Below are 72089 nucleotides of genomic sequence, written 5' to 3'. Positions count from 1 at the left end.
TCAATACTTTTCCCCCTGTGTCATTCTATTTTAAAACACATAACTTAATTTCTGAACTCATTTTTTTGGTTTCTTTATTGTATAGATTGCAGTGGTTGTTACCAATGTGTGGTGAACATTTCATGTCAATAGCATCTTTAGAAATATATTTACCTAGAAAAATGGTGATGTTTTCGATATATATATATATATATATATATATATATATATATATATATATATATATATATATATATATACTGTATATTTGTGTGTTTCATTAATGTGTGGTTTTTTTAGGATCTTCTGATCCATTATGTTTTGTAATGTTGTATTAATAACATGTATGTTTAAATATGCCGTCGCTAATAGTACCTGTAAACTCCACGTAGAAAGGGTATTTGATGATTTGTCTGGTTCTCAGATGTGTTACGGAGTTGGTCCTTTTTTCAAGCTTTATGTTCAGTAAGTACCAGCTTTGAGTTAACTGTTAAAAGAAATGTATGGGGTTTTTGTTTTTTAGGAATCATACTTACCTAGCTTGATGGAGCATCGGTCTGATGCTGCACCTGTCCCCCAGCACCTCTAATACTGAAAACCGAGCAATCAAAAACTTTTGATAGCTCGGTTCTCACAGCTCTCTGCTTTGCCCCTTTGGCTCACTGGAGCGCTGGGCTGTGGAGGGGGCAAGAGCAGCAGACTCAGGCTCTCAGCGACTCGGGTGGTGGTCCAGGCATGTGGGCGGATCCCCACTTCATTGTTGCAATCTTGCCCAAGCCTTGCCCTTGGACTGGCTATGTGACGTCAGGCAACAACGGGCTTTAGAGCAAACTGCACTCCTGTGATCCCCAGGAGAAGTACAGCCAAAGGAGCTTTTTAACTTTTTTTTTAACCTTTTTACCTTTGCCACTGGAGCCTTTAGGCACTAATGTTATGTTGAGATGACTATTTGTACTGATATTGGGAAAATAATGTGTAGACAATAGATATATAGGGAAAAACTTTTTGTCCCTGCAACCTATAGGCACATAACTAATGTGCCTAATGGTAGATTTGGGCCTGCCTAAAAGTAATATTTCAAATGTTTTTACATTTTGATTGATGTTGCTTATATTAGCTACCATTTTTAATATACATATTTGTAGATGCTCTCTTCAACGGTTATCTGTATGTTGAGGAATTTAGATTTGCTTGCTAAACAACAGTCCATTTGCCTTACAGAAAGATTTTTGATGACTACAAATGACCTATAGATTCTCTTGTGAAAGGAGCAGTGAAGCATATTCACAATGTAGTATTGGTACAGAGACTGTAAATAACACACAAATAATGGATTGCAGAAACAATATATATATATATACAGCTCTCAAATTTTCCACTCGTCTACTCACATTTTGCGAGTGGAAAATTATGTAGGGCGAGCTCCGATCAGGGGAAGAGAGGAGAGGAAAGCCGGCCGAAGGATTGGATAATGTCAGCGGCGGATCATCCCGCTGTAACAGCTTTAATTGTAATTGCCGGGTGCTCGCCGACATACACTGTCCCGCCTCCTAGCCCGGCTTCTTTGATAGACAGAACACCTGGCCAACCAGGACGTGTTCTGTCTATCAAAGAAGCCGGGCTAGGAGGCGGGACTGTGTATGTCGGCGAGCACCCGGCAATTACAATTAAAGCTGTTACAGCGGGATGATCCGCCGCTCCGACTTATCCGGCCAGCAGTACTGATGGAGGGGGTCAAGCCGATCATCTCATGTTAAGGCGAGCCAGTACAAGGGAAGGTGGGATGGATGGATGGATGGATGGACGGCTGCCCTGGGCATCTGTGTCATGGGAGGTGGAGGGGCCGCTGCCAGGAGTGTTTCTGTGACTAGTGACAGGAGAGAGAGGGATGTGCTCTCTCTCTCTTCTCGCCGGGCTTCACACTCCTGTCAGTATAGCAGACATCAGATCGGGACTTCTTCTCCCCTAAAGAGTCAGAGTGGAGGTGGAGCGGAGGAGAAGACAATTCATTTCTAAACCTTTGCATGGACAGCTGGTAGGAGAGATGCGGCTGCAGAAGGGGTAGAAGATTGCGGCTCAGGAAGGACACTGGATGTCAGATCCGGACTTTACAGAGTTTGTTATCCCCTGTCCTCCGAGTTAAAGCAAGCAATGTGGAAAGGGGGCTGGTAACAAACTCTGTATAGTCCCGATCTGACATCCAGTGTCATTCCTGAGCTGCAATCTTCTTCCCCTTCTGCAGCCGCATCTCTCCCGCCAGCTGTCCGTGCAAAGCTTTAGGAATAGGAATCAGCTTCTCTTAGGCTCCTCCTCTGCTCCTCCTCCGCTCTGACATATGAAGAGGAGGATCACAGAGCGATGTGCCACGCTGTATCTGAGGTCTGCATGCTGGAGGAAAGGGAGAACTGCACTGGGGGTACAAATCTTATCCTGTCACCTCCCAAATTCCCATCTCAGCACAATTCCCCCCCCCCTCCAAGCACAACCACCCCCCATATCAGCACAATAGCACAACCCCCCATCTCAGCACAATCCCCCCTCCTAGCACAACCCCCCCATCTCAGCACAATCCCCCTTCCTAGCACAACCCCCCATCTCAGCACAATCCCCCCCTCCCTCCTAGCACAACCCCCCATCTCAGCACAGCCCCCCCATCTTGTCACAATCCCCCCTCCCTCCTAGCACAACCCCTCCATCTCAGCACAGTCCCCCCCTCCTAGCACAACCCCCCCATCTCAGCACAATCCCCCCTCCCTCCTAGCACAACCCCCTCATCTCAGCACAGTCCCCCCCCTCCTAGCACAACCCCCATCTCAGCACAATCCCCCTCCCTCCTAGCACAACCCCCCCATCTCAGCACAACCCCCCCTCCCAGCACAACCCCCCATCTCAGCACAACCCCCATCTCAGCACAATCCCCCCTCCTCCTAGCACAACCCCCCCCCCATCTCAGCACAACCCCCCCTCCCTCCTAGCACAACCCCCCATCTCAGCACAGTCCCCCCCTCCTAGCACAACCCCCCCATCTCAGCACAATCCCCCCCTCCCTCCTAGCACAACCCCCCCATCTCAGCACAATCCCCCCCTCCTAGCACAATCCCCCCCTCCTAGCACAACCCCCCCATCTCAGCACAGTCCCCCCCTCCTAGCACAACCCCCCCATCTCAGCACAGTCCCCCCCTCTTAGCACAACCCCCCCATCTCAGCACAGTCCCCCCCTCCCATATTGATCTCACCTAGAAGTAATCACCTTCTCCCCACCCCTCCTGCTACAAATTCTCTTATTCCCCCCCCCAAGGACAATCCCCCAAAAAGTATTTGTACTAGGAGGGGTGGGGAGAAGATGATTACTTCTAGGTGGGATCGATATGGGGGGTGTGCTGGGATGGGGAATTTGAGAGGTGACAATATAAGAATTCTTCTAGCAGGGGAATTGGGGGGGGAGGGTGCTAGGAGGAGTGATTCGTGCTGGGGGGGGGTGAGGATTTGTGCCAGGAGTGGGGATTTGGGTATCGTCCTTGTAGAGATTATTGGAATGGGGTGGGGAGATGGATTTGTGCCAGAACAGGAAGTCTTGGGGCTGTTAAAAAGGGGTATTTGGGGGGGGGGGGGTTGTGCCAGTTGGAATAATGGGGTTTTTTTGTGCTAGGGGGAAAATTTTGATGGGGGGAGGATTTGACAGGTAGGATTTGTTCTAGGAGGTGAAATTTGGGGGGGGGGTACTAGGAGGGTGATTTGGGGGTTCCAGACCCTTGATGGGCACTTATTAGGCTGCACTGATGGGCACTGAAAACATTGTTATTAATATTTATTTTTGTAACTTCTGCATTAATGCAAAAACATTTAACAGTGTAATTTTATGAGATAATTTATGAGGGCGTGTTTAGGGGCGGAATTAGGGGCAGGGCAGGGTAGGAGTTGGGTGGGGCAACTGGTGGCGAGTAACCCTTAAGGCCTGGCTAGTAGCTCAGGACTTTAAATTTTGAGCCCTGATATATATATATATATATCTATATATATATATATCTATATATATATATATATATATAGATATATATATAGATATAGATATACATATATACATAGTATTAAATGTGACTTTGAATATCCCTTGACAAATACTGATTCTAAACTACTAAACTACTAATAATTGTCCTTCCACACACTGCTGATTTCATAGGCGTTGTTCTGTTTTCATCCCCATGTGTTCAAAGACTTATTGTAGTGTTCCAATTTTTTATTTTTAATTAAGCATGCTACGATTCGCACATATGCATATTTAACATTTAAAGCTTGTATAAATTTGATTAATGACTCTGCTTTGAGTTGCTGCTTCATCGCCTAACATCAGTGATGACATAGGAGTGAGCGAATTGAAATTTCAAACCTGCAGCAGACTGTGTTTAACTAATGTACAGTCTTCTAAACATGTGGAAAAGGCAATTTGGCATCTGTGTTTAGTTTCTGAACATGTATGTATTTAAATTAGGAGTATATCACCAGCAAGGAGCATGTGTTGAAATGGAAAGGATTCACTAATATACCATATGGAGCACAAGTTAAATAAATGCTGATCAGTGTGCTGATAGATATGTGTCCATTTATTTAAATACTAAGGCTAGATTCTGTAACTATAAAATGAAATTGTTGCAAGCTATTCTAAAGGTTAGGTTACATTCCATAATGCCTAACACGGTTTAAAGCTGAAATCTAGAAACACATAAAACCCCAAATTAAAGCTGTCGTAAATTATTCCTTTTTTTGCTGCCAGAGCCATTTTTTAGTTTTTTGCATAAAAACCATTTTAAACCTAAAGGTAAAACCACAGAAATATTACATATTTTTTGAAAGCAGATACCTAAAGAATAAAATAGCGGCAGTTCTAATTTTTTTCTTTTTGTCACATGATATTAGCGCAACATCCTATTAAATGCATACATTTCTGTCAAATTACTATATTAGGGCACACAAACACAATAATTTTTTTTCTAAAATATAAAAGATGAGGTTGCGCTAAGTAAATAGATACCCAACATGTCAAGCCTTAAAATTGCATGCACCCATGAAACGGCAACTTCAGTACCCTATTTTTTTCACAGGGGACGCTTTAAAAACCCCTATATCAGTTTGGAGCTAACCTTAAATTATGGGTGAAGAATTATTCATCTCACTTAGTTGTACGCCCCCATATGTAACATATGTAACGCAAACAATGTTTTTGCATGCAGGCAGGCGTTCATGTATGTGGGGGTGGATCTCACAAATAAATGGGGGGATTTTAAGTATCAGCCTCTTGCAATCCCCTCTCCAACAGAGTTTAGACTGGAAAAGTGAGAAGCAGCACAGGAAGCCAGTCTGATATACTTCTGAGCTGCAGTGCTAACAAGGCGTATGCTAAAAAGGTAGAGAGCCGAGTGACAGATAGATGAGCTCAACAGTCAGCTTTTTCTTCTTCATTGTCCAGTCACCAGATAAGACTTGTAAGCAGGGCTGTAGATAAGGGGGTACCACCAGCCTTACTGTATGGGGCGTGAGCCAGCAGGGGAGCCCAGGCAGCAGGTGGAATCAAACGTGGGCAGGGAGGGTGATCGGTGCAGCAGGGGGGCAATTACTGGAACTGATCCCCTGTATGGCTCTCTCTGCTGCAGCTGAAAGCTGGCTTCTTCTCCTCTCCCTGCCATTGGCTTTCAGCTGCTAAAGAGAGAGCCATACAAAGGATTGTTTCAGTTATTACCCCCCCCCCAACTCACTGATCCCCCCTCCCTGTGCACCATACATTTTCCCCAGCTGCACAGGCCCCCTAAGTGCCCCCATCACCACCCCTGCAGTGCTGCTGGCACTAGCAAATCATTGGCTGTATGGGGCTCAATGTTAGGTTGTCTGTATGTGGCCCTGTGTCAAGTGGTCTGTATGGGGCCCCATGGTTTATAACAACATCCCTGACTATAAATGTTACTTAACTGAAGAAAGACAGGGTTGTGTGGTGTGATAGAGCTGTGGAAATCTCAGAACAGGGTATTCAGAAATACGAATCCTTTGACAGGTAAACAGCTGCCATGAATGTTTGTTATCTGTGTATTTAGCAGTTTTCCTGGAGTTCAGCTTTAATATATGGAAACCTCAATATTAGCAGCACATATTTGCTAACAAGATTTTGCATAAATTAAATATATGAGGTTTGATATGTCTGCAAAGAAAGTAAAGCCCTAGTGGCTCCAGTGCAGGCGCTGAGCTTGTCCCCCTCCCTCGATAAAATCCAGCAATTAACCTCCCTATTTCTCCTGGGCAATTAGATTAAGTTTTTTTTTTTTACTTCTGCTGAACCCCATTGGATACCTGAAATGATTATCTAGCAAGCACATAATAAATTACCCCACCATCTAAAGGTAATAGCTGTAACACCTAGCTGTCAAGAGGCGTATGGAATTGTTGTAGTGCTAGAGGTCCACAGTACGGAAAGCAGGCCAAACATTACTGGTCTCCTAAGATCACTGTAATGAACTATTTGGCTTGCTCTTCCTTCCTTCTCTTGTGCATGCATAAGAAGTGAATTTTATGTTGAAATTACCTTTAAAAAGGCAAAATCATCGAACATGACTATCATTTCTGGAAGTATGTTTTCATAGAATGTTGAAAGTGACACATAGTACAAGCAAGCCAGCATTCAAAAAACAAAAAATAAAAAAAATAAGAAAATATATTTTTATAAATTATTAAAATGTTAGCGAAAAAGAACTGTACAGATCTTATATCAGGTATTATGCAGGTACAGTTTTTGTTTGATCTTTTTTATGTCCTTTAATAGGCATGGCAGGATTCCTCCTTTTGGGTAGTTTATCATGCACCAGCTGCGACTAGATTTTACACATCACTGGGGTGGAGAGGCATATCTATCACTCTGTCATTCATCAGAATTGCACACTTTATCCCTTAAGGCTGGGAGATTCTCTGGCCATGTAGCACTTATCATGATTGCTACAGTTACACCATAATTTCACTGACCCCGAGTGTTTCTTTTATTGTGCTATCTCATTCAATCTGAAGAAATAATCTGTCATCTCTGAATTCTAAATAAAGAAAAATGTAATTTTTTTTAAAACTAGATTTATCAGGCTTCACTTGTTACTGGAAACTCTTCAAAGATATACCAAGTGACACGTTTCACGACCACTATACTAATACCACAGCCGGTTATGTTTATCTTGTATGCATAGATCTTGTTATTATAATCTTGTTATTATAATAAAAAAAAATTCTGTCTTGGAACAAAGTAGGGCATAACTATCGCCACTGTGAACCATATACAACTCCTATAGGGCTCTGCAGTGTAGGGAGCCTGGAGTAATTTGTTAAACAATTTATTGAAACAGCAGATCATTTTAGGCTAAATAAATAAATACACAGTTCAGGGACCTCTATTAGGGCTCTTTCGCATGGGTTGAAATCACACCAAAGTGAAGAAAATATCTAAAAAGTCCGTTCTTAGTCCACATGCTGTGACTGGTGAGTAGTATGAAATATATGGGTATAGCCAGGAAAGAGATCCTCCACTATTCAGGGAAGCACACACAGCCTCTTACTGGATTGTTTTACCTACCTTATTACAAGCGGTCAAAACACACAGTTATGCTTCAAAGACGGTTATGGTTCTGAGAGGACCCGATCCACCAGCATACACCATCAACTCCAGATTCCTCCACATCAAAACAACCGAATGACACGAGGCAGTGAATCTCCAAACAATAAAAATCAAAGGAAGTGTAGTAAATCCATCAACATCAGTTTATTAAAGTGTTTGTAACCTTAATAAATAATGTCCCTGCCAGCCCCTCTCGTGAATCCAGCCATGTTGCACAGTGTAAGTATTTTTTAAAATCAATGCCTTTTTTTTTTTTTAGAGATCTTTAGGCCGGCCAACTGACTCCTCCGATCCAGGGCTACAGCAGGAGGGGCCGAGATCTACCTCTGACGTCAGCCGGGGAGGTCACTTTTCTACGGTGCTGGCCGTGTAGCCCCTACCGATGTAGCCCTGCATCAGAGGTGCAGGGCAGCTGGGAGACACGCGACCAGCCTGAAGCTATCTGAAAAAGGTATTTATAGGCGTTGTTAAAAAAAATACTTATACTGTGCATTATGGCTGGGTACATGAGAAGTGCTGGCAGTGACATTATTGAAAGTTTAATTTTCTACTGATAGTGGCAGGAGGGAGGGGGTGGAGACACAGACATGGAGCTGACAGGCAGGTAGAGGGGGTAAGAGGAGGACAGAGGAGAGCTGCGGATGACAGAGGCATGCAAACTGACCACGGTGTCAGGGCTCAGCAGCCATGATTATCGTGGTCAGTACAGAGAGGGGACACAGAAAGTGGCAGGATCAGCCAGAATTTTTACAGTTTAGAAAGGGGCAGATTAGACAGCACAAGCACTGTGCTGTTTAATCTGCTAAAATAGGAGCTCTTTTTTTTTTTTTTTTTTTTTTTTAGGGATACCAACACTTTAAGTAGAATTTCACTCACATAAATTAGCATAAAAACAGTCTGGTAAATCAATGTTTCAAACCAGTAAGGTGGCTGCACTCTGCTCCCGTACATGATGATGTCACACGCCAATCCTCCACCCTACACATTTCTTCATCATAAGACATCATCAGGGACCCAGAAAAAGAGAAAGATAGCTTCCCATAGGAACACAACTCACATTTTAAAAGTGCTTAATTAGCACCAAACTTTCACAAGCATCATAATATAGCTGCTTATTCAAAAAAATATGTAATAACATCTGCACTGTGAACCTCAAAAAATAAAACGTTGTGTGTGTAAAATACCAGCTGCTGATCTCAATGTGCCCCCCACTTATTGCATATACACATGAAATAACATTTAAAAAAAAATTGAGCTGTGCTAATATACGTATATTCAACCAAAATGTGCTCTATTTAATGAGATACGCTATCTTTAAAAATATCTATATAATAAGCTCATACAAATTATGGAATCTATTTGCCAATGTGCAAAGCCCACACTTTAGTGCATCACTTCATACAATCTATGAAATCTAGGCACCTAATATGTAAGGTATACGCACTGGACATATTGGGTGCTTGGCACCAATAATGTGACGTATTGCAGTTTCCTTTTTATATGTGCATTCTGGTTTTAGTTGATAAACAGGTTGCACAAGGAAGTTTGTGTTGTGACTTCTATATTCCCTGAGTCCGAGCTACATAGATCTAACCTGCTGAGTGGGGTAACTAGCCTTTCTGGTGGATTGGTAGATGGAGAAGCCTTTATCACAAAATTTGCATGTTGACCTATTAATGAATTACATAATTACATAGTTAATCTGGTTAAAAAAAAAGACACATGTCCATCCATTTCAACCAACACATTTAAATGGGTCAAAAGCTCTGGTGAGTTTATCTTTATGTAGGCACTTTTTTGACCACCATGTGGAGTGCTTTTTGTACAGTGAAGTGGCACATATGTTGAAGAACTTGAGCACAGATTTTTTAAAGATAGCACATATAATTTATTAGAGCAAACTTTGGTAGTTTATAGATATACTAGGCAGCTCAATATTTTTAATTTTTTAGCTGTTTTTTTGCCCACCAAATGGAATCCATTTATATATGTAAGAAAACCTTTTTTCCCACCACATATGGGGAGAAAACATTTTGGCATAATGTCTTCTTCAGTAGTGTGCTCCTGATGAAGGCCTTATGACAAAACATGTTGAGTGGCAATGTCATCATGCACACATGTGGCTGGCTTAAGAGGTCTATTGGTGCTTTCTGATAGTGATTAGTGGAGATTTAAATTAAGTCTATATTTCACCAGATGTGCTATTTGACCTACCTAACACTTGGAGGTCATATTTGGTTTCACTTTGCACATAGTACACATGATGAACATTTAATTTTTTGAAACCCTGCTTGTTTTTGGTTTATTTTTTATGTACGATATGGTTGTAAGCTGCTGCTTAGTGTTAATTTGAATTTAATTTTCCATTGGGTGCAGTGACATTACAGTTTATATAGGGCTGTACACATGTTGCAAGCGCAATGCTTTACTTCACAGCTGCAGGAATTTTAACTAGGCTTATAGAGTTTGACAAGTGGCACCAACTTTTAAAAGTGGCCATTAAGGTCAAGGGAGTACCTTGCAACTGTAAGCCAAATGCTTGTCTTGGTGTTGTGATGTGGTAGTTTAAGGCCAAATTCCCCTTTTAGATGTAAAAAAGAAAATAAGAAAACAATCAGGGGGCTGTGAAATTGCCTCCTGAATGCTTGGCAGCCACTGCTCTACTGCCCTATGAAAAACTATCCACTGGAGATTGAGTTTCAAAGGGTGGTAGACACAGCAACCCATGTGAAAGAGGCCATAAAGTTTTAGCTTTTGCAGTGACTCCTAGTTTAATATTTTGCAATAGAAAAGATCTACCTAATGTCAATACCTTTTACAAGGAGGTCTGAAATGTGGATAAGGATTTTTCTATGCAACGCTGTCATTTGCAATTGATGTGAATTAAAGTGTATCAGTCGATCTACAGCCTAAACTTTTTGTTTCAGATTTGGATAGAGTAATGAGGGGGTTAGAACCCCTGTCAGATCTCTTTTTTCTTAATGGACTGTGTTTAATTTTCATGGTGACCAGGTGCTCAAGACTGAAAGTGAAGGAAAATCCAACATTTTAAATTGTCATTAGAGTAGGAATAGCAGGGGCTTTCTTCCAATAGGACACCTTGTCCAGCAACAACTGTCTAAGAAGGAATTTCCCTTACTGGAGAAACATAGAAATTTCAACTTATTTTCAGTTGTGTCAAAATGATGACAAAAAATTATATCGGGAGTTGTAATATGGCCCATTCTATCCAAAAATGAAAATGTTCCTAAAGAGTTAGTTCACATTTACCATGCCTATGCAAGTAAGGTCATCTGTAGATAAAACCAACTGTGCAGCTTTGAACAAATTTAAATAATGCCCTTGCTATAGGTGTAGGCATTTAGGTACCCCCCAAAGCATGGTCAAAAAACTCCCAGAGATGGCATCCCACTGTCCTGCTGGTATTGCTCACACTCACCATCACAGAAGTAAACTCTTTCTTCAAATCAAACCTCCTCAAATGCACTTTCTCTTCACTATCACATTAGCTTTGAGCTCAGGGATGATGTGATAGAGGAGATAGTGAAACGTGCATGTGTGAGGGTTTGAGGGCTCGCTCCTGCGATGCTGTGGGGTGAGTAGTAATGGTTGGGAATGCCTTAGCAATGTCCTAGCAACAAGGTAGGATAGTGAATGTCATGTGGGAATTTTTTTCAGTCAGGCTTTGGGAGATACATTGATGACCTACACCTATAGCAAGGGCATTATCCAATTCTAGTCACAGCTGCACAGTGTGCTTTTATCTACCGATGCCTCTTACCTGCATTGCCAGTTTTCTGGTAAAGGTGTACTATTCCTTTTTTAAACAATAAAGTCAGATCACCAGGCTGTCTTGAGAGGGCTGTGTAAATCTCAGACTGAAATGGAAATTACCTGTCATACTTAAAAATAGTAGGCAGGAAAAGGAGCATTTAATAACAAAAAAACGTTGTCTAGCTCCTGTGGGTAAGAAAGTAATAACCAATGAGAAAGAACTGAAAAGGTTAAAACAGCCAAAGAAAAAACTAAAGTGGGATCATTCAAGTTCAGGGACTCAGCATTTAAAGGACCATTAAACACCTCTTTACTCTGCATAATGAAACCATTTTTAATTTTCTTAGACATTTTAAGTTCAATTCACGAAGCATTGCACAAGGATAAGGATCGTTATTTTAGCCGTGTGACTGTAATTTTAAAATCTCATTGGCCTCTGCTGTAAGCACGTCTGCCTTGCAGCACTAGGGTCATAATTCCAAATCTCAACATAACACCACCTGCCTGGAGTTTGCATGTTCTCCCTGTGCCTGCATGGTTTCCTCTGGGTACCCCAGTCTCCTCCCACACTCCAAAGACATGCTGGTGGGTTAATTGGCTCCGGTCTAAATTGCCCTAGTATGCATATGCAGGAATGTGAGATAGAAACCTTAGATTGTGAGCTCCATAAGTCAGAGACTGATGTGAATTTAGAATATATGTAAAGCGCAGTGTAAATTGGTAGCGCTATATCTGTTCTTAATAAATATTTATATTCCTCGAGGCTCTCCTATTCAACCACCTCACTAGAACAGGCCATCACAAGAAAGAAAGATACATCTGGTTATTTTTATTTACAGAATTTATATACAAATATACAATATATGTGCACATATGTCGAGTGCACTAAACTTGTGAGTGCATGTTTTTATATGCAGTATTTTAAACTTTCTAGTACATTTTTACACAGCAGTTTATATTTTTTCTTTACACTGAACTACTGTGAAGAGATTGATATTAGGGTTGAGCGGACACCTAGATGTCCGTGTTCGACGGGTTCGGCCGAACTTTAAAAAAAAGTCCGGGTCCGTGTCCCGGACTTTTACCGAACTTTTCCCGGACACCGAACCCCATTGAAGTCAATGGGGACCCGAACTTTAAAGCACTAAAATGGCTCTAAAACACCAATGGAAAGGGCTAGAGTGCTGCAAATGGCAGCAAAACGTAGTTAAGAGCATGGCAAGTGCTCTGCAAACAAATGTGGATAGGGAAATAACTTAAAACAACAAAAAAAAAACAGAAAAATAAAACAATGTTCTTCATCTCTGAAGGACGAGGCCCATATGGAGTAGGAGGGAGGTTGAGGTGGTGGTGGATGTGGCGGTGTCATAGGCGTGCGCACAGGGTGTGCCTGGTGTACCTGGGCACACCCTAATCACCTAGGGCACATAGCATTATCGCTCTGTTTGCCAGTGAGGAGATGGGAAAGATCTCCCTCGCACCTGCTCTGCTCTATTTCTCTTTGCCAGCAGGGAGAGTAATGTATCGGGGCCATGTACATGTAGGCAAACACATGCATGTGTATTTCAACTTTGGGGTGCACACCCTAATGCAATAGGCTGCGCACACCTATGGGCGGTGTAGGTGGAAGCGGCGGTGGAGGAGGACCAGGGCTGGATTAAGAGCATCATGGTCTTGGTGCTGAGGATTTTGAAGGGCCTTAAGGGCCGTGCCTTGGCATGCACCCAGAGGAGGAAGGGTGCAGCCATGCATGCCTAATTCAACATGGGATGCTGTCTCTGAAGCCCATAAACACATCCATGCATCGGCAACTGTCCCTCCTTGTCCGGCCTTCGCGCTGTGTGGGGAGGTTCTGAGGGTGCTGCCTGGGGAAGCGAGCATAGAAGCCAGACTTCTGTGTTTACAAGTGACAGAAGAGCGGTCACAGTGAATATGGCCAACCCGGGGCCTATATAAAAGGTAGGGGCCTGCATGGAGCTGCAGCTCCAATAGCCCCTACGTTAATCTGGCCCTGAGGAGGAGGACGAGGTAGCCAACACTGCTTCTTTTCACAAATTTTAAATGAGGGTACACCCCAAAAGAGCAAAAATGGAACAATGGCTGGGTAAGGTCGGTATCCATTGCTATTCTGCACAAGGTACGGAAAAGTCCCGTGGGATCCATGCCTGGTTCATTTTAATGAACGTGAGCTTGTCCACATTGTCTCTGGACAGGCGGCTGCGCTTGTCTGTTATAACACCCCCCAGCCGTGCTAAATACCCGTTCAGATAATACACTGGCTGCAGGGCACGCCAGCACCTCCAAGGCGTAAAGGGCAAGCTCAGGCCATGTGCCCAATTTGGAGACCCAGAAGTTGAAGGGGGCAGACCCGTCATTCACTACATGTAGGCGTGTGCACACATACTGCTCCACCATGTTGGTAAAATGCTGCCTCCTGCTAAGACGTTCCATCTGAGCTGCTGGTGCTGCTGTTTGTTGTGGCGTGCTGACAAAGCTTTTCCACATTTCGGCCATGCTAACCCTGCCTTCTGAGGTGCTGGCGGTGCCCTGGTTGAGTTGGCGACCTCCTCCTCCTCTGCCTTGTGCTTCCACTGTGGCCCCGCTGTCAGATGGGAATGCCAGCAGCATCGCGTCTACCAGCGTGCGCTTGTACTCGCGCATCTTGCGATTGCGCTCCAGTGAGTGAATTAAGGACGGTACGTTGTCCTTGTAACGGGGATCCAGCAGCGTGGCCACCCAGTAATCAGCACAAGTTAGAATGTGGGCAACTCGGCGGTCGTTGTGGAGACACTGCAGCATGTAATCGCTCATGTGTGCCAGGCTGCCCAGAGGCGACGAAAAGGCTGTCCTCTGTGGGAGGTGTATCGTCCGTGTCCTCTGTATCCCCCCAGCCACGCACCAGTGATGGCCATGAGCTGGCCTGGGTGCCACCCTGCTGTGAACATGGTTCCATCTCCTCCTCCAGCTCCTCCTCCTCCTCATCCTCCTCATCCTCCAGAACTGTGCCCCTGCTGGACAATTGTGTCCCTGGCGTTTGTGTGTGCAGGAACCCACCCTCGGAGCCCCTTGCGAATGACTGCCCTGAAAGCCTTGGAAATGTTACCTCTTCATCCTCCTCCTCCTCCTCATCCTGTGCCACATCCTCTTCCATCATCGCCCGAATTGTTTTTTCAAGGAGGCATAGAAGTGGGATAGTTAAGCTGAGAACGGCGTCATTGCCACTGGCCATGTTGGTGGAGTACACAAAACAGCGCAACAAGGCACACAGGTCTCGCATGGAGGCCCAGTTATTGGTGGTGAAGTGGTGCTGTTCCGCAGAGCGACTCACGCGTGCGTGCTGCAGCTGAAACTCCACTATGGCCTGCTGCTGCTCGCACAGTCTTTCCAGCATGTGCAAGGTGGAGTTCCACCTTGTGGGCACGTCACATATGAGGCGGTGAGCGGGAAGGCCGAAGTTACGCTGCAGCGCTGCCAGGCGAGCAGCAGCAGGGTGAGAACGCCGAAAGTGCGCACAAACGGCCCGCACTTTCTGCAGCAGCTCTGACATATCGGGGTAGTTTTTAAGGAACCTCTGCACCACCAAATTCAGCACATGCGCCAGGCAAGGGATGTGCGTCAAACCGGCTAGGCCCAGAGCTGCTATGAGATTTCTCCCGTTATCGCACACCACCAGGCCGGGCTTGAGGCTCGCTGGCAGCAACCACTCATTTGTCTGCTGTTCCATGCTCCTCCACAACTCCTGCGCGGTGTGTGGTTTGTCCCCCAAACAGGCAAGTTGTAAAACTGCCTGCTGTCGTTTACCCCTGGCCGTGCTGAAGTTGGTGGTGAAGGTGTTACGCTGTCCGGATGAGGAGGCGGTAGAGGATGAGGAAGCGGAGTAGGAGGAGTTAGGAACAGGAGGCAAACTGAAGCGCCCTGCAATCCTCGGTGGTGGAAGGACATGCGCCAAATTGCTATCCGCCTCAGGCCCATCCGCCACTGCATTTACCCAGTGTGCCGTTAGGGAGATATAACGCCCCTGACCGTGCTTACTGGTCCACGTATCGGTAGTTAGGTGGACCTTGGCACAGATGGCGTTGCGCAGTGCACACCTGATTTTTTCCCCCACTTGGTTGTGCAGGGAAGGGATGGCTTGCCTGGAAAAGTAGTGGCGGCTGGGCACGACGTACTGTGGGACAGCCACCGACATAAGGTTTTTAAAACTGTGCGTCTCCACCAGACGGAATGACAGCATTTCAAAGGCCAATAATTTTGAAATGCTGGCATTCAGGGCCAGGGATCGCGGGTGGGTAGGGGGGTACTTCCTCTTCCTCTCAAGTGTTTGGGAGATGGAAAGCTGAACGCTTCCACGGGACATTGTGGAGATGGTTGTTGGTGACCCAGGTGGTGGTGTTGCTGACAGATCGTCTGTTTGCGGGGTGGCAGGTGCCGGTATCACTACAGATGTGGCTGGAGCGGCCGAGACTGCAGCAGAAGAGGAAGCAGGATGAGCCAGAGACGTTTCTTGGTTTTGAAGGTGTGTACTCCACTGCAGCTCGTGCTTTGCACTTAGATGCCTGATCATGCAGGTTGTGCTCAGGTTGAGAAGGTTTATGCCTCGCTTCAAGCTCTGATTGCACAGGGTGCAAACCACTCGTGTCCTGTCATCAGCACATTTTCTAAAGAACTTCCACGCTAGAGAACTCCTTTGAGCTGACTTTGGTGCGCTCGTTCCCTTGCTGCGTTGGGCAGTAGCGGGCGTAGTGTCTAGGGCACGGCCGCTCCGCTTATGCACCCTGCTCCCTCTTCTGCTGTGCTGGTGGCTCTGTGCGACCACCGCCTCTTCCTCCAAACTACTCAGGTCACCTGCATGACGTTCATTCCATGTGGGGTCGAGGGCCTCATCGTCCTCCACATCATCTTCCACCCAGTCTTCACCCCTGCCCTCCTTGTCGGTCTCCACAATGCTGAACGCCGCAGCAGTTGGCACCTGCGTTTCGTCATCATCGGAGACGTGCTGCGATGATCCTTGCATGTACTCATCTTGAGAAATAAGTGGTTGGGCATCGCTGCACTCAATCTCTTCCACTTCTGGGGCAGGGCTAGGTGGATGGCCCTGGGAAACCCTGCTGACAGAGTCATCAAAAAGAAGAAGAGACTGCTGTATGGCTTGGGGCTCAGACTGCTTGCCTGATTTGCAAGGGGGTAAGGTGAAAGACGGTTGGACATCGGCTGCAGGTGCCAACTGTGACCTTTCTGCAGTAGACTGGGTGGGAGACAATGTGAAGGAACTGGAGGCACTGTCAGCAGCAAACCAATCTACTATCGCCTCCACTTGTTCTGGCCTCATCACTTCTAGGGGCGTATGATGCCCTACCAAATACTGATGCAGGTTCTGTCGCCTACTCACACTTGAGGAAGGTGTTTCACTTGTGCGTGTAGCTGGCACAGATCGACCACGTCCTCTCCTTGCAACAGGAGCTCTAGCAGCAGCACCACCACGACCCAGGCCACGGCCCCTATTTGACGCTCTCCTCATATTTCTGAAATTTAAGATCTTGCCCTAGAAAGGTCTTTATTGAATAGCGGAACAAAAGAACAACAGTATCGCACGGGTGTATCTCACAGTCAAATATGCAAACTATGCCGCAATTTAATGTTTTTTACACCAAAAGGGTGTGTATTGAATAGCGGAATAGGATAAAAAACTGTGTATCTCACACGTACAAACACAGACTAGGCCCGATTAAATTTTTTCCTACCCTAAAGGGAGGATGAGGAAGAGGAGTATGGAACAGGCAGCACCCTCAAATCTTCAGAAGTATGAGATGAACCCCAAAAACTTGGAAAGGTGGATCTCACACGTACCGACACAGACTATTCCGCAATTTAATTGAGCCCCAAAGGTTTTTATTGAATAGCGGAATAGGAAATATGATCAAAAAAAAGTGTATGTTTTTCACACGTACAGAAGCACACTAGGCCCCAATTACTATTGTTTGTACACCTAAAAGGATGGATGAGGAGGAGGAGGAGGAGGAGGAGTATAGAACAGGCAGCACCCTCAAAGCTTCAGAAGTATGAGATGAACCCCAAAAACTTGGAAAGGTGGATCTCACACGTACCAACACAGACTATTCCGCAATTTAATTGAGCCCCAAAGGTTTTTATTGAATAGCGGAATAGGAAATATGATCAAAAAAAGTGTATGTTTTTCACACGTACAGAAGCACACTAGGCCCCAATTACTATTGTTTGTACACCTAAAAGGATGGATGAGGAAGAGGAGGAGGAGGAGTATAGAACAGGCAGCACCCTCAAAGCTTCAGAAGTATGAGATGAACCCCAAAAACTTGGAAAGGTGGATCTCACACGTACCAACACAGACTATTCCGCAATTTAATTGAGCCCCAAAGGTTTTTATTGAATAGCGGAATAGGAAATATGATCAAAAAAAGTGTATGTTTTTCACACGTACAGAAGCACACTAGGCCCCAATTACTATTGTTTGTACACCTAAAAGGATGGATGAGGAAGAGGAGGAGGAGGAGTATAGAACAGGCAGCACCCTCAAAGCTTCAGAAGTATGAGATGAACCCCAAAAACTTGGAAAGGTGGATCTCACACGTACCGACACAGACTATTCCGCAATTTAATTGAGCCCCAAAGGTTTTTATTGAATAGCGGAATAGGAAATATGATCAAAAAAAAGTGTATGTTTTTCACACGTACAGAAGCACACTAGGCCCCAATTACTATTGTTTGTACACCTAAAAGGATGGATGAGGAGGAGGAGGAGGAGGAGTATAGAACAGGCAGCACCCTCAAAGCTTCAGAAGTATGAGATGAACCCCAAAAACTTGGAAAGGTGGATCTCACACGTACCGACACAGACTATTCCGCAATTTAATTGAGCCCCAAAGGTTTTTATTGAATAGCGGAATAGGAAATATGATCAAAAAAAAGTGTATGTTTTTCACACGTACAGAAGCACACTAGGCCCCAATTACTATTGTTTGTACACCTAAAAGGATGGATGAGGAGGAGGAGGAGGAGGAGTATAGAACAGGCAGCACCCTCAAAGCTTCAGAAGTATGAGATGAACCCCAAAAACTTGGAAAGGTGGATCTCACACGTACCGACACAGACTATTCCGCAATTTAATTGAGCCCCAAAGGTTTTTATTGAATAGCGGAATAGGAAATATGATCAAAAAAAGTGTATGTTTTTCACACGTACAGAAGCACACTAGGCCCCAATTACTATTGTTTGTACACCTAAAAGGATGGATGAGGAAGAGGAGGAGGAGGAGTATAGAACAGGCAGCACCCTTAAAGCTTCAGAAGTATGAGATGAACCCCAAAAACTTGGAAAGGTGGATCTCACACGTACCGACACAGACTATTCCGCAATTTAATTGAGCCCCAAAGGTTTTTATTGAATAACGGAATAGGAAATATGATCAAAAAAAGTGTATGTTTTTCACATGTACAGAAGCACACTAGGCCCCAATTACTATTGTTTGTACACCTAAAAGGATGGATGAGGAGGAGGAGGAGTATAGAACAGGCAGCACCCTCAAAGCTTCAGAAGTATGAGATGAACCCCAAAAACTTGGAAAGGTGGATCTCACACGTACCGACACAGACTATTCCGCAATTTAATTGAGCCCCAAAGGTTTTTATTGAATAACGGAATAGGAAATATGATCAAAAAAAGTGTATGTTTTTCACACGTACAGAAGCACACTAGGCCCCAATTACTATTGTTTGTACACCTAAAAGGATGGATGAGGAGGAGGAGGAGGAGTATAGAACAGGCAGCACCCTCAAAGCTTCAGAAGTATGAGATTGTGTTCACTGTACCCCACAAAGATTGTGTTCACTGTACCCCACAAAGGTTTTGTTCACTGCACCCCACAAAGATTGTGTTCACTGTACCCCACAAAGGTTTTGTTCACTGCACCCCACAAAGATTGTGTTCACTGTACCCCACAAAGATTGTGTTCACTGCACCCCAAAAGGATTGTCTTCTCTGCACCCCACAAAGATTGTGTTCACTGTACCCCACAAAGGTTTTGTTCACTGTACCCCACAAAGATTGTGTTCACTGCACTCCAAAAGGATTGTCTTCACTGCACCCCACAAAGATTGTGTTCACTGTACCCCACAAAGGTTTTGTTCACTGCACCCCACAAAGATTGTGTTCACTGTACCCCACAAAGGTTTTGTTCACTGCACCCCACAAAGATTGTGTTCACTGTACCCCCCAAAGATTTTGTTCACTGCACCCCACAAGGATTGTCTTCACTGCACCCCACAAGGATTGTCTTCACTGCACCCCACAAAGATTGTGTTCACTGTACCCCACAAAGATTTTGTTCACTGCACCCCACAAAGATTGTGTTCACTGTACCCCACAAAGATTTTGTTCACTGCACTCCAAAAGGATTGTCTTCACTGCACCCCACAAAGATTGTGTTCACTGTACCCCACAAAGGTTTTGTTCACTGCACCCCACAAAGATTGTGTTCACTGTACCCCACAAAGGTTTTGTTCACTGCACCCCACAAAGATTGTGTTCACTGTACCCCACAAAGATTGTGTTCACTGTACCCCACAAAGGTTTTGTTCACTGCACCCCACAAAGATTGTGTTCACTGTACCCTACAAAGGTTGTGTTCACTGCACCCCACAAAGGTTTTGTTCACTGCACCCCACAAAGATTGTGTTCACTGCACCCCACAAAGATTGTGTTCACTGTACCCCACAAAGGTTTTGTTCACTGCACCCCACAAAGATTGTGTTCACTGTACCCCACAAAGATTGTGTTCACTGTACCCCACAAAGGTTTTGTTCACTGCACCCCACAAAGATTGTGTTCACTGTACCCCACAAAGGTTGTGTTCACTGCACCCCACAAAGGTTTTGTTCACTGCACCCCACAAAGATTGTGTTCACTGCACCCCACAAAGATTGTGTTCACTGTACCCCACAAAGGTTTTGTTCACTGCACCCCACAAAGATTGTGTTCACTGTACCCCACAAAGATTGTGTTCACTGCACTCCAAAAGGATTGTCTTCACTGCACCCCACAAAGATTGTGTTCACTGTACCCCACAAAGGTTTTGTTCACTGCACCCCACAAAGATTGTGTTCACTGTACCCCACAAAGGTTTTGTTCACTGCACCCCACAAAGATTGTGTTCACTGTACCCCCCAAAGATTTTGTTCACTGCACCCCACAAGGATTGTCTTCACTGCACCCCACAAGGATTGTCTTCACTGCACCCCACAAGGATTGTCTTCACTGATGTGTGCTCTGTCCCTGATCTAAGCAGCATAATGACGCCGCTGCGGCTGCCTCGAACTTATAAAGACTTGGTCACATGCTTCAGACGGCCAATCACAGCTACTGAGACATTTGCAGGCATGGCTGGGATGGCTTAAGGCACACCAGTTAAACGATTGTTGATTGGCTGTTGAAAGCCCGCCATGAAAAGAGCGCCAAAGCATGCAAAACCCGGAAATAAAACGACCGAACACGGATTTTTACCCGAATATACAGTAAAGTGTCCGTGTTCGTGTTCGGGTAACAAAAATCCAATTATTCGGTACGAACACGAATAATACAGTCCGTGTTCGCTCAACACTAATTGATATACAATATCTCACAAAAGTGAGTACAACCCTCACATTTTTGTAAATATTTTATTATATCTTTTCACGTGACAACACTGAAGAAATTACACTTTGCTACAATGTAAAGTAGTAAGTATACAGCTTGTATAACAGTGTAAATTTGCAGTCCCCTCAAAATAACTGAACACACAGCCATTAATGTCTGAACCGCTGGCAACAAATGTGAGCACACCCCTAAGTTGAAATGTCCAAATTGGGCCCAAAGTGTCAATATTTTGCATGGCCACCATTATTTTATAGCACTGCCTTAACCCTCTTGGGCATGGAGTTCACCAGAGCTTCACAGGTTGCCACTGGAGTCCTCTTCCACTCCTGGTGGATGTTAGAGACCTTGCGCTCCTCCATCTTCCATTTGAGGTTTCCCCACAGATGCTCAATTGGGTTTAGGTCAGGAGACATGCTTGGCCCATCCATCACCTTTACCCTCAACTTCTTTAGCAAGGCAGTGGTCATCTTGGAGGTGTGTTTGGGGTCGTTTTTTTATGTTGGAATACTGCCCTGTGGCCCAGTCTCCAAAGGGAGGGGATCATGCTCTGCTTCAGTATGTCACAGTGCATGTTCGCATTTATGGTTCCCTCAATGAACTGTAGCTCCCCAGTGCCAAAAATGTGAGGGGTGTACTAACTTTTGTGAGATACTGTATTTGCTCCCTATATGAGCACAGATGTCTACTGTTTTCCACTACTGGAGACATAAGCATTATAGACCTGACTAATGTACATTAGTTAAGGTCCGATTTTGAAGATGAATGCAATTCCTGTGGAGAAGGGATTGTCGCAGACACTTATTAGTGGATAGGGCATAACGTACACATTTTTTTCACAATCTAAAGAAACAGCGATGTGGATAGGTTGTGGTGTGAACTAGTAATTATAAACCTGCTGACTTCACTTTATTTTATATATATTTATATACATTTTATATTTTGTGTGTGCAAATTAGCTTTTTTATGCAGTGTGTTTTTAAGGTGTTTTTTTGTTTTATTATGATTTTTATAATATACAGTTTATATTGGTGTTATATCTTTTAGAAGGTTAGTTTGTAAGAGGGAAAGTGCTGCACTTTTTATTTATATATGTAATTATTGTACATTTCTTTAAATAAGGTGTTAACTGCTTTATATATAGTGTTTTTGATGTATGTATCATAGAAAAATTTATTTTTGTATAAAGTTCCTTTTATTAATTGTACTTTTTTTAACATCTCCTTAGTTTTAAAGGAAACATCTAAATTTAATGACTTTTTCATGACGCATAAATGCTTTTTTTCCTGCACAAAAAAATACCCTGTACAAGGTACAGGAAAGCCAAAGACGAAGCTATGCACTAGCACGGCGAAACGCGTTGACATCACTGGCATCCAGACGCCAAATCTATGATCCCCAAACAGGCAGCAAGCAAGCGACGACCGGCAGGTTGAAATACTACCACCTCCTGTGGTCTCTACCTACATCTTCCGGGGAAATTTTCCTCCCCTCCTCTTCTTTCATTGGGAGACCTGTATGGAAGTCACTCTGGTGGGAACATCATAGCTTTGCAGCAGGATAGGAAATGGACAAATGAGTGGATGTACATCTGCACATACTTACCCAGGAAGGATATACAGGGCCTGCAAAGCTAACTACTGATGATACATTCAGCAATTACTATGCATACTGTTATAGGCTAAATATAAGACTTTCCAGCAATCAATCAGGCTCTAAGTATCTGGCTTTGCATCATCCATACTGAGACTGAGTGCCTTATTTGCATAACAGAAGGGTTTATGTATTGATTCCATCCACCATTGGTGAACCTTCAAAAAATCTGGGAGGATCTACTTCATTCATTTATTACATTGGAATCGGAAGTATTTACTTCTTCATATGCCATTTATCCCCATTTTTGAGGCTTACTATTTTGAGCTCTTGGTTTTTTGAAGACAGTTATTTACACATGGACAGCTATTGTGGACCCCTCTTTCTCACAAGTTTCAAACAAGCTTTCATACAATTTTTTTCTGGAACCTACACAAACCTCAGGACTATAGGTGGAATGATTTATCCCAGCTATTTTTCTTGTGCCATCCATGATCATTGATCCATCGTCCTCATCTATACCTGGGCCCATCCCACTCCATCGCTCTTTTTCTCCTTCCTTCCTCCTCTGTCCTCCTCTGCACACTAGCTCGAGCACCCAGTGGTTTGCCATCGGGGGTATTTCCTATTCCATTACTTCTTAATTGTAGATACGGCAGTTGCCGTAGGAATCCCTCCCGATTGCAATGCACACCTGGCATCCGGACACTTTGTTTTTAGCATGGTTTTGTGATCTCTTTTTGTTTATGTGTTGTCCATATGCACGTTGTCACATTCTTTACACCACCAGTGATTCATGGTTGTAACCAGACACTTTTTACCATTTTTTGCACATTGTTGCATAATAAAGTTTATCAAAATTTGTTCAGGAAATTCAGACATTTCGATCCAATTAGATGTTCCAAATGTTCCAGGGTATTATTTCAGCTGTTTTGTGAGTGGTGTTATGAACTAGTATGCAGCTTTTTTACTGTGGGCAAATTAGTCTCCCACCATATGCATCTCAAGCAGGTATTTAGCTCCATAATAAAATCACTGTACCCTTCTTTTCATTTTGCCCATCCTACACTTTACAAAACACCCCTGTTTTTAGATTATATTTATTTAAAAAGAGCCTCCTAGCTTTCTTTTATTGTAAGGTGTATCATGGCAATGCTATATGTTTTGTGGTTAAAAAAAAACAGTTTATATGAAATATATTTTTTACCCTGGAGGGGGTTGTTTATTTCTTTAAAATAGCTGGAGTATCGCTTTAAGCAGAGATGATATTTTGATAAGTTAGGGCAAAATTGCAGTTTATGGAGAGGTTTGCCTTCTACAGACATTCATGACTTTGTAAATCTTACAAATCACAGGTCAAGCTTCCATCAACCTTCAGCATACGCTTGTAAAGGCCCTTTGCTGAACTCTTCAGCTTTTCCCTTATGAATCCCGCTTCAGTCTATGCACCTGGCAGGGATAATTAACTCACGGCTTACAGCACATAGCCCATTTATTATGTTCTTTTTTTTCTGTAGAATCAGTGGGGTTAATGAGAAAGCCTTCTTGTTGCAGTATGAGAACTATGCCTGCACAGTCTTGATGTCAAAGTAGATCTGACTTGGATGGCCTCAGTCTATTGTCATGGAGTGATGTTAGCTGCTATATGTACCTATTACTTTGCCCATAGGTCTTGTTATACACTGCTGTGATCAGCAAATCCCAAGTGGCATTAGTTTCACAAAGCTTACAGTGGGCTCTTACTAGCAGCCTTTTATTTCAACTGTACGGTTCATGCCAAAGATGCTGGTGTCAAATCCTCAAGCAGATTCAATGAGGCGAAGTGGTCCGTTCAGCCTCACATGTGCATAGTTACATCTCTGCCAGGAGGTTCCCTACAGGGAAAGCTTATCGTCATGCAGATGGCGTACATCCATAGTGCTCCTTGTGTATTTTTCAGCATGTAGTCCCTGACCTCAACTAAAAAATAAGATAACATTTATGCACAGAAATGTCACAGAATGTTTATTACTTCCCAAAATATACTGGATTTTGTATTTTTAGATTTTCGTGTTTGTATGTCATCTATTGTTCAGATCCTAATAAGAAAGGCATGTTTAGTTTTATTTTATAGTTTATATAATCATTGATTATTTGCCTTCTTGTGTGTTCATCTCCAAAGGGCAGGGCCAGATTTCTGCATTGCCTAAGGCAGCAGGGCCATCAGGGGAGGCCCAAAACCCCCAATATATATGTTTCTGAGTGTTAAAGTATAACTATGGTCAAACTTTAACATTACAAATGTGAATGAAATGCCCCATAACAGTAAGATTAGGCACGCTGTTTTTCTAAATACCCTCTGGAACATATTGTAAATACCTGCTGATTCTGTCAGCAGAACGATTAGATAAGTAAATTTTTTAAAATGGTGACTACACTTTACTTTCTGCAGAGAAAACACTGCAGTGTGGTCACCCTTGATGCTGCTTGGACTAATGTTAGTATGCACATTCCATGCTTGGCTATTGCTATTGCTAAGACTAATCTACAAGCACACTCAGATCCTTTTCAATCACTGATTCTTCTAGTGTAGCCACTCCTAATGTGTAGTTTGCATGCGTATTTTCGGCACCTAGGTGCATAACTTTACATTTCCTTATAGTGAACTTCCCCTGCTATGTAGCTGCTCAACCCTCTACTTTATCAAGGTTTTCCTTTAATAATTCTACATCCTGTGCTGAATTTATGTCTCTAAATAATTTGGTATCATCAGCAAACATTAAAATTGTGAATTTAATTCCACCCTCCACAAGGCGGTATCAAAAAGTTTCGAGACTAGCTCTGTTTACAATAAAGTACTTTATTTATCTACATTTACACACTATGACCTTTAAAATAGTCCCCTTGCACAGCAACATAGCGCTCCCAGCATTCCTGCCACTTCTGAAATGTGTCCTAGAAGTCTTCTTTTGAAAGCATTTCAAGCACCTTCTGCGATTCACGATGGATTTCCGTAATGGTGTCAAAATGGCGACCTTTGAGCTGGATCTTCATCTCTGGGAAGAGGGCTAAGTCCGCAGGAGCAAAATCTGGTGAGTAGGGCGGGTAAGGAAGTGAGATCATGTTGTTTCTGGCGAGAAACTCTGGTCAGAATAGCACCAGTTGCACAGCTCCTGATGTACACATGATGATGTTTTTTGGCACACTTACTTATGAAGGTCAGTGCTCCCTGTGACTGTGCATGCAGCCTTGTGCTGCAATCTGTTATTGTGTTACAAAGCTAGTCTCTAAACTTTTTGATACCACCTTGTATATAATTTATAAACAAACTGAACAGCATTGCCCCCCCCCCCCCCCCCGGGCACACCAATGACAACTTTAGACCATTAAGAGGATAATTAAGTTATCACTACTCTATGGACTCATTCACATAATCAGTTTCCTAGCCATGTACATGCATTTTTATCAACTCTACTAGACCTCATTTTAAAGATTAAAGGTATCAAATGCTTCACCACAATCTAGATACACTATGGCAACTGAACATCCACTATCCAATTTCTCACTTAAGAAATAGCAGATTGGTCTGACAGGAACAGTCATAATCCATGCTGGCTGTCACTTATGACACCTTTATTGCTTTCAAGCTTCATTGCATGTAAGTGCTAGTGGGTCCATGAATACTCCAGTTCAGTAGCAAATTACAGACAGGCCTATTTTTTTACTGCAGGAGAAAAGCTTTATAGAACATTTTTTTTTTTTTTTTTTGCATACAAAACACTAAGATGTAATTTTCTCCTTTAAATAAAACCATTAGCTTAAACATTGAGTTTTATCAAAGGAGCCAATAGTATTGTCCATGGAAATCAACATAGTAGGAGGTAGAGTATCTTTTCTCACAGGGATGGTATCATTATATGTTCGAAAGTCTTGGCAGGTGTAACAAAATTTTATTCCTTAATGAACCATTTTAAAACTTCACCATAAAAAAAGGTGCTGAAACTGTTATAATAGAAGGCTGGGGACCACAGAGATAAAAGAACAGTATCAGTTAATTAAAGTACAGCTAGTCATTTCTTAAACATTGAAGAAATTCTCATTTATTATTTAACTGAATTATACAATGTAAAAATGATCGTAATGTTTTACACATATTTTATTTGAATAATACATTGTATGACCATAATATCATACTTTAAAAAATAGTTATCATAGTGGGAAAGTCCTTTTATTCTCTATTTTACACATATTAAGAAAAGCATAAACTGAAATCATTAAATCCTTAGTTCATGCAATAATGAGTGTGTTTTATATGAACGGGAAAAAATCTAATTTATTTATTATCTGCTGCATATAGGGGGATAGTATCAAGCAGTCTAATTTTAAATATTTATTAGCAACAAAGTTTTCAAACTCAAGCATGTTTAATTTAGGATGGAAAAATCATTATATGGTACATTAAGCATCTCTAACTAATCTTACATCTTTTAGCAGAACACCGATGTCCAAATGCAGCTTCATAGTCAATATCAAAGGGGATCATTTACTTTTTACTGGTTCTGAGTGAAATCTAAAAGAAAGAGCATGCTGTTTTAAACACAGGCTATGGAAAGAACCAGGACATCTTGTTCCTAAAAGTCTCATTAAACATTTTAGTGTAGGATAACTAAATTCTTCCTGTTATAAAGTGTATTTCCTTTCAATGACAAAAAATGTAAAGGGTGATATATGGTGTGTTGAGAATTTAACACAATGAAACTGATTCATTGAAACTGAATGTTTTTTTAACCACTTCTGGACCAGTTCCAAATCGCATGACAAGTCCCACCCCTTGCTTGCAATGGAACTATTTATATAGCCATGACTCATGTTACAAAAAAGGTTGCTGCACTACTTTTTACTGATTTCATTGCGACTTGCATAGATTTCTGTTAAAGTGTTACTAAACCCACACCGATAAAATCAGTCTGTATATGCAGTAAAGCATGCTTGTTATACTGACTGTTAATCCTCCTCATTGTTTTTTTTTCAGCTCTGTTGGTTGGGGTAGAGACCTTGCTAGTGTTCACATGGCCCCTTACGTTTGCTTCAGGCTTTTTGTCAATTTGTGGACAATTTATGGAGCGATCTGCCCTCCCCAGCAGATTCTCACTCTGATCCAGGGCTCGAGTCCTGCAGGAACATGTGGGAATGGCATTCCTGCACTTTTTCACAGCAGGAACGCCGTTTCCTTTGCTCCTGCAGGACCAGGGCAGCTGCTTCTTGTCTTGAGACCCGGTGCCCAAGCTTTGCCTCCCGAGCCGATCCTTCACTATGCGAGCAGCACCACCGCATAGTGAAGGAGTCAGGTATTACTTGCTCGGTCGGATTGCTCCGACGACGACCTCGTCTGCCTGGCTGCCATTTGCATACGCGGCTACAGAGTTCCGTCCATGACATCACGCAGAGCCCCGGGTCTCCTCTCCTCAGAGTGAGTCACAGTGTGTGTCACACTACACTCCTTCTGCCCAGCCAGCCTGAATCAGTCCAGCACCCTGCAGGCCAGCCAGGCCAGCACCCTGAGGCAAGCCAGGCCAGCACCCTAAGGCCAGCCAGGCAAGCACCCTGAGGCCTGAACCCTGAGGCCTGAACCCTGAGGCCAGCCAGGCCAGAACCCTGAGGCCAGCCAGGCCAGCACCCTGGGGCCAGCCAGGCCAGCACCCTGGGGCCAGCCAGGCCAGCACTCTGGGGCCAGCTAGGCCAGCACCCTGAGGCAAGCAATGCCAGCCAGGCCAGCACCCTGAGGCTAGCCAGCACCCTGAGGCCAGCCAGCATGCTGAGGCCAGCCAGCACCCTGAGGCCAGCCAGCACCCTGAGGCCAGCACTCTGAGGCCAGCCAGCACCCTGAGGCAAGCACTCTGAGGCCAGCCAGCACCCTGAGGCCAGCCAGCACACTGAGCCCAGCACAGCACTGATCCTTGACTCAAGGATGAGCCAAGTCTTCAACTCAAGTTGAGCCAGCCTTCAGAACTGTAAGTAAATATTTTAAGGGGGGCAACGTTATTCCAGTTTGTGGGATATTTTCTAATGGACTGTGTGTTTAGTTTTGTTTTTTTTATACACTATTTGTTTTAGAAATTCCCTGCGAAAGATCATCACCCCTTGTAGTTATTATTCTGTTAGTATGACAAACAAGTTAACTTATTTTGTTGTTATAACTGTTCTATATTTATTCATTTATTACCTAGGTAACGTATTTTGTTACAACAGTCCTATATTTATTTGTTTATTGCATGTGAATTTTGGAGATGTTTTTGTAAACTGGCACTTTACAATAAATATTACACTGTATTTTCTGTGAAATATGTATGCATATGACTGAGCGTATAATTTTTTTTGGGGGGGTGGAGGGGGAGTGGATCTTGGGTGAGTTCCCACACTTTTTTCCCCAGGACTTGACCCCTGCTCTGACCCTTCTGGATCTCCATCTCTTACTGTGCCTGACACCTGTAATACCATTTCTGATTCCTCACAGTCTACTCCTTGAGAGGCTGTTTTTGAATTCCATGTGACTTATTTACAAGAGATTTCTAAACCTGAATGATGCAGTAAGTACTACCCTGCATTTAAAGGAACCGCATTTTTTTTTTTCAGGCCGGAGTGTTTTAGAGCTCTTACGACTGCCCAGACTCTACAACCACACCCCCACCCCAGGATACGTTTTTCCCTGGGCATTTATGTTTCCCCCCTTTTTTACATCCGGTTGGCGGTGGTGGTGGGTACTTGATTCCAGACCATTTCATTTATATCTGTTTAATTTGGTTATTATACAGTACACTTACTGATGGATTATACTTACCTTGATTATAATGATTGTTTTTTGTTCCAGTTACATTGTTAAAGCCCCTGAAGTAGTGGCTAAGCCGCGAAACATGTAGAGCATGGATGAGCTTATACTTGGCAGATACAGATTAGATCTACTATTGTTGAAGTTGTTCCATGGGGAAAGTATGGTTACACTGCCTAGAAAACCTTAAACCCATTTGCATGTCTAAATTATCATACACCTGGGGGGCGTGGCCGGAAGCCGTGTGGGACGGACGCGTCTGGAGAGAGCTCCGAATCCAGCAATTTTTATCTGCATCCATCCTACTCAATCTGCCCTCATTAAGGTCAAAAAACACCATCGGGCGACTCATCTAAACCCCAGGGATTGATATCATCCGATATTGTGAAGAAAGAACACCAATTGAAGGATCGCCGAGTTAAGGCCTAGGAACACACAGAAGCCGCGGCCTTTCCTAGAACGGAGCCCGATCGCGCCTGAGGAGCTCCGCCGATCATCGATTTAATCTGTTGCAATCCTCCTCAATCCAGGCTTTTTGGAGACCATCCTCACCTCAATCAGCTTTCCTGGACCTTAGGGGACCCTCTCAGCCCGTTATTTTGATAGAAGAACCGCCGGGAGCAGAATTAAGAATGAGGCCTAGGTAACCCACCTTCGGCCCTGAGGAGTCCTAGGAGACCCACCTAGCCCCAGAGAGATCACTGGGGGTCCCATCCCCCCCCCCTATTGTGTTGCTGCTGATCAGGGGCAAGCTCTGCTCCTCCAGATTCCCACTGCTGAGGGAGGCTGTGGCCTGGACAAGGACTCTCTGCTACTGTTATCCTGCGGGCGGTGGGGGGGGGGTCCTGAAGCCTGTGTACTGACCCCCTTCCAATTGCCGTCTTTACCTGCCCGCTACTTCTCAGCCCCTGCAGAGCATCGCTCACAGCCCCTGCAGAGTATTGCTCACAGCCCCTGCAGAGTATTGCTCACAGCCCCTGCAGAGTATTGCTCACAGCCCCTGCAGAGTATTGCTCACAGCCCCTGCAGAGTATTGCTCACAACCCCTGCAGAGTATTGTTCACAGCCCCTGCAGAGTATTGCTCACAGCCCCTGCAGCATATTGCTCACAGCCCCTGCAGAGTATTGCTCACAGCCCCTGATGAGTCTCCCGCAGTCTGACAAGTACCTGTCTGCTGCTTTGAGGCTTCACAGCTACATCCTCATCGCTCTGCAGAGTATTGCACCAGGCCTCCACTACTTGCCTTACAAATCCCTGTGCCAGATCATCTGTCTCTCTGCTCCTCTTTTGCTGTGGATTGCTAAGCTCAATTTTTTCCTACATTAACAGACTTGCACTACCTGCCCGTGTCTTCACTCCTGGGTGGATTTCATTGCAACTGATTTGAAGACACTGGTCATGCGGTGCTGAGCCACGAGATCATCCGGCTCCAGCAGTTACGTATTAGTCTAGCTACACCTACCATATACATGTCGGCGGGCAATTCCCACCCCGCCGACCCCTCAGACCTTCAACAGAGCTCTATGCAACGTTACCTGCTGCGCACTGCACCAACGGAACCCCGCTCCCCCAGACCTGACAAGATGGCGACCTGTCGCGTGGTGGGTAAAGCTAAACCCCCCCCCTCCACCATCTCAGCCGGCTTCCCTTGGTGTGGATGCGGGATGCGCGGATCGACCTCCTTCTCCAGCAGCGTCCTCTTCCTCATCTCCCTTGCCCAGCTCTTCCGCACTAAATGGGGGTCCGGACGTCCGGGATTGTGGGGGAGCCCTCCGGTCGGAGACGACCTTCCTTTTCTCAGCCTTCAGGTCGGACTTCGACTCCTGGGCCTCTAAAATTGAACTCTCCCTGCATGCTGTATTAAATGCGATCCGTCAGCAGATTTCCACTACCGACTCCACTGTTGCCTCCGTCACCGCTACTCAAGAGGCCCATGGGTCCCGCATTTCCGCACTGGAGGCTGCTTCCCGTGACCACCTCCGCCGCCTGCGTCAGCAACAACTTCGCATTGATGACGGCAAAAACAGGAGTCGCAGGAACAACATTAGGATTCAGGGTCTCCCTTAGGCCACCTCTGGTGCGGACCTTAAACCCACTGTGACTGCCATTCTCAATCAGGTTCTCGGTAGAGCTCCTACCACAACCATCGAACTAGACAGGGTGCACAGAGTGGGGGGCCCAGGAGGTAGGGGTGATGATCGTCCCCGTGATGTGTTATGTAGGGTCCACTACTATACCCTGAAGGAAGAAATTATGAGGAAGGCTTGGCAACAGGGTACTTTGATGGCTCCTCCATCCACCTCTACCCCGACCTATCCCGCAACACCCTACACATGCGGAGAGTGGTCCGTCCCTTACTGGACTTGCTACGCCAAATTGGGGCCACTTATACATGGGGGCACCCCTTCAGCATTAAAGTAACTTTCAACTCCCGGAAGTTTGTGCTGGCGGATCCTGATCAACTAACCGACTTCTTCTCCTTCCTGGGTCACACTTCGGTGGACATTCCAAATTGGCTGGATCCTCCTGCTGAATGGGTGCGACCACAGACATCTGGCCCTCTTCCTCAGAGAAGATTGCGCTCCCGCTCATGCTCTGCCATACCCAGGAGTGGAGCTAGTCGCCCTCAGTCCCCGGAAGCTTGAAGCGTACCCTTCATGACATGCGCCTTGTTGATGTATGGAGGATCCTCCACCCGACCTCTCGGACCTATACTCACTTTTCGTCAGCCCATCAGTCATATAGCAGGATAGACTATTTTTTGGTGGATCATGCTTGTCTTGATTGGTCCCCCGAGGATGGCATTGGGACGTTGGTCTGGTCCGACCATTCCCTGATTTTTCTCACACTTTCCCCCCCGGATACTCCGCTGAGAGAGTGGACCTGGAGGCTTAATGACTCTATACTGGCGACTCCGGGCTGTGTGGATACGATCTCCACTGTCGTTAACCATTTCTTTTCGGACCACGCTGACGACCCTACGCCCCTCCCTTATCAGTGGGAAGCGTTCAAGGCAGTTTTTTTACGGGGTACCTTTATTCAGATGGGTACCCGGCTTAAAAAAGAAAGATCGGCCTCCATTGCAGCCGCGACTCTAAAGCTGCGCGAACTAGAAACGAAGCACAGCCGGACCCCTTCCGATGCCATTCTGGCAGACCTCTCTACGGCCCGCTCCCAACTTGGAGACCTATATGTGGCCTCCGCCCGCACGTTTGACCAGAAACTGGCTCTACACAGATACAAGTCCCAAGATAAATGTGGACGCCCATTGGCTGGCGCTCTCCACCCACGCGCTGCCTCTACGTTTATCACCCAGATTCGTGGCCCTACAGGGTCCCTGGCGACGACCCCAACGCAAATTGGTCAATCCTTCGTGACTTACTATCAGTCGCTTTACCATATTTCTGTGTCCCTGCCCCAGGGTGCCCCAGGGGCCTCCCTCGACGACAATGCCGCATATGTGTCGACGACCGCCCTCCCATGTATGCCTGATGACGCCGTATGGACCTGGAAGTACCGATCTCAGCTGACGAGGTTATGGCGGTGATTGCATCCTCCCCTACCGGTAAAAGTCCTGGCCCCGATGGCTTTACTGCCAAGTTTTATAAGGTGTTTGGCCCCCTTCTGGCCCCTTTTCTAGCCCGGGTATTTAACTCGATTCCAGACGGCTCTGCATTTCCCCCTCAGACGTTAGAGGCCCACATATCTCTAATTCCAAAACCGGGGAAAGACCCCGCCTCGTGCGCCAATTACAGGCCTATCTCTTTGATTGGAATTGACCTTAAACTCTATGCTAAGATCCTAGCAATCCGACTGAAGCCTTTATTGCCGGACCTTATCCATATGGACCAAGTGGGCTTTGTCCAGGGCCGAGAGGCTAGGGACAACACCCTGAAGACCCTCTTGCTTACTGACTATGCCAGCTTCCAAGCTATACCCCTATGCCTGCTGACAGTGGACACGGAGAAGGCCTTTGATTGCGTGGACTGGCATTTTTTACGTCTTACCCTGGAGAAAATCGGTATAGGCCCGTTGATGCTAACTAGAATTATGGCCCTCTACCCTCTATAAGTCGCCTTCCGCTAGGCTCCGAATTAACAGTTCCCTGTCCCCTGCTTTCAGCATACACAACGGCACGCGCCAGGGTTGCCCCCTGTCTCCGCTCCTCTATGTCCTGGTTATGGAACATTTGGCCGTTGCACTTCGCAACAACCCCAATGTTTGCGGACTGACCAATGGCCCCATACATTCTAAGCTGGCACTATTTGCCGATGACCTACTGCTCTACATCACTTCTCCTCAAAAGTCCCTCCCTGCGATCCTGACCGAGTTCCGCAAATTTGGCCTTATGAGTAACTTTAAAGTCAATCACTCTAAATCGGAGATACTCAATATCTCCCTGCCTAAATCAACTCTCCAGCGTATCTCGGATGCTAATCCCTTTAAGACGGGATCCTCCTCCGTTCGCTACTTGGGCGTCCAGCTGCCCTCTGACCCGACATGACTCTTCACTGACAATTTTGCCCCTCTCCTCACTAAAACCCTATCTGACCTGTCTACCTACTCCACGAAACGCTTGTCCTGGTTTGGGAGGATCAATGTTCTGAAGATGGACGTTCTACCTCGTTTTTTATACCTCTGGCTTCATAGCCGACCCCGCTTAAAATATGCGACTCTCACCCTTCCAAAGTCTAGAGGGGGCACTGGTATCCCAGATTTCGCTCTCTACCACCGAGCGGCGACCTTGACGGGCTTAGTGGATTGGTTTCACAATGCCCCAACTAAACTGTGGGTGCAACTTGAATATCTTCTGGCCCCCTTCGATCTCAGGGCACTCCCCTGGACCCCGGTACATCTTCATGGCCACACTTCTTCTTTCGGCGCTTTAACGCGTCAGACCTTGCGGGTCTGGGATTGCCTGAATAAATCGGGACGTCTGTCAAGTCCTCAGGGCCCAATGACGCCCTTCTTTGGATCCCCAGCGTTCCCTCCGGCGGCCTCATGTTCCAGATTTGGCAACTGGAGCGTGACGGACCCTCGACGGGTATCCCAAATTCTCCGAGCTGACCCGTCCCTGTTGATGTCTCCTGCATCCGCCACCCCCAGTGGTGATCTTGTGAACTGGCTGCAGCGCCGCCAGGCCCTCTCCTATATACACACTCTGCCCTCGTTGACTGATGTTAGGGGAGACCCTTCAGAGTTGGACTCTATCCTGCTTCAGGATGTTCCCCCCACGCACACGGTGTCTCTCTTATATTCCTTGCTATCGCGTGCCCTCCGCCCTGACCTGTCGACATATACTGCTGTCTGGGACAAGGACCTGGGCCGAACCCTCTGGGTAGATACCAGGTGCTCAATTGATCACCGGTTTTTGTTGTATGCTTGACTGCCTACTATTGCCTGTATGTTTAAACTTGATGTATTGATATATTTTCTGCATTTTCACTTTATGTCTTAAATGTATGTTTTTTGTGATTTTAATCATGTATAAATAAAATTTATATTTTTTACAAACTAGTTGTTTACCTTCTAGAGTGACAGTACCGCTCAAAAATCCCACTAGCCCTCTCCTCCCCTCTTTTCTTCTTTCCCCCTTATATCCCTCCTTTTGTTCTTCCATTTCCTTTTTCCTCCCCCCCCCCCTCTTCTCCACGTTCTTGTGTTTCCTGGCCTCTTCCTTTGCCCTTTCCTCTCCCTTCTCTCATTTTCACACTCTGTTCTCCCCAACCTTTCTTCATTTATGAAATATAGTCTCAGTGTTTGGATCCTTACCCAGATCCTACACAGACTATCTTTCTCTATCCTGTAGTATTGTTGAAAAGTTAAACAAAGAATTTATTTTAAATAAGCAGATACAGTACATATAAACCACTGCAAACTCTTCCACTGTATATGCCTTTTTGCATACAGAATACAGACAGAAAGGTAACACTTTGTCTGAGCCTACCTCCTAAAATCATCAAGGACGCTAGTACTTACCTCTGTACCCCTTGTCCACCACTTTACTTCGCATCCCTCTTTCGCAACAGTAAGTCTCTTCAACAACTGGTTACCTCCATGCCCTGTGTACCCCTCTTCCACCACTGCCTACCAATGCAATCCCCATGTTTCTTTTCCATCATAGCAACTCCCTTCCCCCCACTGGTCACTTCTGCACACCTCTTACACTGCTCACTTCTACAACCTGCACCCCTCTTACAATGATCACCTCTACACTCCTCTGCACCACTCTTACACTGTTCACTTCTGCACACACACCCCTATCTTACATTGATCACCTCTGCACCGCTACTCTACCAACCCCTCTGCACTTCCTTACACTGATCACCTTTGTACCCCCTGCGCCCCTCTTACACTGAACACCTGTGCACCTCCCTGCATCCCTCTTACTCTGATCACTTGTGCACAACCTGCACACCTATTATACTGATTTCTAGTGACCCCCACACCCATCTTACACTAATCAACATTCTAATTCCCCCCTTCCTACTTTAACAGTGCTCACCCCTTTACTAAGCTGGGCACCACTAAGCTCAGCATTACAGCAGGCTGCCACATTAGCTGTTTACAACAGTTGACTCTAAAATGAAGTGTGCATGGTTATCAATGCCACTGAACTGCCTAAAGCACTGTTGCTGATGTCGGGATCTATGCAAAATAGTCCCATGATCCAGTCTGGGTCATAAAGCCACAGAAGCTCTAAGTTTCTACTGAGTCCTGCACATTCAAAGCTGTGGGTCCAGCTCATGAGCCTGTCTCTGCTCTCTAGTAGCAATACAAACAGTAGCAATTACCATACACAGTGTCAGCTTATGTCAGTTGGTTTGTTTCATAGGATGGTGAGTTGAGGACCCAGGCGTAGAGAGCCGTTTGATCATTCGATTAAAAAAACTGATTGAAGTATGGTACTATGGTACGCTGACATCAGTGTGTGGTGATTGCTACTGTTTATATATTAATTTCTGTCTGTGCCTCCTCTGCAGATTTTTCCCTGCTTCCTGTCTCAAAGAGAATCAAACAATAGCCCTGATACCACACACAACGGAGACTTTATTAGGGTAATCTACAATTGCAAATGTTATAAATGCAAAGGCAAAATCAACGCACTGCAATACAGTTTCAAGCCAAAAGTTGGCACCATTTGGAGTACCATTACACTGTAAGTACATTGGATCAACAAGCAACAAGAAATTATCTATGCTGCACTGAGTTTGTCAAGGCATTTGATCACAATGAATATGACATCCACATAGAAACATGCTTGAAAATGTTTGTGTGAAAAGATTGTCAGTCTCATAGCCACTTTCTAAGAAACGGCAAGAGTTTATGAAGATGGATACCAAAAAAGAACATATAATAACAATAGAAAGAGATGTGCGCCAGTGGTGGCTGGTGCTAAAAAAATTTTTTTTGGGGGGGGGGGGCACAAACAAATCCCTCCAGGTCCAAACTCACCAGAGGACTCCCTGATACTTACCTACAAACAGAGCCCTCCAGCGGTCACAGCTCCCCTCATACCCGGTAGCTTCCATGTTAACCCAGTCTTCTTTCTGAGTTTCAAATCTTCAGCCTCCTGATTGGCCAGGACGAGACACTGGAATCGACGCGATGGAGAATATTGGTTCGCTATAATCAAAAGTGGGAGGGGGTTCTTCTTTTTTGGTCATGCTACAGGCCACCTGTTGATTGCAGTTGAGTTTCAGAAAGTGGAGGAGGGAGGAGCCTGAAAGGAACCAGCCCGGATTTCGGGAGCTCTACATCCCAAGGAATGAGTAATTAACCTGTTACCCTTATTCCCGTGCGGTTTTCCTAGCCCTCCCTAGCCTATGGTTTACCGTATTCAGTGGCTCTGGTGGCTGCTGCTGTCAGATTGCAGTGCCGCTGACTGGAAGCGGAAGCGGAGAGCCTGGGAGTGGACTGGACCAGGGCTGAACCACTGGGAGTGCAGGTAACATGGGTCAGAGATGCCTTGGCGCCGGAGCAGGGAAGGAGTGAGAAGAGGAGGTGAAGAGTGCTGCGTCGGCGTGTGGCTCACCTGGCTGGGCGTGTAGAGCTGGGGGTCATGGTCCGGTGGAGAGCCAGTGCTTACAGGACTGCTGTGAAAGCCCGTGATGCGGCTAGAGGAGATTAGCCACCACGGAGAAGCACAACGGATTGACCCCAGCCTACAGAAAGCCGGCGACGCTACAGGCTCAGAGCGCCCGCAGTGTAGGGGCATCCAACCAGCCCCAGAACAACAACTTGAGACCACAATGAAAACTACGCTGTTCACCCCAGCTGGGGAAGACAAACCTCTGGCCTAGGACTGAAACAAGCAGCGCTGCCCTATCCTCACCAGTGGTGAGTCCACTTTTTTTTTTCTCTTTTTCCTTTATTTTCTTTTGCTTTTTCCATTTTGGGTCTGTTCCTGACATAAAGAAAGTGAGACATATCGCAAGGGGAGGTTGCACCTGGAGTAATTGTCTACTGGACTAAAGTACAGATAAAGTGACAAACATAGCATATGAATTGTCTGAGGACTTAGACACCACTGAGTAAAGGAGGGGAAAGACTAGGAATAAGGGAGCATTAAAGTCTAAATGTAATAAAAACTGAGGCTGTAGATAATAAGTTAGATCAAGGGTCTTTAACTATTAAATAGAAGATCTTGCGGAAACCACAAGGCTTATTTAATCTACCTCAACCCCCCTAAAAACCCTTAAAATTAAAGGGACAGACCATGGAGTAAAATCGTTAAAGGGGTCTTGGAAAGGAGTGATTTAAGTCTATAATGAGAGGATTGAAAGGAGTGGGGGCAAACCCCCCTGAAGATAAGTGCCAGCCCAGCTACAATAAAAAAATATATGACCCATTAAGGAAAATTAGCCCGTCACCGGAGAAACAAACAGGAACTCATGGAAAACAACTGGTTGGAAACAATAAAAACAGACAGGAGAGGATCTCAATGGGAGCTAACAGCTTATATAAACCAAAAGAAGGGCAACAAATTGAAAGGGGGAGGGAGGAGAGAAATAAAGAAAATCAAGGAGCTGAAACTCTGCTTCCTTCAAAAACAGAAATAGAGGATATGTTAGGATGGAGAGATCCTGCTAACAAGAATTTTGGAATCATCCTCAGAGTCCTCTCAAACGTTGTTGATTGCTGTCAACATCATCCGACAATCTCCCCATCTAGAGGCCTGCTAGGAAGAAAGAGTATTATTGTGGAGGAAGGTGAGGGGTGGAGTAGGAAGAGCAAGGATGGGTGAAATAAACCTATAATGTGCATGGGTTAAACTCACCAGGGAAGAGACATAACATATTAAAATAAATCAAACAATATGAAGCGGGGATAATATTCCTCCAAGAGATGCATTTTTCTCATGAATCGAATATAACATTTTCAAAAGATTACCCAAATTGGTTCTATGGGGACTCAACAGCAAAAAGAGCAAAGGGAGTGGCTATCGGAATGGCTAGAAACATACAGTTTACCACGGGTGACAGGTTGGTTGACCCAGAAGGCAGGTTTTTGTTCTTGAAAGGGAAATAATTAAGCACAGAATGCACACTGGCAAACATTTACTGTCCCAATAAAAATCCAACAGGGTACCGAGAAGCAATATCAGGGAAATGAATAGATTTCAAAGTAGGTTATGTGATTATGGCAGGGGATTTTAATTTCTGTATGAACCCCAACATAGACAGTATGTATGCATTTTATTCACCCGTGCATGAGTTTTACTCTAGGATTGACTATATAATGGTAGAACAAAGATTAGTGGAGGCAGTAGTAAAAACAAATATTGAGATAGTAACGCTAGCGGACCACGCTCTAGTAGATATGATAATGAGGTTACCGGGGGCCCAAAAAATGAGAAACATTTGGAGAATAAATGAGGACTTATTACAGGATATAGAAATGGAAGACAGAATAAAAAAGAACTAGAACAATTTTTCAAATTAAATGAAACAGGTGAGGTCTCAGGGGCTACAGTATGGGAATCTCACAAGGCCTACATAAGGGGCATTCTGATATCTATGGGAGCGGAAAAAAAAGAAAGTATCAGAGGGGGAATAGATCAGGAAAATTCCTAGCAAGAATGTTTTAGGAAGAAAAAAATCAATTAATTACATAGAGAAAATAAAAGATAAAAACGGAGTGTTCTCTACCCCAGAAATCGTAAAGGTATTTCAAAGTTATTATAGTTCGTTATACTTGATAAAACAAAAAAGCCCATATGAAAAAGAAGTAGAAAGATCTAAAAAGATAAGAGAATTCCTAAGAGCAGCTAGACTGTGCCAAATCACAGAGGAAAAACTAGAGATCCTGGAAAAGTCCATCACAGAAAAGGAGATCATTATGGCATTAAAAGAATCAGCATCAGGAAAAAAAAGTCCGGGCCCCAATGAGTTTACAACAATATACTTTAAAGAATTCAAAGAACAGTTAATAACTGGAGTTGAGCGGACACCTGGATGTCCGTGTTCGGTGGGTCCGGCCGAACTTGAAAAAAAAGTCCAGGTCCGGCCGAACTTGACTCGGACACCGAACCCCATTGAAGTCAATGGGGACCCGAACTTTCAGGCACTAAAATGGCTCTAAAAAACCAATGGAAAGGGCTAGAGTGCTGCAAATGGCAGCAAAATGTAGTTAACTTAAGAGCATGGCAAGTGCTCTGCAAACAAATGTGGATAGGGAAATAACTTAAAGCAAAAAAAAAAAAAAATCAAAAATAAAACAATTTTCTTCATCTGTGAAGGACGAGGCCCATATGGAGTAGGAGGGAGGTTGAGGTGGCGGTGGATGTGGCGGTGTAGGTAGAAGCGGCGGTGGAGGGGGACGAGGTAGCCAACACTGCTTTTTTTTAATCATTTTAAATTAGGGTACACCCCAAAAGAGTGAGAAAGATCAAAAATATAACAATGGCTGGGTAAGGCCGGTATCCATCTCTATTCTGCACAAGGTAAGAAAAAGTCCTGTGGGATCCATGCCTGGTTCATTTTAAAGAATGTGAGCTTGTCCACATTGTCTCTGGACAGGCGGCTGCGCTTGTCTGTGATAACGCCCCCAGCCGTGCTAAATACACGTTCAGATAATACACTGGCTGCAGGGCACGCCAGCACCTCCAAGGCGTAAAGGGCAAGCTCAGGCCATGTGCCCAATTTGGAGACCCAGAAGTTGAAGGGGGCAGACCCGTCATTCACTACATGTAGGCGTGTGCACACATACTGCTCCACCATGTTGGTAAAATGCTGCCTCCTGCTAAGATGATCCATATGAGCTGCTGGTGCTGCTGTTTGTTGTGGCATGCTGACAAAGCTTTTCCACATTTTGGCCATGCTAACCCTGCCTTCTGAGGTGCTGGCGGTGCCCCGGTTGCGTTGGCGACCTCTTCCTCCTCCTCCTCTGCCTTGACCTTGTGCTTCCACTGTGGCCCGCTGTCAGGTGGGAATGCCAGCAGCATCGCGTCTACCAGCGTGCGCTTGTACTCGCGCATCTTGCGATCACGCTCCAGTGAGTGAATTAAGGATGGTACATTGTCCTTGTAACGGGGATCCAGCAGCGTGGCCACCCAGTAATCAAATTAGAATGTGGGCAACTCGGCGGTCGTTGTGGAGACACTGCAGCATGTAATCGCTCATGTGTGCCAGGCTGCCCAGAGCCGAAAAAAGGCTGTCCTCTGTGGGAGGTGTATCGTCTGTGTCTTCTGTATCCCCCCCAGCCACGCACCAGTGATGGCCATGAGCTGGCCTGGGTGCCACACTGCTGTGAACATGGTTCCATCTCCTCCTCCATCTCCTCCTCCATCTCCTCCTCCATCTCCTCCTCCTCATCCTCCAGAACTGTGCCCCTGCTGGACAATTGTGTACCTGGCGTTTGTGGGTGCAGGAACCCACCCTCGGAGTTACTTGTGAATGACTGCCCTAAAAGCCATGGAAATGATCCCTCTTCCTCCTCCTCCTCCTTCTCTGCCACATCCTCTTCCATCATCGCCCGATGCGTTTTTTCAAGGAGGCATAGAAGTGGGATAGTTAAGCTGACAACGGCATCATCGGCACTGGCCATGTTGGTGGAGTAATCAAAACAGCGCAACAAAGCACACAAGTCTCGCATGGAGGCTCAGTTATTGGTGGTGAAGTGGTGCTGTTCCGCAGAGCAACTCACGCATGCGTGCTGCAGCTGAAACTCCACTATGGCCTGCTGCTGCTCGCACAGTCTTTCCAGCATGTGCAAGAAGGAGTTCCACCTTGTGGGCACTTCACATATGAGGCGGTGAGCAGGAAGGCCGAAGTTACGCTGAAGCGCTGACAGGCGAGCAGCAGCAGGGTGAGAACGCAGAAAGTGCGCACAGACGGCCTGCACTTTCTGCAGCAGCTCTGACATATCGGGGTAATTTTGAAGGAACCTCTGAACCACCAATGCACCGGTTTGACGCACATGCGCCAGGCAAGGGATGTGCGTCAAACCGGCTAGGCCCAGAGCTGCTATGAGATTTCGCTCGTTATCGCACACCACCATGCCGGGCTTGAGGCTCGCTGGCACCAACAACTCATCGGTCTGCTGTTCCATGCTCCTCCACAACTCATGCGCGGAGGAGTCTCTCTTCGGGAGAGCACCCCTGACCTAGTATTCGAGGTGGCTTCGGCTACCATGAAGAACGGGGTTCTGCTGGGCCTTCTAGCTAGGCAGATCATGGAAACCCTATGTTCCGGTCAGGAGACTTGCCAATCAGTAATCAGCACAAGTTAGAATGTGAGCAACTTGGCGGTCGTTGCGCAGACATTGCAGTATGTAATCGCTCATGTGTGCCAGGCTGCCCAGAGGCAACGAAAGGCTGCCCTCTGTGGAAGGTGTATCATTTGTGTCCTCTGTATACCCCCAGCCACGCACCAGTGATGGCCATGAGCTGGCCTGGGTGCCACCCTGCTGTGAACATGGTTCCTCCTCCTCTTCCTCCTCCTCATCCATCATCCAGCAATTTTTCAAAAAGGTATACAAGTGGGATAGTAACGCTGAGAACGGCGCCATAGGCACTGTCCATGTTGGTGGAATACTCAAAACAGCGCAACAAGGCACACAGGTCTCGCATGGAAGCCCAGTTAATGGTGAAGTGGTGCTGTTCTGCAGAGCGACTCACGCGTGTGTGCTGCAGCTGAACCTCCGCTATGGCCTGCTGCTGCTCGCACAGTCTTGCCAGCATGTGCAGGGTGGAGTTCCACCTTGTGGGCACGTCACATATGAGGCGGTGAGCGGGAAGGCCGAAGTTACGCTGCAGCACTGACAGGCGAGCAGAAGCAGGGTGAGAACGCCGAAAGTGTGCACAGGCGGCCCGCACTTTCTGCAGCAGCTCTGAGATATCGGGGTAATTTTTAAGGAACCTCTGCACCACTAAATTCAGCACATGCGCCAGGCAAGGGATGTGCGTCAAACCAGCTAGGGCCAGAGCTGCTATGAGATTTCGCCCATTATCGCACACCACCAGGCCGGGCTTGAGGCTCGCTGGCACCAACAACTCATCGGTCTGCTGTTCCATGCTCCTCCACAACTCCTGCGCAGTGTGGGTTTTTTCCATCCAAACAGGCAAGTTTTAAAACTGCCTGCTGTCGTTTACTCCTGGCTGTGCTGAAGTTTGTGGTGAAGGTGTTACGCTGACTGGATGAGGACCGGATCCTACCCTAAAGGGAGGATGAGGATGAGGATGAGGAAAAGGAGTAGGAGGAGTTCGGAACAGGAGGCAAACTGAAGCGCCCTGCAATCCTCAGTGGTGGAAGGAGATGCGCCAAACTAATTTAAAAGGTGTATCTCACACGTACCGATACAGACTATGCCGCAATTTAATTTTTTTTACCCCCAAAAGGGTGTATATTGAATAGCGGAATAGAAAAAAATATATAAAACGGTGTATCTCACACGTACAAACACAGACTAGGCCCTGATTACAATTTTTTGTACCCTAAAGGGAGGATGAGGATGAGGAAGAGGAGTAGGAGGAGTTCAGAACAGGAGGCAAACTGAAGCACCCTACAATGCTCGGCGGTGGAAGGAGATGCGCCAAACAAATTTAAAAGGTGTATCTCACACGTACCGATACAGACTATGCCGCAATTTAATTTTTTTCACCCCAAAAGGGTGTATATTGAATACCGGAATATAAAAAAGTATATAAAACGGTGTATCTCACACGTACAAACACAGACTAGGCCCCAATTACAATTTTTTGTACCCTAAAGGGAGGATGAGGATGAGGAAGAGGAGTAGGAGGAGTTCGGAACAGGAGGCAAACTGAAGCGCCCTGCAATCCTCGGCGGTGGAAGGAGATGCGCCAAACAAATTTAAAAGGTGTATCTCACACGTACCGATACAGACTATACCGCAATTTAATTTTTTTCACCCCAAAAGGGTGTATATTGAATAGCGGAATAGAAAAAAGTATATTAAATGGTGTATCTCACACGTACAAACACAGACTAGGCCCCCATTACAATTTTTTGTACCCTAAAGGGAGGATGAGGATGAGGAAGAGGAGTAAAAGTAGGAGGAGTTCGGAACAGGAGGCAAACTGAAGCGCCCTGCAATCCTCGGCGGTGGAAGGAGATGCGCCAAACACATTTAAAAGGTGTATCTCACACGTCCCGATACAGACTATGCCACAATTTAATTTTTTTCACCCCAAAAGGGTGTATATTGAATAGCGGAATAAAAAAAGTATATAAAACGGTGTATCTCACACGTACAAACACAGACTAGGCCCCGATTACAATTTTTTGTACCCTAAAGGGAGGATGAGGAGTAGGAGGAGTTGGGAACAGGAGGCAAACTGAAGCGCCCTGCAATCCTCGGCGGTGGAAGGAGATGCGCCAAACAAATTTAAAAGGTGTATCTCACACGTACTGATACAGACTATGCCGCAATTTAATTTTTTTTACCCCCCAAAAGGGTGTATATTGAATAGCGGAATAGAAAAAAGTATATAAAAGTGGTGATTTTTCAATAGCAGATGTGAACACAGCAGTGTCTTATGTTTTAAGTCACGGTCAGCAGCAGGCTATGAAGGAAAAAAAAAATTCCCCTTTAAATTTGTAATTTTTAAATAGCAGATTAGAACAGCACTGTGTAGTAAAATATAGCTGAACGCTGCACACAACAGACTGATAAAAATATTTTTTTTCTCCCTCCTCCTCCTCAGTGGGCTCAAGTGAGGGCAAAAAGATTGTTCACTGCACCACCCCCCACACAGCAAAATTGATGTAGATCGCTAACGGACGATTGTTCTGTCCTGTGTCCCCTTATCTCTCCCTGCCTACTCTCTCCAGCCTGTCCCTAAAATGCTTTTCTATCTTTCCCTGCCTACCAGTGGCGGCTGGTGCTCAAAATGTTTGGGGGGGGCGCAAAAAGAAAAATGTAATAGGTATTGGTTCGCGGCAAAAAATGCAGTAAAAAAATTGCATGACTTTGAGGTCATGGTATAGGCATGGCACAGGTGATGGTATAGGCATGGCACAGGTGATGGCATAGGCATGGCGAAGGTGATGGTATAGGCATGGCACAGGTGATGGCATAGGCATGGCACAGGTGATGGCATAGGCATGGCACAGGTGATGGCACAGGTGATGGTATAGGCACAGGTGATGGCACAGGTGATGGTATAGGCCCAGGTGATGGTATAGGCATGGCACAGGCATGGCACAGGTGATGGTATAGGCACAGATGATGGTATAGGCACAGGTGATGGCATAGGCATGGCACAGGTGATGGCACAGGTGATGGTATAGGCACAGGTGATGGTATAGGCATGGCACAGGTGATGGCACGGGTGATGGCACAGGTGATGGTATAGGCACAGGTGATGGCACAGGTGATGGCACAGGTGATGGTAAAGGCATGGCACAGGTGATGGCATAGGCATGGCACAGGTGATGGCACAGGTGATGATATAGGCACAGGTGATGGCACAGGTGATGGTATAGGCACAGGTGATGGTATAGGCATGGCACAGGTGATGGCATAGGCATGGCACAGGTGATGGCATAGGCATGGCACAGGTGATGGTACAGGTGATGGCACAGGTGATGGCATAGGCATGGCACAGGTGATGGTACAGGCATGGCACAGGTGAGGGCACAGGTCGGCTTCAATCACTTAACTTCTGACGGCGGCGGGATGGCGGGATTCCGGGAACCGAGACGAGCAGCACCGTGGACGTCCTCCTCTTCAGTCTTCTGTCTTCCGGTCCGGGCAGTGGGAAGGAGATCGGGCGGTGACGGTGCGTGACTGACGCACGCACGGCACCGCCCCCATTGCGAGTCAGCGATGTCCTGGATGATGATTGGTCCAGGCTGGAGACTGGACCAATCACAGCCAGGATATCACGAAGGTGGGGGTGGCTCAGCGCTTTGTCCTGCGCCCAGGTTACGCCCCCAGAAGGCAGCCAATCGGCGCCTCTTCTGGGTCCCACCCCCCCCCCCCCCATAGCCACCAGGCCCAGCGCATAGGCCTGCGAACACAATTTTTTTTTTTCAAAACTTTATTTGTTCTTTTTGTAATTTTTTTTTTCTTTTTTTTTTAGGGGGTAGGGGGGGCGGCGCTCTGGCGCCCCCTATGCACGGGCCGCCACTGCTGCCTACACTCCGACCTGTCCCTACATTCTTTTCAGCCACAATGTTTTTTTTTCCTGTGTCTGTCCCTAATCAGCAGCAGCCAGCACCGTTGTGTGTGCTCTCTCCCTACACTAGAACAGACTGACGCACACCGCGCTGTGTCTCTAGCTTATAAAGACCTGGGTCACATGCTTCAGCTGGCAAATCACAGCCATGCCATTAGTAGGCATGGCTGTGATGGCTTCTATGGCACACCAGTTAAACGCTTGTTGATTGGCTGTTGAAACCGCGCCATTAAAACCGCGCCATAACATACAAAACAGGAAATAAAATTACACGGATTTTAAACCCGAATATACAGTAAAGTTTTCGGGTCCGTGTCCAGGTAACAAAAATCCAATTATCCGGTACGGACCCGAATAATACAGTCCGTGTTCGCTCAACCCTATTAATAACAAAAATGGGTGCATATATGAATGGATTGGGACTAAATTTTGAGATGAGAAAGGAAGCACTGTTAGCATCTATTACTATTATACAGAAAGAGGGGAAAGACACAACCCTCTGCTTAAGCTACAGACCAATAGCATTATTGAATGCGGACACTAAAATATTTGCCAAAATTCTGGCAACAAGGATGAAAACCCTACTGGTAGAATGGGTGCATGCGGACCATGTGGGGTTTATCCCGGGAAGAGAGGGGAGGGATAATGCTTCTACTAAATAAGAACAGCACAAATGGACCCCCAACTCCTGTCTATAGATGCTGAAAAAGCATTTGACAGGGTAGATCGGGGGTTCATGATGAACACACTAGAAACTATAGGAATTGGCCCCAGAATGATCAAATAGATTAAATCCTTGTATTAACCACCCAATGGCGACAGTAAAGATAAATGGAGCTTCATCTGAACCGTTCCAAATGCATAAGGGAACTAGATAGGGATGTCCCCTCTCGCCCCTGTTATTTGTTCTGACGCTGGAGCCGCTGTTAACAAGAATTCGAAACTGCGTTGATGTGAAAGGCATTAGGATTGGGGAGGAGGAACATAAGATACGCGGATGATGTCCTATTCTATAAACCCAATCCAAGGAAATCTCTGACAAATTTAATGAAACTGTTGAAAGAATATGGAGAATTATCAAATTTTAAAATTAATTTGGCAAAATCTTAGATATTAAATATTATTATAAGCAAACAAGATGAACAAGAATTAAAACGGGAATTCCAATTTATAATTAATCTCCAATTTATTTTATCCAATTTTTTCCAGAACTAAAATAATTAAGAATAAAACTGACATCATCATTAGAGAAATTATATCAGGTTAATTACATTCCACTCCACAACTAAATAAAAAAGGAAATAAAAAGAATAACGAGACCTCTCTCATGGACAGGATTGGTGAATATGTAAGAAATGGTTTAATTACCTAAAAAATTATATAAATTCCAAATTATACCTATTCCCCTGCCCCAAGCATATTTCAAGACCTTAAAAACAATATCAACATTTATTTGGAAACATATAAAACAAAGAATAAAGTTGTCAGTACTATGTAAAAATAAAATGTAAGGGGGCCTAGCGGTACCAGATGTTAAGAATTACCGCATGCCAATTTTACTTTCACGGGTGGACAAAAGAAAAAAGCGAAAAAAGATAGGTAGCACTAGAGGAAACAATGAGTGGTGTACAGTTGGGAAATGCTGTTTGGATTCCACACCAATTTAGAGATTTAGATTTGAACACCCATATAATGACACAGGTAGTTTTGAAAAACTGGGATATAATTCACACAATAGCAAACTGGAAGTTTAACTCACCACTAATACCACTAAAAGAAACAATGTTTTTTCCCCCAGGGATGGGGAAATGGATAAAAGATGACAATACACGGTTGAAAGATATAATGAATGTTGGGGTAATATGCACAGGAGTTGAAACAAAAAAAAAGAATGTTGTTGATTGATGAATGGCGGTATCTCCAGCTGAGGCATTTTGTCATAAAGCTTCCACAGCCAATAAGATCAGAAGAGAATCTCTTACCTTTAAAACAGATGTGTAGCTCTGTAAAAACTAGACACTGCATTGCACAGATCTTGACAGCGCTGAAAGGGCAGAGGACACCGCCATACATTGAGAAATGGGAGAAGGAATTGGGCACACAGGTGAATGATCAACACTTAAAGAAAATTTCAAAAATGGTACATAGTTCATCGGTGGATATAAACACTATGGAAATGAACTGCAAATGCCTCGCTAGATGGTACATTACACCAGATATAATACATAGATTTCACATAGGTAAACCAAAAAAATGTTGGAGAGGCTGTAAAACAACAGGAAACATGTCCCCCATATGGAGAGAAGTATTGACAAAGATAAAAGAGATCACAAACATAGAAATTGCGGAAGACCCATGGGTTCATTTCATTATACAGATATAATTATAGAATAAAATAAATCAATAATTCCACACTTAATAAATGTAGCTAAAAGTTTAATCCCACAATTTTGGCAAAAACAAGAGTGTCCTACATTAGGAGATTGGGGGAAAAAAGTAGAAACTAGATATAATATCGAACATCTGCAATATAGCGAAAGGGCGGAGAGGAAAAAATTGTCTACTACCTGGGAAAGTTGGAGTGAATACAAAAGGACAATGAAATATATGGAGTTAATGGGAGCTTAGAAAATGAATGAGAGGGAAGACTGGAGATGGAAGGAGGAGAAGGGAAAGCGAGGGGCGGGGGTATTGGGATGGAAGGGGGTAGCCTGCATATTGAAATGTAAGAGGTTGAATAATTTATTTTGGTTTTGTATTTTGGAAAAAGAATAAACATATTATAAAAAAAAAAATTAAAGATGATTTAAAAAAATAAATAAATGGGAGGGTTTGGGACGCAGTACTCTGCACCCCGAGGATAACATAAAACAAGCCAATTAGAGCCTCACATGCTTGTAAGAAAAATGATAGACCTAATAGAAACCCATTTGTCCAGCCCCCCGCACAGTGCACTGCACACACATAGAACAATTGATTTTTAAATAAATGATAATGTGACTAAAATTTTTTAACTTTAGGATGTAAAAAAAAGAATGTTAGTCATATTATCAGTTATTTAAAAATAAATTGTTCTATGATTAGCTTTCTTATTTGCAAATTAACTTTGGGAACTTTGGGGGGGACAGCGCCCATGTGCCCCTTATAAACCAGCCACCACTGATGTGCACCAATAAGTGTTCTGTCTGAATTGTTGTTCAACACTTATACAGATGAAGCTTTTAAATTAATTTGTGAAAGTGTTGGAATTCCACAGTATAAATCTAAGATCATACATAAATTAAGCTATGCAAATTATATGTTTTGATTACAGAATCTGAGGAAGACCTCAACAATTTGCTTATTAAAATAGCAGAAATGAGCAAGGAATTTTAGATCTAAAGAAACACTCAAAAGGCAAAAATTATGGTTGTAACCAACAAACAGAACAAACAGAACAAAGAAATCAAAATAAAGCTTTAACAATGAAAGAATAGAACTAACCCACTTTCAATACCCGGAACCTGAATAGGGATCAATAAAAACCTGACAAATGTTATTGATGTCAGAGGTGGAATCACTAAGGCCAAACAAAGTTTCTAAAGACATAAAGAACCGATGAGAAAAAATCTCCTCTAAGCACGAAAAAAAGACTGCTGCAAACGCAAGTCTGGTCGATTCTTAGATATGACAAAAAAACCTTTTCCCTTACAGTGTCTAAAAAAAATGAGATTACAAGATTTGAACTCTGGTGCTACAGGAGGTTCTTTAAAATCAGTTAGGCAGACATGGTCATGAATAAAGAAGTGCAGTAAAGTTTTAAAGAAGTAAAACTATATCATTTTGGAAGGCACGTAGAAGAGAAAATGAAACATTTTCAGCCATGTTGCTAGAAACTTGGGTGGAGAGGAGCTATGCAAGAGGAGCTATTGAAGAGAGCAGGGAAAGGGAAGAAGAAAAGCAGAAAGGTAAAGAAGAAGAAGAACATGGTGCAAAGGTGACATATAGAAAAATTACAGCAAGCCATGACATAAGACAGAACATTATGCTTGCAAAAGATCAGGCCAAATGGAAAACCCTGCACTAAGTGTAATATTAACATATAGCAGCAAACTACAGCTTCAGAATACTTAGATGCGAATACATACTGTACAACATAGGTGCACTTAATAATTGTAGTGTCATAGCATCAAATCACCAAATGTATGAAAACAAATGTGTACTCATCATTAACTGTAAAGGTGACATCCAGGAAATTACAGCAAACCATGACATAGGACAGAACATTTTTCTGGCACAAGATAAGTCCAAACTGAAAACAATGGTGGAGGCCTGGATGTTCAGGTTTAAAATGCATCAAAAACTGCAAGCAATCATGGTACTGGTAATGGCAATGACAACAACAGAATCTACAACAATAGAAAACTGACAGAGGTTTTTACCCTTGCCCGCTGTATCCAGAGAAAAGGTTTTATTATTATAGATATTAAATATTACAATCCAAGAATATAGCCTCTATAGCAGTTTCAAACAAAATATTACAAATAACTGTACAAAATTTGTAACTGATACAAATTAAGGATACATGGAGGTGATAAACATAGATTTTATCAACCAGTTAGGGTTTGAAACGACTTACATTGTTTTAATTAGTGTACATTTTAAATGGATTTTTAGCTATTTTTATCCACTTTAATACAGGGCAATTCCTGCAATTCCTGCCCAGGCCAATTTTCAGCTTTCAGCGCTGTCACATTTTGATGGACAATTGCGCGGTCATGCAATGCTGTACCGAAATAAAAAAATCATCATTTTTTTTCACACAAAAAGAGCTTTCTTTTGGTGGTATTTAATCACAGCTGGGTTTTTTTTTACTAAAAAAAAAGAAAATAGACAGAACATTTTGAAAAAAAAGGTTTTCTTAGTTTCTGTCAATAACTTTTGTAAATAAGTAATTTTTCTCCTTCACTTCCCAGAAGGAAGCCTCTTCTAAAGATGATGCACAAGAAATCCCGCAAACAGTTTGCTGAAAACAAGCAAACTAAGGACATGTATTACTGGAACCATGCCCTGTGGTTGTAACGCTCCTGCGTTTTTATAGTAAGCAGGATTTGCAGCTGCAGAATCTCCACTCAGTAGTCATGTAGAGATGTGTTGAAATACCAGATCCAACTCTCCAGACTCATCACTGTGGGCCTGTCTGCTTCAGCATACAGATATACACACACTCAATAAGATGTTCCTGGAGTGATGGGATGTATATGACAGTATGGAGGTGATGTGCTGAAGGGACAGGTGTGAGCAGTGACAGCAATGATAAACACTTGATAGTAATGTTCAGGAGAGTAGTAGATGGTAATAGGTAGAAATGCAGATAGGTTAGTAATCATGTATGGTAACAGGTGGTGAGGACAGCAGATGACATATACAGGATAGACTAACCCAGTGCAAGGATAGATGGTAGTAGGCTCAAGAGCTAGCAATCTATGTAACAGTGCAGATGATAGAATTAGTATGTATAGATAGTAACAGTCCTTAATGTGCAGAAGTAGATAGTGTAAGTTAGTTATGGAGGAATGACCTGTGGGGTACTTATCACTAGTAAGGTTAGTAAGTAGAGGGGTCCAGTAGTGAGGGAGTGATCCGGTAGCGAGATACGGGATCAGTAGCGAGGTTCTGGTCTGTTCCAGGTAAAGGAGAATAGCTGGAGGCTCCGGCAGCATAAGACAAGGCTTGTGAGCATGCGGTAACATTGAACGAACAATGTGAGAGAGAAAGCCGGCGATTGAAATGGCCGCTCAGAGCGGCACTCAGCGATGATGTCATCCGGCTTAAAGGTATATGCGTTCCACCTAACTAAAAAGGTGGGACGCAATATGAAGAGGAAAATGGGCAATAAGGGTACCAAAGGTACCAGAATCTTACAGTACCCCCCCCCTTAAGGCCGGCTCTGGAAGGCCTATAGCACTGGTTTCTCCGGGTATTTAGAGTGAAACCTTCGTATAAGCCTAGGTGCGTGAACATCAGAAGTATCCAACCAGGTGTCGTCTTGGGGTCCATAGTTCTTCCATCTTATGAGATATTGGAGTCTTCCTCTGTGGATACGAGAATCCAAAATCTCCTTAATCTCATATTCTTCTCCGCCTTCAACTTGTACTGGAGGTGGAGGCAAGATGGTAGGCCTTATTCCTTGGTTAGGAACATGTGGTTTCAGTAGCGACACATGAAAGATGGGATGTATTCTGAGATCTGCCGGTAAGGTGAGTTGCACTGCAGTTTTTCCAATGAGTTTCTTAATTGGGAAGGGTCCCAGAAATAAAGGTCCAAGCTTTTTGCTAGGGATCTTTAACCTTAAATTTTTTGTCGATAGCCAAACGAGGTCCCCAATAGCATATTGCGGAGAAGGTCTTCTACGAAGGTCGTAGTACCTTTTTTGTTGACTATGAGCGTGTGAGATGGTGGTATTAAGTAAACCCAGAGAGTCTTTTATTTGGGTAAGATAATCCGAGGCTACTGGGTTACTTGATGGTAGGATGCGTGGTGGAAGAAGTGTGGGATGAAACCCATAGTTCAAGTAGAACGGACTTTGCTTAGTAGTACTGTGGGTTGCGTTGTTATAAGCAAATTCCGCCAGAGGGAGGAGGTCCACCCAATCATCCTGTAGGTATGATGTGTAGCAAGGCAGATATTGTTCTATACACTGGTTGACTCTTTCAGTCTGTCCGTTGGTCTGAGGGTGGTAAGGAGAAGTGAGCTTTCGCTCAATCCGTAGTATTTGACATAGAGCTTGCCAAAACTTGGAGATAAACTGTGAACCACGGTCGGATAAAAGAGTCTTTGGAATTCCATGTAACTTGAACACATGTTTCATTAGTAGTTCCGCTGTTTGTTTAGATGAAGGTAGTCTGCGAATAGCAATGAAATGTGCCATCTTTGTCAGATGGTCCACTGACACTAGAATGGTATTAAATCCTTTGGAAGGTGGTAGTTCTACTATAAAGTCTAAGGACACAACTTCCCATGGAACCTGGGGTATTGGTAGACTGCAGAGTAGACCAGATGGTTTTGTAGTGTCAATTTTGGACCTTGCACAGATGTCACATGAAGAAACAAATTTTTGTACAGACGTCTTCATATCAGGCCACCAAAACTGCCTGGTAAGCAAATTAAGGGTTTTCGTCATACCCATATGTCCTGCCATAGGCACATCATGTGATAATTCCAAGATCTTGGTGCGCATAGTAGGGGGTATGTAGAGTTTGTCGTTATAATAGAGGAAGCCTTCTGCATCAGTACTTAGTTGTGGTGGAGGTGAATCCAATCCTATACTGTGCAAAATCTCTTCCTTCAGGGAACGAACAACACCAATAATACGTTCATAGGGTATTATAGGAATAGAAGGGATTTCGGCGCAGTTATCTTCGGTTAATCGTGATAGCGCATCCGCTTTTTTTTTTTTTTGTCTGCAGGCGTGTAGGTCACTAGGAAGTTGAATTTTAGGAAGAATAATGACCATCGTACCTGCCGGTGGGAAAGAGTTTTGTTAGTCTGGAGGTATTGAAGGTTTTTATGATCTGTATATATGAGTATTGGTAATCGGGTACCTTCAAGTAGATGTCGCCAATTCTCCAGTGCCAATTTTATGGCAAGCAACTCCTTTTCACCCACTGGGTAATTCACCTCTGGGCTGCTTAGTGATTTAGAGAAGAAAGCAACTGGGTGGAGTGGTGAAGTATTTGTTGGTCGTTGGGAGAGAACTGCTCCTACTGCCATGTTTGACGCATCTACCTCCAGAATATATTGGAGGGATGGGTCTGGATTGCGTAGTATGGGAGCAGAAGTAAAGCTTGATTTTAACAAGCGGAAAGCTCCATTTGCTTCTTCTGACCATTTGAATGGTTTCTTTATACTTGTAAGTTGTGTGAGAGGTCTCACAATAGCAGAGAAGTTCTTGATGAACTTCCTATAGAAGTTTGAAAATCCAAGGAATCGCTGTAATGCCTTACGAGTAGGGTTGAGCGGACACCTAGATGTCCGTGTTCGACGGGTTCGGCCGAACTTTAAAAAAAAGTCCGGGTCCGTGTCCCGGACTTTTACCGAACTTTTCCCGGACACCGAACCCCATTGAAGTCAATGGGGACCCGAACTTTAAGGCACTAAAATGGCTCTAAAACACCAAAGGAAAGGGCTAGAGTGCTGCAAATGGCAGCAAAACGTAATTAAGAGCATGGCAAGTGCTCTGCAAACAAATGTGGATAGGGAAATAACTTAAAACAACAAAAAAAAACAGAAAAATAAAACAATGTTCTTCTTCATCTCTGAAGGACGAGGCCCATATGGAGTAGGAGGGAGGTTGAGGTGGTGGTGGATGTGGCGGTGACATAGGCGTGCGCACAGGGTGTGCTGGGTGTGCCTGGGCACACCCTAATCACCTAGGGCACATAGCATTGCCAGTGAGGAGATGGGAAAGATCTCCCTGGGACCTGCTCTGCTCTATTTCTCCTTGCCTACAGGTACATGGCCCCGATACATTACTCTCCCTGCTGGCAAACACATGCATGTGTATTTCAACTTTGGGGTGCACACCTTAATGCAATAGGCTGCGCACACCTATGGGCGGTGTAGGTGGAAGCGGCGGTGGAGGAGGACCAGGGCCGGATTAACAGCATCATGGGCTTGGTGCTGAGGATTTTGAAGGGCCTTAGGGCCGTGCCTTGCCATGCACCCAGAGGAGGAAGGGTGCAGCCATGCATGCCTAATTCAACATGGGATGCTGTCTCTGAAGCCCATAAACACATCCATGCATCGCCAACTGTCCCTCCTTGTCCGGCCTTCACGCTGTGTGGGGAGGTTCTGAGGGTGCTGCCTGGGGAAGCGAGCATAGAAGCCAGACTTCTGTGTTTACAAGTGACAGAAGAGCGGTAACAGTGAATATGGCCAACCCGGGGCCTATATAAAAGGTAGGGGCCTGGAGCTGCAGCTCCAATAGACCCTACATTAATCTGGCCCTGAGGAGGAGGACGAGGTAGCCAACACTGCTTCTTTTCACAAATTTTAAATGAGGGTACACCCCAAAAGAGTGAGAAAGAGCAAAAATGGAACAATGGGTGGGTAAGGTCGGTATCCATTGCTATTCTGCATAAGGTACGGAAAAGTCCCGTGGGATCCATGCCTGGTTCATTTTAATGAACGTGAGCTTGTCCACATTGTCTCTGGACAGGCGGCTGCGCTTGTCTGTTATAACGCCCCCAGCCGTGCTAAATACCCGTTCAGATAATACACTGGCTGCAGGGCACGCCAGCACCTCCAAGGCGTAAAGGGCAAGCTCAGGCCATGTGCCCAATTTGGAGACCCAGAAGTTGAAGGGGGCAGACCCGTCATTCACTACATGTAGGCGTGTGCACACATACTGCTCCACCATGTTGGTAAAATGCTGCCTCCTGCTAAGACGTTCCATCTGAGCTGCTGGTGCTGCTGTTTGTTGTGGCGTGCTGACAAAGCTTTTCCACATTTCGGCCATGCTAACCCTGCCTTCTGAGGTGCTGGCGGTGCCCTGGTTGCGTTGGCGACCTCCTCCTCCTCCTCCTCTGCCTTGTGCTTCCACTGTGGCCCCGCTGTCAGATGGGAATGCCAGCAGCATGGCGTCTACCAGCGTGCGCTTGTACTCGCGCATCTTGCGATCGCGCTCCAGTGAGTGAATTAAGGACGGTACGTTGTCCTTGTAACGGGGATCCAGCAGCGTGGCCACCCAGTAATCAGCACAAGTTAGAATGTGGGCAACTCGGCGGTCGTTGTGGAGACACTGCAGCATGTAATCGCTCATGTGTGCCAGGCTGCCCAGAGGCAACGAAAGGCTGTCCTCTGTGGGAGGTGTATGGTCCGTGTCCTCTGTATCCCCCCAGCCACGCACCAGTGATGGCCATGAGCTGGCCTGGGTGCCACCCTGCTGTGAACATGGTTCCATCTCCTCCTCCAGCTCCTCCTCCTCCTCATCCTCCTCATCCTCCAGAACTGTGCCCCTGCTGGACAATTGCGTCCCTGGCGTTTGCGTGTGCAGGAACCCACCCTCGGAGCCCCTTGCGAATGACTGCCCTGAAAGCCTTGGAAATGTTACCTCTTCATCCTCCTCCTCCTCCTCATCCTGTGCCACATCCTCTTCCATCATCGCCCGAATTGTTTTTTCAAGGAGGCATAGAAGTGGGATAGTTAAGCTGAGAACGGTGTCATTGCCACTGGCCATGTTGGTGGAGTACTCAAAACAGCGCAACAAGGCACACAGGTCTCGCATGGAGGCCCAGTTATTGGTGGTGAAGTGGTGCTGTTCCGCAGAGCGACTCACGCGTGCGTGCTGCAGCTGAAACTCCACTATGGCCTGCTGCTGCTCGCACAGTCTTTCCAGCATGTGCAAGGTGGAGTTCCACCTTGTGGGCACGTCACATATGAGGCGGTGAGCGGGAAGGCCGAAGTTACGCTGCAGCGCTGCCAGGCGAGCAGCAGCAGGGTGAGAACGCCGAAAGTGCGCACAAACGGCCCGCACTTTCTGCAGCAGCTCTGACATATCGGGGTAGTTTTTAAGGAACCTCTGCACCACCAAATTCAGCACATGCGCCAGGCAAGGGATGTGCGTCAAACCGGCTAGGCCCAGAGCTGCTATGAGATTTCGCCCGTTATCGCACACCACCAGGTCGGGCTTGAGGCTCGCTGGCAGCAACCACTCATTTGTCTGCTGTTCCATGCTCCTCCACAACTCCTGCGCGGTGTGTGGTTTGTCCCCCAAACAGGCAAGTTGTAAAACTGCCTGCTGTCGTTTACCCCTGGCCGTGCTGAAGTTGGTGGTGAAGGTGTTACGCTGTCCGGATGAGGAGGCGGTAGAGGATGAGGAAGCGGAGTAGGAGGAGTTAGGAACAGGAGGCAAACTGAAGCGCCCTGCAATCCTCGGTGGTGGAAGGACATGCGCCAAATTGCTATCCGCCTCAGGCCCATCCGCCACTGCATTTACCCAGTGTGCCGTTAGGGAGATATAACGCCCCTGACCGTGCTTACTGGTCCACGTATCCGTAGTTAGGTGGACCTTGGCACAGATGGCGTTGCGCAGTGCACACCTGATTTTTTCCCCCACTTGGTTGTGCAGGGAAGGGATGGCTTGCCTGGAAAAGTAGTGGCGGCTGGGCACGACGTACTGTGGGACAGCCACCGACATAAGGTTTTTAAAACTGTGCGTCTCCACCAGACGGAATGACAGCATTTCAAAGGCCAATAATTTTGAAATGCTGGCATTCAGGGCCAGGGATCGCGGGTGGGTAGGGGGGTACTTCCTCTTCCTCTCAAGTGTTTGGGAGATGGAAAGCAGAACGCTTCCACGGGACATTGTGGAGATGGTGTTGCTGACAGATCGTCTGTTTGCGGGGTGGCAGGTGCCGGTATCACTACAGATGTGGCTGGAGCGGTCGAGACTGCAGCAGAAGAGGAAGCAGGATGAGCCAGAGACGTTTCTTGGTTTTGAAGGTGTGTACTCCACTGCAGCTCGTGCTTTGCACTTAGATGCCTGATCATGCAGGTTGTGCTCAGGTTGAGAAGGTTCATGCCTCGCTTCAAGCTCTGATTGCACAGGGTGCAAACCACTCGTGTCCTGTCATCAGCACATTTTCTAAAGAACTTCCACGCTAGAGAACTCCTTTGAGCTGACTTTGGTGCGCTCGTTCCCTTGCTGCGTTGGGCAGTAGCGGGCGTAGTGTCTAGGGCACGGCCGCTCCGCTTCTGCACCCTGCTCCCTCTTCTGCTGTGCTGGTGGCTCTGTGCGACCACCGCCTCTTCCTCCAAACTACTCAGTTCACCTGCATGACGTTCATTCCATGTGGGGTCGAGGACCTCATCGTCCTCCACATCATCTTCCACCCAGTCTTCACCCCTGCCCTCCTTGTCGGTCTCCACAATGCTGAACGCCGCAGCAGTTGGCACCTGCGTTTCGTCATCATCGGAGACGTGCTGCGATGATCCTTGCATGTACTCATCTTGAGGAATAAGTGGTTGGGCATCGCTGCACTCAATCTCTTCCACTTCTGGGGCAGGGCTAGGTGGATGGCCCTGGGAAACCCTGCTGACAGAGTCCTCAAAAAGAATAAGAGACTGCTGTATGGCTTGGGGCTCAGACTGCTGGCCTGATTTGCAAGGGGGTGAGGTGAAAGACGGTTGGACATTGGCTGCAGGTGCCAACTCTGACCTTTCTGCAGTAGACTGGGTGGGAGACAATGTGAAGGAACTGGAGGCACTGTCAGCAGCAAACCAATCTACTATCGCCTCAACTTGTTCTGGCCTCATCACTTCTAGGGGCGTTTGATGCCCTACCAAATACTGATGCAGGTTCTGTCGCCTACTCACACTTGAGGAAGGTGTTTCACTTGTGCGTGTAGCTGGCACAGATCGACCATGTCCTCTCCTTGCAACAGGAGCTCTACCAGCAGCACCACGACCCAGGCCACGGCCCTTATTTGACGGTCTCCTCATATTTCTGTAATTTAAGATCTTGCCCTAGAAAGGTTTTTATTGAATAGCGGAATAGAAAATATGATCCAAAAAAAGTGTATGTATATCACACGTACACAACCACACTAGGCCCCAATTACTATTGTTTGTACCCCTAAAAGGCTAGATGAGGAGTAGGGGGAGTATGGAACAGGCAGCACCCTCAAACCTTCAGAAGTATGAGATGAACCCCAACAACTTGGAAAGGTGGATCTCTCTCACACGTACCAACACAGACTATCCCCCAATTTAACTGATCCCCAAAGGTTTTTGATTAAATAGCGGAATAGAAAATATGATCCCAAAAAAGTGTATGTATATCACACGTACACAACCACACTAGGCCCCAATTACTATTGTTTGTACCCCTAAAAGGCTAGGAGTAGGGGGGAGTATGGAACAGGCAGCACCCTCAAACCTTCAGAAGTATGAGATGAACCCCAACAACTTGGAAAGGTGGATCTCTCTCACACGTACCAACACAGACTATCCCCCAATTTAACTGATCCCCAGAGGTTTTTGATTAAATAGCGGAATAGAAAATATGATCCCAAAAAAGTGTATGTATATCACACGTACACAACCACACTAGGCCCCAATTACTATTGTTTGTACCCCTAAAAGGCTAGGAGTAGGGGGAGTATGGAACAGGCAGCACCCTCAAACCTTCAGAAGTATGAGATGAACCCCAACAACTTGGAAAGGTGGATCTCTCTCACACGTACCAACACAGACTATCCCCCAATTTAACTGATCCCCAGAGGTTTTTGATTAAATAGCGGAATAGAAAATATGATCCCAAAAAAGTGTATGTATATCACACGTACACAACCACACTAGGCCCCAATTACTATTGTTTGTACCCCTAAAAGGCTAGGAGTAGGGGGGAGTATGGAACAGGCAGCACCCTCAAACCTTCAGAAGTATGAGATGAACCCCAACAACTTGGAAAGGTGGATCTCTCTCACACGTACCAACACAGACTATCCCCCAATTTAACTGATCCCCAGAGGTTTTTGATTAAATAGCGGAATAGAAAATATGATCCCAAAAAAGTGTATGTATATCACACGTACACAACCACACTAGGCCCCAATTACTATTGTTTGTACCCCTAAAAGGCTAGGAGTAGGGGGGAGTATGGAACAGGCAGCACCCTCAAACCTTCAGAAGTATGAGATGAACCCCAACAACTTGGAAAGGTGGATCTCTCTCACACGTACCAACACAGACTATCCCCCAATTTAACTGATCCCCAGAGGTTTTTGATTAAATAGCGGAATAGAAAATATGATCCCAAAAAAGTGTATGTATATCACACGTACACAACCACACTAGGCCCCAATTACTATTGTTTGTACCCCTAAAAGGCTAGGAGTAGGGGGAGTATGGAACAGGCAGCACCCTCAAACCTTCAGAAGTATGAGATGAACCCCAACAACTTGGAAAGGTGGATCTCTCTCACACGTACCAACACAGACTATCCCCCAATTTAACTGATCCCCAGAGGTTTTTGATTAAATAGCGGAATAGAAAATATGATCCCAAAAAAGTGTATGTATATCACACGTACACAACCACACTAGGCCCCAATTACTATTGTTTGTACCCCTAAAAGGCTAGGAGTAGGGGGAGTATGGAACAGGCAGCACCCTCAAACCTTCAGAAGTATGAGATGAACCCCAACAACTTGGAAAGGTGGATCTCTCTCACACGTACCAACACAGACTATCCCCCAATTTAACTGATCCCCAGAGGTTTTTGATTAAATAGCGGAATAGAAAATATGATCCCAAAAAAGTGTATGTATATCACACGTACACAACCACACTAGGCCCCAATTACTATTGTTTGTACCCCTAAAAGGCTAGGAGTAGGGGGAGTATGGAACAGGCAGCACCCTCAAACCTTCAGAAGTATGAGATGAACCCCAACAACTTGGAAAGGTGGATCTCTCTCACACGTACCAACACAGACTATCCCCCAATTTAACTGATCCCCAGAGGTTTTTGATTAAATAGCGGAATAGAAAATATGATCCCAAAAAAGTGTATGTATATCACACGTACACAACCACACTAGGCCCCAATTACTATTGTTTGTACCCCTAAAAGGCTAGGAGTAGGGGGGAGTATGGAACAGGCAGCACCCTCAAACCTTCAGAAGTATGAGATGAACCCCAACAACTTGGAAAGGTGGATCTCTCTCACACGTACCAACACAGACTATCCCCCAATTTAACTGATCCCCAGAGGTTTTTGATTAAATAGCGGAATAGAAAATATGATCCCAAAAAAGTGTATGTATATCACACGTACACAACCACACTAGGCCCCAATTACTATTGTTTGTACCCCTAAAAGGCTAGGAGTAGGGGGGAGTATGGAACAGGCAGCACCCTCAAACCTTCAGAAGTATGAGATGAACCCCAACAACTTGGAAAGGTGGATCTCTCTCACACGTACCAACACAGACTATCCCCCAATTTAACTGATCCCCAAAGGTTTTTGATTAAATAGCGGAATAGAAAATATGATCCCAAAAAAGTGTATGTATATCACACGTACACAACCACACTAGGCCCCAATTACTATTGTTTGTACCCCTAAAAGGCTAGGAGTAGGGGGAGTATGGAACAGGCAGCACCCTCAAACCTTCAGAAGTATGAGATGAACCCCAACAACTTGGAAAGGTGGATCTCTCTCACACGTACCAACACAGACTATCCCCCAATTTAACTGATCCCCAAAGGTTTTTGATTAAATAGCGGAATAGAAAATATGATCCCAAAAAAGTGTATGTATATCACACGTACACAACCACACTAGGCCCCAATTACTATTGTTTGTACCCCTAAAAGGCTAGATGAGGAGTAGGGGGAGTATGGAACAGGCAGCACCCTCAAACCTTCAGTATGAGATTGTGTTCACTGTACCCCACAAAGATTGAGTTCACTGCACCCCACAATGATTGTGTTCACTGCACCCCACAAAGATTGTGTTCACTGCACCTCACAAAGATTGTGTTCACTGTACCCCCCAAAGATTGTGTTCACTGCACCCCACAAAGATTCTGTTCACTGTACCCCACAAAGATTGTGTTCACTGCACCCCAAAAAGATTGTGTTCACTGCACCCCAAAAAGGATGTTGTTCACTGCACCCCAAAAAGGATGTTGTTCACTCCACCCCAAAAAGATTGTGTTCACTGCACCCCACAAAGATTGTGTTCACTGCACCCCAAAAAGATTGTGTTCACTGCACCCCAAAAATGATTTTGTTCACTGCACCCCAAAAAGGATTTTGTTCACTGCACCCCAAAAAGGATGTTGTTCACTCCACCCCAAAAAGATTGTGTTCACTGCACCCCAAAAAGATTGTGTTCACTGCACCCCACAAAGGATTTTGTTCACTGCACCCCAAAAAGATTGTGTTCACTGCACCCCAAAAAGGATGTTGTTCACTGCACCCCAAAAAGGATTTTGTTCACTGCACCCCAAAAAGATTGTGTTCACTGCACCCCACAAAGGATTTTGTTCACTGCACCCCACAAAGATTGTGTTCACTGCACACCAAAAAGGATTGTGTTCACTGCACCCCAAAAAGATTTTGTTCACTGCACCCCAAAAAGATTGTGTTCACTGCAGCCCAAAAAGATTGTGTTCACTGCAGCCCAAAAAGATTGTGTTCACTGCAGCCCAAAAAGATTGTGTTCACTGCAGCTCACACACAGAAAAATGGATGTGGATCACTGACACCTGCCTATCTCCAATCCCACACCACACAGCAATATCGATTGTAGTTTGTAGAACACAGTTTCCCTAAAATTCAGCAGACTCTGTCCCTAACAGGATTGAGAAGAGATCGTAGATCAGGATTGAGTGCAGATTCACCCCACCCCCCACACAGCAATATCGATTGTAGTTTGTAGAACACAGTTTCCCTAAAATTCAGCAGACTCTGTCCCTAACAGGATTGAGAAGAGATCGTAGATCAGGATTGAGTGCAGATTCACCCCACCCCCCTCACAGCAATATCGATTGTAGTTTGTAGAACACAGTTTCCCTAAAATTCAGCAGACTCTGTCCCTAACAGGATTGAGAAGAGATCGTAGATCAGGATTGAGTGCAGATTCACCCCACCCCCCACACAGCAATATCGATTGTAGTTTGTAGAAGACACTGACCCTATATAATTCAGCAGACTCTATCCCTAAAATGCCTACAACTCGCCCTGCCTAAACACTCCGACCTGTCCCTCAATTCTATCCGGACACAAATGGTTTTTTCCTGCCTATCTTTCCCTAATCAGCAGCCAGCACGTTGATGTGTGCTCTGTCCCTGAATCTAAGCAGCATAATGACGCCGCTGCGGCTGCCTCGAACTTATAAAGACTTGGTCACATGCTTCAGACGGCCAATCACAGCTACTGAGACATTTGCAGGCATGGCTGGGATGGCTTAAGGCACACCAGTTAAACGATTGTTGATTGGCTGTTGAAAGCCCGCCATGAAAAGAGCGCCAAAGCATGCAAAACCCGGAAATAAAACGACCGAACACGGATTTTTACCCGAACATACAGTAAAGTGTCCGTGTCCGTGTTCGGGTACAAAAAATCCAATTATTCGGTACGAACACGAATAATACAGTCCGTGTTCGCTCAACACTACTTACGAGTTGTTGGTATAGGCCAATCCAGAATACAGGATATCTTGCTCATATCCATCTTGATTCCGGTTTTGGATATGATGTATCCTAGGAATAATATTTCTTCTTTATGAAATAGGCATTTTTTTAATTTCACGTATAGATTGTGTGCGAGTAATCTGGATAACACAAGTCTTACATGTTTTATATGTTCAGACAAAGATCGAGAATAGATAAGTATATCGTCCAGATATACCACAACACAGACATCAAGTAAGTCTCTAAAGATGTCGTTTATGAACCGTTGAAAAGCTGCGGGAGCATTACACAAGCCGAATGGCATCACAAGATATTCGAATAATCCGTATCTGGTTCTGAATGCTGTCTTCCACTCATCTCCGTCACGGATTCAGATTAGGTTGTATGCCCCTTTTAGGTCCAATTTAGAGAAGTAGGTAGCCCCACGCACTTGTTCAATGAGTTCAGGGATGAGCGGTAAAGGATAGCGATCCTTTATCGTAATGGTATTTAATTGCCTATAATCGATAATAGGCCTAAGACTTGAATCCTTATTGCGGACAAAGAAAAGTCCTGCAGCTGTGGAAGAAGTAGAGGGTCTGATGAACCCTTTAGTCAAATTCTCATCCAAGTATTCCTTGAGATGAGAGAGTTCATCCTGTGAAAGAGGATAAACATGACCGAAAGGCAATTTGCTGTTAGGGAGTAGATCGATAGTGCAATCATAATCCCTATGGGGAGGCAACACTTGAGCATTTTTCTCAAGGAAGACTTCGGACAGATCCTGATAGCATAGTGGTGCAATCTCATCTGACACCACAGACAGGATCTTTCCATAAGATGTTAGGTTACACGTAATCTCGCAATAGTGAGAAGGGAAAGTTAGAGTCCGTGTTTTCCAATCTATGGTTGGTTGATGTGTGTGTAACCAGGGAAGTCCCAAAATAATGGGAAAATGGGGTGAAGATAGTACATCAAAAGTGGTGGTCTCCATATGAGACTCGTTAGCAGTGACAAGGAGTGCTTGTGTCTGATTGGTGATTGGACCAGAAGATAACGGAATACCGTTAATGAAACTAACAGAGACAGGTTTAGGTTTTGAAATAATAGGTATTTTATTTAAAGTAACAAAACGTGTATCGATATAGTTCCCACAAGATCCTGTGTCAATCATAGCCTTGGTGGTAATCCTAGTCTGGTCCCACTGTAATGTTAAATGAACAAAGAGATAGGGATTAGAAAAGGAAGTCGTTAATCCCCCTAGCAAGACATGTGAACACTCACCCTTTTTTTTGCGGACAAGGGGACAGACGCTTATCAAATGATCCGGGGATGCGCAGTACATGCAGAGGTCTCTGGATCTTCTCCTGGCTCGTTCAGTAGTTGATAAAGGTGGGCGTATGGTTCCTACCTCCATAGGAGTAGGGTCAACGGCCGAAATCCGAGAAGGACTAGACAATGGCATTCCCATTTTCTCAGCCTTTCTTTCTCGCAGACGCCTGTCAATGTTGATACTGAGTTGTATTAAGGCATCCAAAGTGCCAGGTAAATCCGCTCGGGCGAGCTCGTCTTTAACGGCTTCTGACAACCCGAGTCTGAACTGAGTTCGCAGAGATGTATCATTCCACCCTGAATCAAGGGTCCATCTTTTGAACTCTGCTACAAAGTCTTCAACAGGTCTCCTTCCTTGTTTTAAAGCCCTCAATTGGATATCAGCAGTACTCTGCCTATTGGGGTCTTCATATAAGCTAGCGAGTTCCGCTAGGAATAAAGGATAGGAGTTGAGAAGATGATCATCTTTCTCAAAGAGAGAGTCTGCCCAGGCCCGTGGATCACCCGTTAAGTATGAAATAACGGTACAAACTTTAATTTGATCAGTAGGGTAAGTACGAGGTTTTAGCAAAAAAAGCAATTGACATGCGTTTTTGAATTCACAAAATTTTTTCCGATCACCTGTAAACACTAGAGGAGGGTTTATTTTAGGTTCAGGGGGCTGAGCAGCAGTAAGCTGTGAAAGACGGGTTACCTGCTGTCTCAGAGTCTGATTTTCATCTTTTACTTCAGTAAGAGCAAGTATTAGTGCATTTACTTGTGGTGTTAATTGTGTCACTTGAGTGGGTAATTCTGCTGAATCCATTTTTTAGGTTCGTTCAATCTGTAACGCTCCTCCGTTTTTATAGTAAGCTGGATTTGCAGCTGCAGAATCTCCACTCAGTAGTCATGTAGAGATGTGTTGAAATACCAGATCCAACTCTCCAGACTCATCACTGTGGGCCTGTCTGCTTCAGCATACAGATATACACACACTCAATAAGATGTTCCTGGAGTGATGGGATGTATATGACAGTATGGAGGTGATGTGCTGAAGGGACAGGTGTGAGCAGTGACAGCAATGATAAGCACTTGATAGTAATGTTCAGGAGAGTAGTAGATGGTAATAGGTAGAAATGCAGATAGGTTAGTAATCATGTATGGTAACAGGTGGTGAGGACAGCAGATGACATATACAGGATAGACTAACCCAGTGCAAGGATAGATGGTAGTAGGCTCAAGAGCTAGCAATCTATGTAACAGTGCAGATGATAGAATTAGTATGCATAGATAGTAACAGTCCTTAATGTGCAGAAGTAGATAGTGTAAGTTAGTTATGGAGGAATCCCCTGTGGGGTACTTATCACTAGTAAGGTTAGTAAGTAGAGGGGTCCAGTAGTGAGGGAGTGATCCGGTAGCGAGATACAGGATCAGTAGCGAGGTTCCGGTCTGTTCCAGGTAAAGGAGAATAGCTGGAGGCTCCGGCAGCATAAGACAAGGCTTGTGAGCATGCGGTAACATTGAACGAACAATGTGAGAGAGAAAGCCGGCGATTGAAATGGCCGCTCAGAGCGGCGCTCAGCGATGATGTCATCCGGCTTAAAGGTATATGCGTTCCACCTAACTAAAAAGGTGGGACGCAATATGAAGAGGAAAATGGGCAATAAGGGTACCAAAGGTACCAGAATCTTACAGTGGTCTGATAAGACCAGAATAAACCTATTTGGTTTAGATGGTGTCAAGCATGTGTGGCAGCAACCAGGTGAGGAGTACAAAGACAAGTGTGCCTTGCCTACAGTCAAGCATGGTTTTGGGAGTGTCATGGTCTGGGGCTGCATGAGTGCTGCCGGCTCTGGGGAGCTACAGTTCATTGAGGGAACCATGAATGCCAACATGTGCTGTGACATACTGAAGCAGAGCATGATCCCCCTCACTTCGGAAACTGGGCGGCAGGGCAGTATTCCAACATGATAACGACCCCCAAACACACCTCCAAGACGACAACTGCCTTGCTAAAGTAGCTGAGGGTAAAGGGAATGGACTGGCCAACCTTGTCTCCAGACCCAAACCCTGTTGAACATCTGTGGGGCATCCTCAAACGGAAGGTGGAGAAGCGCAAGGTCTCTAACATCCACCAGCTCTGTGATGTTGTCATGGAGGAGTGGAAGAGGACTCCAGTGGCAACCTGTGAGACTCTGGTGAACTCCATGCCCAAGTGAGTTAAGGCAGTACTGGAAAATAATGGTGGCCACAAAAAATATTGACACTTTAAGCCCAATTTGGACATTGCCATTTAGAGGTGTACTCACTTTTGCTGCCAGCAGTTTAGACATTAATGGCTGTGTGTTAAGTTTCTTTGAGGGGACAGCAAATGTACACTGTTATACAAGCTGTACGCTCACTACTTTACATTGGAGCAAAGTGTCATTTCTTCAGTGTTGTCACATGAAAAGATATAAAAAAACATTTACAAAAATGTGAGGGGTGTACTCACTTTTGTGAGATACTGTATTTATTTTTTCTAATGAATTATTTTGTATGGTATTTTTTAACATTGTACAATAATAAAATAAAGAACTATTTTTAAGAAACTGATTAGTGTATGTGCCTTTAAGGTCGATCCGTTTGCCTTCTTTAACCACTTCAATACAGGACACTTTCACCCCCTTCCTTCCTAGGCAAATTTTCAACTTTTAGCGCTGTCGCATTTTGACTGACATTTGTGCGGTCATGCAACACTTTCTTTTGCTGGTATTTAATCACCGCTGTGTTTTCTCTTCTTTGCTAAACAAATAAAAAAAGTGAAAAAAAAAAAAGTTTTTCTTAGTTTCTGTCATTACATTTTGTAAATAAGTTATTGTTCTCCTTCACGGACGAGCACTGAGGAGGCTGCACTGACGGGCACTGTTGAGGGGGCACTGATGAGGTGGCACTGATGGGCACTGATGATGAGGCACTAATATTCAACACTGATGGGCACTAAGTGACGCAGCGCACCAGCGTTTTCCGCTCTGCGCTCCCTGGAGGGCACGCGTGGGCGGCTTATCCTGCTGGACTTCATATGACACCCAGTCAGGATAACCTAACCACTTTGTGCCTGTCATTCTGTTATATGGCGGGAGAGAAGTGATTCAATTATGTACAATTTCCGGACATGGCACTGATTAGGATTGTGAGTGCTCATGGTACCAACCAGTAGGCACAAAACCTGTGTAGATACAGCTTATGGATGGCCATTATGATCTTTGTTCTAACCTTGACTTTCACCTGGCCCTCTGGCACAATCATAAAATCTGGAGCACAACATCCTAGGCCTAAGTATGAATCAAGCACATAAAGCTTTCTCACAAGGTGAAGCATGCTGTGGCAAGAGTCATCTAACAAGTGACAACCTTATTACTGTATACCCACAATAGTATTCCCTAGTGTAATAACTGTATGCAGTTTGGAATAAATTGCTCTATAATACTAGGCTATATTTGCACTATACTCCAACAGTTCTAGATGTGCATTTGGACATTAGGGCATGAATGAATAATTTGCATGGCTCTGTCCTCTCTTCTAAAATGGAGAATAAAATGTATTGTTAAGATTTGTGATGAATGAGACATGACAGTACCTTCAGTTATCAGAAGGCTTTACTGTGCAACGCACTGATTAGAATAACCACAAAAGCTAAGGCACCGTTCACACCTGAGTGGTTTTCTGCTTGAAGATTGTAGCTCTAATACACTCAACAAACAAATTCCCATTTATTTCAATGGCTCTTGTTCACATCTGAGTGTTTTGTCGCATGTAGCAAAACGCTTGTAGCTCAAAAAAACACATGAAATTCCTTAAGGAGGATTGAAGTCAGATTGAACAAATAGACTTTAATGGGGATGCTTGAAAAACGCTCAACATGAGCATTTTACAAGCCTTTTGTTGCATTTTTGTGTCAAAATGAAAATAGTGTAAATTTGGGCCCTACATTGCCCACTGAGCACTTTGGAAAACTAGCGCTGGGCTTCAATGCAAACTCAAGAATCACTTCACAGAGTTCCTTCAGTGGTCATTATGCAGGCCCCAGTTTCCTGTAGATATTTTTTATATTGTAGATAAGGCAACAGATTGCTTTAGATGGTCCATAGTCACAACAGATTGATCACCACTAAATGAATGTCTGCGATGCATATAACATAGTTTATTTTGAAACCCAAATCTTTCGCACACCAAAATCCTTTGCAGGCTTGATAAGGCAGATGCAGAGCTGCAAACAGAATACAGATAATGTAAGCCCACATAATTCCCTAGGTCTTTAATCAACCAAACATAGATCCCTTTATATAGCAGTCTTCCTCAGAAAAGCGGCAGCACCCAGCAATCAAGGCAGTAAAAATAATAATTGAATTCCCAATAGACCTATTTTGACAACAGGGAAAGGTAAAATGTTTTGGCTTGCCATATATCTGTGTCTCATCTAACCCTAACAGCAAAGACGGGAAAAAAAGACATTCCATGACTTTCAAAAATATGTCAGCAGTGAAGGGGACACTCTTACTTTATTATTAAAATTCCAGTAGAATACTTCCCAAAATTGAATTAGTCATTGGGATATTAACATTCTGACAACATCATTAAGTGGGTTACAAAAGCATAGACATTGCACTCAGAAAAAAAACAGTCATTTGTTGGTACCAGTACTGGTGGAAAGCAATGACTATGAACTAGAGAGAAAAGACTATGCATTTACTGCCCTGCTTATTATCCAACCCCAATATACATCTGAAAACATATGATTTTCAAGCCATGGTCTTGTCAAGCCAAAGTCCTGGGGTTACATACATCCAACTTACATAAGACTTGTACTTACAAATGGAGGCAATGTAACATCACTTCTGGCCACTTATGCTCCAGGCTGCTCCGGGAAACCTTTGGACGGCCATCTTGCCGACTACTGGATCCCACGCTGCTGGATGACTCTGAGGATCAGGGACCACTGCTGCTGTTGTGGGCTGAGGACGCACAACATGCGGACATGTCCAGCTGATGAGCCTTGTATCAGACTCTGACTCTCTAATACCAGTCCCATCCTCTCCAACCAGTCCATCATCCTCTACCAAGATTGTTTAAGGTTGTACTGCACAGTATTTGAATATGTTTAAGCATTTACAGGCACGAGAAAAAATAAATAATATGTGAAGACAAACATCTGTCCAAGTTGCATTTAAAGTAGAACTCCATGCAAATTTTTATTTTTATTTTATTTTTCGTTTTGGCCAGTATGATGTGGGTTTAAAGCCACTGTGAGGTTTTTATTGCTATCTCTGCCCTAATTTTAAAGATTTAATCTCACTTCCTGTCCCTGAGATAACAGGAATTGAGAGGAAATCTACCCCTAAGAAGGGAAATTCACTCCTGTAAGACCCAGATAGCAAGGAAAACTTGACACAAATTTGTTGAAGTATTCAATTGGAAGTCATTTAATTTGCTGCACATTTTCACTGGCAAGTCGTACACTTGTAGAGCACTTGAAGCACAAGTTCTACTTGACACTTTTCCAGTTTGTAGAAAATCGGTGTGGGAAGTCTCTAGTAAGAGCAAAGTTGCATTGGTGAGTCTACATTAACAGCTCTGCAAGTCTACAGCATGTAAATTCAGCCACAGTGACCCCCGGGGTGGGATGACTACTGCACAACATAACTGGACCAGAACTTGCAGCAGACTTACAGAACGTTTGCAAAGAAAGTTGATCTGGAGTCATGCAATACGGACTTGCTGCAATTTTGCAACAAACCTGTGAAGCTCGGCAAGTCTAGCAATATCTTAGCAAGTCATTTTCAAACTTGCAGCACAATTGCTTGTTATCTGGGGATTTATCATGGGAAAAAGTTGTCTTCACTGATATCCAATCCTTGTTTCCACAACAACCCAACATTTTCAAAGTCCAATTGTTACAGGGAAGTCCTTTGAACAGGGGCACAGACAAACAAATGTTACAGGGATGTTAACCCTTCCCTATGCTATCCAAAACTCAAAAATCATTTTTTTGGCTGTAGTTCCACTTAAAAAATGTACCTGTTCCAACTTACAAATTCAATTTAAAAACAAATCTACAGAATCTATCTTGTTTATAACCCAGGGACTGCCTGTATATGGTATTTCTACACTGGCTCAAACATTTGGTTCTATGAGCTGTTGGTTGGGTAAAGTCTGCACTGGTGTGAAATATATGTAATCTATAAGTTTTAATTCATTATAATTTAATTTGCTTTTCAAAGTTATTACATATCCGTATTTAAGAGCATAATATTTAACTTAAATGAAATAATAAACTAAGATGTTTGGCCTTATGTGTGGCCTAAATACAGTTAATTGCTAATCTGGGCAGGAAGTTATATTTTAATAGGTTAATAATTTATCAATTTTGTGCTTATTATGTTATAGCTTTTTTTAAATGACATAACTTCTAGAATAACTGGATCGGTTCTGAGAACATGTGTAGGATAAATTAGTTTATTAGCTGTTTTGTGGATAACTTAAGGGACCTCTATATAGACGATCTGGTTGATGATTTCCTACTATTTGATGTGTTTCTTGTTCAAATGTTTTATTGAAGTATAACAAAGTACATGACAAATTACATGACAAAAAAAATGAAGTCAAGGAAATTCAGAATACAAGCCATCAACATACTGTATACCTTACTTGAAAAACAACAAAGAAGAAGCTATTTCTAGATATTGAGAGCTATAAAATGTATGATGTAAGAGGGCAGACCCCACACAGAGGAATTAGTGTAGGTTACTGACTAGGCCTGGTATATAAAGTGACAGCAAATAAACCAGTTAGGGACGGACATTCACAAAAAATGGTTCAGATAATAGTCTCGCCATAAGATGTTAGGGATATAATTCTATGTGTTTCCCAAGAGATATTATAATCATAATGCAGCAGGGAAATACCAATATTGGTACTAAGATCAGTCTGCCCCCAATAGTCCCAAAAAGGAGAAGGGGGGGCTGTGGCTTAATTTTATCTAGGCCCAATACTGAGCTGAGCATGTGAGATGTGAGAGGATCCAGGCTGAAGGGCTCTGGCTATACATTCTTTCATTATCCTACGAATACCCTTGCTACACTCACTATTTCCACCTGCAATCATCTGCGGCAGGACCTTGGCTGAACCTCTCTCTTTTGGCAGTTCTAATACGTTATTCCTCTGTGATGATGAGGAAAGACAGGGAAGGGGATAGCAGATCCGTCCATCCAAGATAGCGCTGTCACCATGTTGAATCCTCTCTCGATTAGGTCTACCTGGAGGAAGAACCACAAAGGACTCTGCGGCCTCCCACCTGGAGAGATTTATCAGGCATCAGAGCCAATACAGGGACCTGAATAAACACCACTTCTTCTGCCACCACTGCTGATAGACGTCTGCTGCAGCCTGATACAGCCACCACTAAAGCTGATGCCCTGATGGCTGATGAAAAATGGGCCTCCATTACACAGCAAGGGATGAGTACTGCTGATGCATG

The sequence above is a fragment of the Pelophylax lessonae genome (genome assembly GCF_965119305.1).
Source record: "Pelophylax lessonae genome assembly, chromosome: 2".
Taxonomy (NCBI): domain Eukaryota; kingdom Metazoa; phylum Chordata; class Amphibia; order Anura; family Ranidae; genus Pelophylax; species Pelophylax lessonae.
Note: the sequence above shows the minus strand (reverse complement) of the source record.